General features: G+C 32.4%; 8 protein-coding genes and 1 pseudogene across 18 annotated transcripts in view; 4 read left to right on the forward strand and 5 right to left on the reverse strand.

Moving 5' to 3' along the window:
* Positions 1-3,315: 3,315 nt before the first annotated feature.
* LOC100778652 (zinc transporter 4, chloroplastic-like) lies at positions 3,316-4,816 on the reverse strand (annotated as a pseudogene).
* Positions 4,817-7,577: 2,761 nt separating this feature from the next.
* On the reverse strand, positions 7,578-13,601 carry LOC100795673 (glycine dehydrogenase (decarboxylating), mitochondrial). The gene is made up of 15 exons (XM_003523595.5): positions 12,043-13,601; positions 11,214-11,459; positions 11,069-11,146; positions 10,880-10,980; positions 10,606-10,801; positions 10,385-10,510; positions 10,009-10,194; positions 9,745-9,858; positions 9,431-9,583; positions 9,000-9,188; positions 8,847-8,924; positions 8,635-8,760; positions 8,446-8,544; positions 8,149-8,266; positions 7,578-7,871 (listed from the first exon to the last, which is right to left on the reverse strand). Exons 1-15 carry the CDS (start codon positions 13,231-13,233, stop codon positions 7,777-7,779), a joined length of 3,096 nt encoding a protein of 1,031 aa, XP_003523643.1. The 5' UTR covers positions 13,234-13,601; the 3' UTR covers positions 7,578-7,776.
* Positions 13,602-15,066: 1,465 nt separating this feature from the next.
* On the reverse strand, positions 15,067-17,004 carry LOC102659929 (putative GATA transcription factor 22). Its single transcript, XM_006578015.4, has 3 exons — positions 16,472-17,004; positions 15,711-16,055; positions 15,067-15,511 (listed from the first exon to the last, which is right to left on the reverse strand). Exons 1-3 carry the CDS (start codon positions 16,646-16,648, stop codon positions 15,155-15,157), a joined length of 879 nt encoding a protein of 292 aa, XP_006578078.1. The 5' UTR covers positions 16,649-17,004; the 3' UTR covers positions 15,067-15,154.
* Positions 17,005-24,341: 7,337 nt separating this feature from the next.
* LOC100796199 (uncharacterized) lies at positions 24,342-28,445 on the forward strand. Of its 3 annotated transcripts, none has more exons than XM_006578017.4 (7): positions 24,342-24,799; positions 24,871-24,979; positions 25,056-25,176; positions 25,402-25,523; positions 25,640-25,761; positions 27,209-27,368; positions 27,537-28,445. In XM_006578017.4, exons 1-7 carry the CDS (start codon positions 24,631-24,633, stop codon positions 27,538-27,540), a joined length of 807 nt encoding a protein of 268 aa, XP_006578080.1. In that variant the 5' UTR covers positions 24,342-24,630; the 3' UTR covers positions 27,541-28,445. The 3 variants fall into 3 exon arrangements, with proteins under 3 accessions (XP_006578080.1, XP_006578079.1, XP_003523644.2); XM_006578016.4 differs by having other exon boundaries at positions 24,349-24,799; positions 27,532-28,445; XM_003523596.5 differs by having other exon boundaries at positions 24,358-24,799; positions 24,880-24,979; positions 27,532-28,445.
* Positions 28,446-32,851: 4,406 nt separating this feature from the next.
* On the forward strand, positions 32,852-34,006 carry LOC100786652 (NDR1/HIN1-like protein 13). Its single transcript, XM_003522201.5, has one exon. The coding sequence runs from the start codon at positions 33,130-33,132 to the stop codon at positions 33,898-33,900; it is 771 nt and encodes a 256-aa protein (XP_003522249.1). The 5' UTR covers positions 32,852-33,129; the 3' UTR covers positions 33,901-34,006.
* Positions 34,007-38,354: 4,348 nt separating this feature from the next.
* LOC100796725 (ATP-dependent zinc metalloprotease FTSH 4, mitochondrial) lies at positions 38,355-41,863 on the reverse strand. Its single transcript, XM_041015111.1, has 3 exons — positions 41,816-41,863; positions 41,320-41,604; positions 38,355-39,087 (listed from the first exon to the last, which is right to left on the reverse strand). The coding sequence occupies exons 1-3, from the start codon at positions 41,861-41,863 to the stop codon at positions 38,356-38,358; spliced, it is 1,065 nt and encodes a 354-aa protein (XP_040871045.1). The 3' UTR covers position 38,355.
* Positions 41,864-47,362: 5,499 nt separating this feature from the next.
* Positions 47,363-52,218, forward strand: LOC100797251 (probable ADP,ATP carrier protein At5g56450). Its single transcript, XM_003523597.5, has 2 exons — positions 47,363-47,980; positions 51,326-52,218. Exons 1-2 carry the CDS (start codon positions 47,660-47,662, stop codon positions 51,953-51,955), a joined length of 951 nt encoding a protein of 316 aa, XP_003523645.1. The 5' UTR covers positions 47,363-47,659; the 3' UTR covers positions 51,956-52,218.
* A 5,193-nt stretch (positions 52,219-57,411) lies between these two features.
* LOC100791969 (glutaredoxin-C6) lies at positions 57,412-58,759 on the reverse strand. 4 transcript variants are annotated; one of them, XM_041014818.1, is made up of 2 exons: positions 58,100-58,670; positions 57,412-57,920 (listed from the first exon to the last, which is right to left on the reverse strand). In XM_041014818.1, the coding sequence occupies exons 1-2, from the start codon at positions 58,493-58,495 to the stop codon at positions 57,906-57,908; spliced, it is 411 nt and encodes a 136-aa protein (XP_040870752.1). In that variant the 5' UTR covers positions 58,496-58,670; the 3' UTR covers positions 57,412-57,905. The 4 variants fall into 4 exon arrangements, with proteins under 4 accessions (XP_040870752.1, XP_040870751.1, XP_006578081.1 ...); XM_041014817.1 differs by having other exon boundaries at positions 57,412-57,913; positions 58,100-58,645; XM_006578018.4 differs by having other exon boundaries at positions 57,412-57,928; positions 58,100-58,643.
* An 11,043-nt stretch (positions 58,760-69,802) lies between these two features.
* The window catches only part of HSF-08 (heat stress transcription factor 8), a 1,953-nt gene continuing 1,172 nt past the window's right edge, over positions 69,803-70,583 (forward strand). Inside the window, exons 1-2 of one of the 6 annotated variants that reach the window (XM_026128083.2) lie at positions 69,803-70,272; positions 70,358-70,583. The exon at positions 70,358-70,583 is cut by the window's right edge and continues 1,115 nt beyond it. In XM_026128083.2, coding sequence (XP_025983868.1) covers positions 69,967-70,272; positions 70,358-70,583 — 532 coding nt within the window. In that variant the 5' untranslated portion in view covers positions 69,803-69,966. The remainder of the gene's footprint in view (positions 70,273-70,357) is intronic. The other 5 variants (XR_413734.4, XR_005890966.1, XR_005890965.1 and 2 more) reach the window with 5 other exon arrangements.

Consider the following 70,583-nt stretch of genomic DNA (forward strand, 5'->3'; position numbering starts at 1 on the left):
CCTATTTTTAATTAAATTAACAAATATTGAAAAGCTTGTTTTACTAGTTCGTCACACAAATCCAAGAGACTTTTTCTTTACCAAATTATATTAAAATTAACTAAAACGCGGCTAATGAATTCAAATTCATATATACTCACTTATTAAAGGTATGAAGATCAAAGTTGCTGCCCAAGACAAAATATGGGGATGGATTAATAATGCCTTAGCAAAGTTCTTCTCACAATCATCCCTACTCATCACTCTTCTTAAACCATATACATTAGAAAATAAAATTGAACAAAACATCGATTTAATTCTAAACAAGTTAGAACTTGATATTGAGAAAAATACGAATTTAACTTTTAACATTACACAAGAAAATTCGTTCTATAAAGTTAGTAGTTCTCAATACATCTAGAAATTATACAAAGTAGCTATTGCTAAATGATACACCATGCTAATTAGACGCATATGTGATATATTTAAACACCTTAAGCACAGTTTCTATTTTGAATGTGCCAGGCACAGGAAATGACACTGTCGGATTATTGAAGCCATAGTCCATAAGGCTCTTTACAACATCTTCAGGCTCTATCCCACTAGTATTCTACCAAAGAAATAGCTTATAATTAAGCTAAAAATGAGTGTATGTTTAGTTCTGTGTTGTAAAATTACTTTTGAGAAAAAAACCATTTTGTCAACAAATTAAGACTCTTAAAATATTTTTGTGGTAGAATTCATTTTAAGTTCTTGGATTATTTTTTTTAAGTTTTATAGTGTCACATAAAATGTAAGAATTTTTTTTTCTCTAGTAGTAGATATCATTTTGAGTTCTTAGTCGCTTTTGTGAATCTCACATAATAAATTTCACATAAGTATATTTTATGAATTAATTAGAAAGAAAGACATTAAAAAATCATTAATTTTTTAAAAAAGAACCGTTCTTGAGAGTTTTTCCATCCGCTAGTCATTGACCTCCATTATCATGAATAATCTTGCATATCTCATCAATACCTTCTTCGTAAACACCACGGGTAGAAGGATATGTTACCTATAATATAAATCAAAACCACCACAAATGAATATTTAAAAAAATGGCCAATTTGGAAACACCCCTCCCTTCCAAATTCCCAGGTTATCCAAATAGTGCAAGTAAAATTCCAATATAGGAAGCAAGTTGTACCATAAGTGCAGATAAGTTGTCCTGAGTGTTTTCCCCAACTCTTCAATATTGACACTGGCAGGATTTGTACCATGTGCTGAGACAGGTATAATGCAGACATTGTGATGGTGGTCTCCTCTTGCCTATAGTGTGTCCAATTGCCAAAAGAAGTAAGCAGCACAGAAATTCCAGAATATATATAAAAGGCGGGTAGGGGAAAGCATTTCACCTGCTTTAGATATGAAGGAATAGGTAAACACACAAAAAACACAAAATTAAGGTAACCTTTTATTGGTTGAATAGCAACATAAAAGGTTAAAATTAAATAACAACCGAAAAACTTCTTTATCTAAAGTAAATCAGACGAAACTATGAATAACGTGTGCACTTAAAAAATCAATAGAAGCCACACTACCCGAGTAACTAACATGCATTGTCCCCAAAAGGCAAACATGTACATAATAATGACTAAAATCACCATACCAAGTGATATGCGTGAATAATCATCAGTCCAACATATTCTCCAGATGCACCAGCATTAGGTTGCAAAGAGAAGAAGTCAAACCCAGTGATTGTACACAACATTTTACCCAAATTTTCGAACATTTCCTGATACCAGATTTGCTTGTTTCGACACCAAAAAATATCTATCCCATATTTTCCTGAATAAAAAGCACTTTTATTATATTTAATCTTGTACATACCTGATAACCTTGAGCCTGTTCAGTTGGTGCAAAAGGGTGAATGTTAGCAAAGCTAGGCCATGTCAAAGGCATCATTTCAGTTGCATTCAGCTTCGGAATCATACTGTGGCACAATGAAAGATCTTTTGACTGTAGCCCATGAATGTACCTGAGCAGCTCATGCTCAGTGTGGTACCTATTTAAGGGCAAATTGAATTCAGTAAGGTACCACAGTATAATCACGTGAATTCAACTTATGTGCAAAGGGATATACGTGTTGAAGATTGGGTGTGTCAGATAAGGAGTCTTCCTAATTAGTCCAGAGGAAGTGCAGTCTGAACTTCTGGTGCAAGAGATTCAGCTGTGAAGGAGACCTGCATACGAATTAATTAATGTTTTAGATGGCCTTTTAGTAATGAGTAATGACATAATTGACAATTGTGAACATGGTATATGTAAAAAATCTTACAGGTTTGCCTTCGGAAAAAAACATTGAAAAGATTATCAACATCCTCCCAGGTGGTTGTTTCATCGAACGCAATAGTGATCTAAAAAGCAACCAAGCTCCATATTCCAAAGACAAGAAAACATACTCAGCTGATATGATGCAACAAAAAGCAACACTCACAATGTTCACATCAACAACCTGCAAATTTATTTCACTCTTGCGAGCAGCATCAGCAATTGCATGGGCATTGGCAGTCTTAGTTTTCAGTGTGAAAGAATGGATGGTCCTGAACTTCCACGGTTCCAAGTTTCTTCAGTCCCTGGGCAAACACCCCAGCTAGACCATGAACCCGTTGGGCAATGTTTTCAAGTCCTTCAGGTTCATGCATCCTCATCTAATAATTAATGCATGACATCATATTATTGTTATAATTTTGTGGATATATTAAGAGGCATGGTGCTCACATTGCCTAGTTGAGCATTGTATTCATTGTTTGTATTTCAAATTGTTTCAAAGACTTAATTTCGAAGTGGCTAGTAAGAGATAACTTGCATTGTTGGGAGTTATAAGGTGGTATGGTGGTTGGAGGGACCGCACAACGATTGGAGCGATAAGGAGATTTTGGATTCAAATCTCCCACTAAAAAAAGAGACAAGGGCTTGCATGTGGGTCTCGGAGCACTATTATAGTAATAAATCCACCGATCGATTTGCTCCTTTTGCGATAATGGGATAAAAAAAAATTGTATTGTGATTTAAGTTTTATTAGATCCACAAAAATATGGAGCTATATATGGAATTATGCTTTACTGGTTTTGACATAAGTTCTTTGGGACGATCCAATTCTTCTATGATTACCTGACCTGGTCTTAAATTTTATCTTTTTCGTCTACGTTCTTCTAGTTAGAAAAAAGTTAAATTCAATAGTACGAACTACGAAGGTCTAAAATATAAATTCAAAGTGAAAGTCAGCAATCTCCACGCTTGAAGAGGATAGCAGGTTAATGACAAAGAGAGAGAGAAAAAAAAACGGATATGAATTGAAATATTGAACAAGGCAGCAATTACAAACTATATAGGGGAGGGACATCAGGCCCAAATAGCGAGGGAAGACATCAATCCAGCCCCAATGAAAAGCATGCAGTAAGACAGTATCTGCAGCCTAAAGTTACAACTCATCCTCTTGCTAAGAAAATCCGCAGCTATCAAATCTACCAAAGCCATATACACCAAAATCCCCGACGACGAGGAATCCAAGATACCTTGGGTGATGAGTGCACCTGGGCTGTAAGGGTTATACCCGGAAGAAATAGCCGTTCCAATCCCGACACCCAAGGGTGTAGTCAGTGCAAAAAACCAAGCCATTATAGTTGCTGACGAGGCTTTAAACTGCGCTTGGGAAATGCACCCTCCAAGCGCAAACCCTTCAAAAAACTGATGAAACGATAGCGCCGCAATTAAAGGCCTTATGTACAAGGACTTTGCGAAACTCCTAAAGACAACCCAGTTATAACCGAATGTGATACAATCCCAAGCTCCAACACCTGCACATACACCCGTTATGTTATCTCCACTACACTATGCACAATACTTTATTTATCATTCCCAAAATATGAAGCTGTAATAAATTTGTCAATAAAAGAAAAAAAATAAAATTAGTTCAAAAAAAATAATAAATTAGTCTATAACACAAATTTAGAGACTAAATTTAAAATTTTCAATTTTTAACCATTTCACTCATTCATGCATGTATTTGACTACTTATCATTAATTTAGTTAAATTAGTTACCTGAGAAACGACGACGTGTCGAACGTCAGTTTCTTCTCCTTCTTCGATGTGGGAGTGGGAGTGGGAGTGTTCCTTGACGTCGCCAGTGCCATGACATGCATTATTGCCATGAGGATGGTTATGTCTATGATGTGCAGCATGTGCATGCATCCCCACGATGTGCATTCCACCGCTTTCTTCTTCCCCAAACACCTTCCCATTCCCGCCGGGTTCGGATGACCCGACCCGTGCTTGTTCTTCGGAGGAGGCCTGCTTGCGCTCGTAGTATTGCGTTCCCACGAAATCGAGGAGGAGCGTGAAGAGCGCGGCCTACATGGCGAAGAACCCCGTGAAGGGAAACTTGGACCACGGGAACGAAGGCAGGCACGGGTGCTGGAGCGCCTCGGTGGCGTCGGAGAGCATGTGGACGAATCCGGTGGCGAGAATGACGCCTGCGGCGAAGGCCTTGGCCGCGACGAAGAGGTTGCCGTCGGTGCGGAGGTGTTTTCGGACGAGCGGGATGGCGATCCCGGCCATGCCGGCGAGGAGAATGGAGGCGATGGCGAAGAACTTGAGAAGCAATGCGGCCGATTCATCTCGGCATAGCTCCAACTCGGCGCCTCCGCAGCTTGAGTTGGTCATCGATTCCCGAAGGTTCTGGAAGAAGGACGAGGAATTTTCTAAAAGCAGCGTCTCAAGAGTTTAGAAAATAATCATCGTTGGAGCAAATAAAAGAAGAAGAATCGTCATGGAAAGTGCGTGGGGGGTATAAAGAGAGAAGAACAGAGTGTCTACATTCTTGCATCACCTCTCTATATATTAACAACATTAACCTCATGCCTTTCGTTTTTTTATTCTGCCTACACTTAATAATGCAAAGCCTACTTCACTTAAATATCATTATATTTTATTCTAATGTGTAAGAATGTTTTATTTTTTATTTGATTCTTCTCTTTCACTTTATTTTTTATCTTTTAAAAATTTTAATTTGGTCCTTTTCTCAGTTTAATTTTTTTAAAATTTTATTTAATCATTTATCTTATTTTTTATTCAACTTCATCTCTTATTTTTTTTAAAGTTTAATCATTCAGTCTATCTAAGATCGAAATTATTAATCGTTTTAAAATAATTTTTCTTTCAATTTTCTTTTCTTTTCCTCCACTTCATTTTTAATAAAAAAAAGTTCATTCCTAATAATTAATAATATCAATTTTAAATCGATCTAAAGAATAAATTTTAAAAAATAAAATAAATTCATAGATAACATAATTTTATATATCTTAATAAAAAAATATTTCTTTAACCAATATTTTAAGAAAAGTTAGTATAGTATTTGTCTTTCTTAAATTTAACTAGGACTTTCTTAATTTAACACAGGTTAGTTTGATACAAACCACTAAGTTCCGGACTTCCACTCCCCATGATATCATTATGACAATCCCACCTTCCTTGTTTGACTGTTTCTACTCTATTCAATTATAAATTCATCTAACTAAAGTTAGTATCATAATAATAAAGTAGTACCTCCTGTCCTATACGTACAAAACAAATGACCAATTTATCAAAATCAATAAAAATTATTAATTTAATTATTATTACTATAAATTTATAATTTATTTCAAAGTTATCTTTAAGATTAAATATTACACGCCAATGATAACACTCAAAATCCAATGGCACTGATGTAGATTTTATAGAACTAATGATTAACTTTTTGTATCAACATTATTTTTTAAAATGTCAATTTTCCCCCATAAAATTTGGCCTAAAACCATCCATAATCTTATTCAAAATTTTGATTTCCCACCAAATTTTTTTAAAAAAATGCTAACTGGTGTTTTAGTAAAGAATAAAGTATAGTATAATTTTTCTATATAAAAAATACAGTAGAGTTTTTTTTATTGAAAAATATAATAATTTCCCCTAATTTTCAATGTAGCTCTTTAATAAAAAAATATTTATTAATTTCTTAATTATTATCTCAAAATACTGTTTAACAAGACTCTATATTAAATCTTTTTTCCTTTTTAAGAACACTTTGTCATAAGTCAAACTTTGAGAGGTCAAATACCATAAATAAGCATGTGTAGTACTGGGACGGCAGAGATTAATGGTTCAATGTGAAAAAACTCTAAATGCATGCTTGGCTCCGTATCTTCTCTCTCCAATTTACACACTTGAAGTGAATTTTGAAAGCTACCAAGAATAGTTTTGGATGAAATTCTGAATCACATTGTTATAAGAAACACAAATTGTTATTATTAGAACAAAAAAGAGAAGAAATCTTATATGAAAAAAAAAATTAACCTCTCACAATGTTATCATCGCTTGGTCATTGAGTTTTAAATTATATTCAAACAAACAATACCAAAAAATTCTGCATCCTGCCCATATCATGTGCATTTGTTGTATGTGTCCAAGAATTTTACGATAAGGGATTGTCTACTTGTCTTCAACCCTCATTTGTACACCAAGTGATCAGCCCCTACAATATCCTTAGAAATAAAATAAAGTTACCTAATAATAGGCATTTTTCCCTTAAAGAAAAACTAATCACTAAAATTAAATGATTCGCTAAGATGAATTTGGGATAACTACCATTTTGGAGACATCAATATCCATTTCTAGTAGCAGGAGAAAGTCACATCCTCGAGTTTAATTGAATAAAAAAGATTTAATTATATTTTTAACCGATCAAATTAGAAAGTATTTTTTTATCTTTCAAATAAAAATTTATAATTTTAGTTCGTCAAATTAGCACAATGTTTTTTTTAGTCCTCTCTACCTAATTTTTTACTGTATGAATGTACAATTTATAACAAATTTTCACCAAAAAAGGACTAAAAATATTTTGTAAATTTAAGAGGATTAAAAATATGTTTAAGCCAAGAAAAAGTTGCAATTTCAATATTCTTTGCTTGAGTGCTTGTAAACTCGAACACTTTGTAACATTACCATACACTAAAATACTTCAGAGAACAAAATAAAATTTTGATGGAATTTTGTTTTTGTATTCACAAAATAAAAGAGTTTACAAACATGATAGAATTGTTTGAAAAATGAAATATTTTTAATAACATGTCCAGTAAATAAATATTGTATTTAATGAATATATGGCAAAAATAAAATGAGAAAACTATTATTAAATGAGACTTTGATAATAAAATAAAAAATAAACATATTAGAAAAAAAATTCTCTTTTAGAATTTGTTAATAAAAGTTAAAAATAGTATGAATATAAAAATTAAAAATTGATTAATTTTTCTTTATTTTTGCTATATATAAAACAAGAAAAAAAAGTTTAGAATCTATTGAATTCCTATCTTCAAATAGTTCAAAGACCTAATTAAAAAATAAATACAAGTTTAGGAACTCAATTGAAAAAAAAAAGTTCAAGAACCTGAAGATTAATTTAACCTTAAAAAATAGTTATAAATACTAAAACAAACATTTAATATTTTGTTAGAATTAAAAACATTTAATATTTCTATCATCCGTAACAAATCCTAAAATCCAAAAGCAGGAGTATACCGCATTGGACACAAGTCACAACAGTTTATTTCTTTTTTGGATACCTTTCTTTGCTGTGTTTAGGTATGGTTATGTGGCTGAATGAAACTTACATCATCATCATTATGATATAATGAAGCAAAGGTCAAGCAGCAACGCCTGAATGATAGGAAGAGTTTATGTACAATTTAAAAAATGAAAATACTTGTCAATGGAAGAAAAGATTAGGCCGTTGCAGCAGCTTGTTCTTCAACAACCTGTGATGTTGGGAGAAGGGTGCAAACGAGGTTGCGATCACCGTACACATTATCAATACGTCCTGATACAACCCAGCAACATTTTACATTTATTAGTCTATTTAATTGTCAAACACAACTATTCAAGCCGAAAATGCACCAAGTGAGAATTAGAATGACTACTATTAATATGCCACACTTTAATGACATTTAGAATAATTCCTATCCCCTCAGAGAAGGGAAAGTTTTGAGAATTAAATTAAAGTAAAAAGTTCCACACCAACTTTAGAGAATAGCCTTACAATAGTGGATAATGTGGTAGGTTAATTATGATTTATGAAAAGGATCATCATGTCATACCTGTGGAAGGCCAGAACTTAGAAACACGAAGCCAGGAAGCTGGGAAGGCAGCATATTCTCGAGAGTATGGTTTTGTCCATGCATCTCCCATGAGCACTGATGGTGGATGAGGGGCACACTGCATAACATTTTAGATAATCACTCAAACTAGATCGAAATTGTAAATAAAAATATGAATCCAGTGGTACAAGTATAACACCGCTCAATTATAAAGTAGTCATCTGTTTCTTATTATATCATGTTAATAGAGAAGAATACCAAAGAGACAAAACAACAAACTCATATAGTCTCACATACCTTTAGAACATTGTTGTTAATGTCGGCCTTTCCTTTCTCAATCTCAGCAATTTCTTGTCGAATGGAAATAAGAGCATCACAAAACCTGTCTAGCTCGGCCTGCAATGATGTTTAGTTGAATTAAAGAAAATTTTACATGATAGAAAGTACAAAGAAAAGAGGTCACTCGATTCCAGATTGTAATCATACCTTGCTTTCACTTTCAGTTGGCTCAATCATGAGTGTGCCAGGCACAGGAAATGACATTGTCGGACTATGGAAACCATAGTCCATAAGGCGCTTTGCAACATCTTCAGGCTCTATCCCAGCAGTATTCTACCATAGAGATAGCTTACAATTAAGCAGAATATGAATAATCCTGATTGGTTGAAAAAAAAACTGCAATGATCAGTTGGACCTACCTTAAAGCCTCTTAAGTCAATAATGAATTCATGAGCAACTGTTCCATTGACCCCACGGAAAAGAACAGGGTAATGATTCTGTAAAACTTAGAAGTATAAGTAAAGTTGCAAGGTAAAGAAACACAAGCAATCAATCTATGACGTTGCACAAACCTCCAATCGTTTTGCCATATAGTTTGCATTCAAAATGGCTGTTTTTGATGCTTCGGTGAGTCCTTTAGAACCCATCATGGCTATGTAAGAGTATGAGATAGGCAATATCAGTGCTGAGCCCCATGGTGCAGCAGAAATGGTACCAAGTGGTTGTGACTTGCCAGGGGCAGGAATGCCACCAGTGGGAACCTTCAAATATGGTAACAGATTATTAATTATAAAGGAAACAAAGATATTATTATACAAGAACATTATTGTTACTGCTAGGGATCTCAAGCATATGTGTGTGGCGGAGAGAAAACAATGTCATCCAGTTTCAAGGATATTACAGATAAATTTTTCAGTGAGAAAAATGTTATTTCTAATTAGTGTGCAACTAAAAAATGTATGCATGCCATATAGATAATATGACACATAACAAAAATTATTACCACTGGATGTGATGGTAAAAATGGTGCCAAGTGTTTCTTTACTCCAATAGGACCCATGCCAGGGCCACCTCCTCCATGAGGGATGCAAAATGTCTTATGGAGATTCAGATGGCAAACATCTGCTCCAATCCAACCTGGGCTTGTAAGTCCTACCTGTAAATATTAACCTCGTTTGAAAATTAGGCCCAAAATGATATACTGTAATACAGAACAGCAACAACAAAAGCACCAGTTTGTATGGTTCCTAGTTTTGCATGGCAATATGATTGAAGATTTACATAGGATATAAAGACGTGAATTCATGAGAAACAAACCTGTGCATTCATGTTAGCACCATCCATATATACTTGACCTCCATTATCATGAATAATCTTGCATATCTCATCAATACCTTCTTCATAAACACCATGGGTTGAAGGATATGTTACCTATAATTTAAATCAAAACCACCACAACAAATGAATATTTAAAAAAAAGAAAAAAATTAGCCAAGTTGGAAACACCCCTTTCCTCCAAATTCCCAGGTTATCCAAATAATGCTAGTAAAATTAGAATATAGGAAGCAACGCAAGTTGTACCATGAGAGCAGCTAGGTTGTCCTTATGTGTTTCAGCAGCCTTCCTCAACTCATCAATATTGATGTTTCCCTTGGCATCAGTTCCAACAGATACAATTTTCATTGCACACATAGCAGCACTGGCAGGATTTGTACCATGTGCTGAGACAGGTATAATGCAGACATTGCGATGGTGGTCTCCTCTTGCCTATAGTTTGTCCAATTGCCCAAAGAAGTAAGCATCACAAAAATTTCAGAGTATATATTATCAAATGCAGTAATGTAGGGGAAAGCATTGCATGCAGAAAGAGTGAAACACACAAAACACAGAATTGAGATAGTCTGTTACTGGTTGAACAGCAAAGTAAAATTCATAATAATGACTGAAGTCACCATACCAAATGATATGCACGAATAACCATCAGTCCAGCATATTCTCCGGCAGCACCAGCATTAGGTTGCAAAGAGAAGGAATCAAACCCAGTGATTGTACACAGCAATTTACCCAAATTTTCGAACATTTCCTGATACCAGATTTGCTTGTTTAGACACCAAAAAATATTTATCCCACATTTTCCTGTATAAAAGGCACTTTTATTAAATTTAGCCATGTACATACCTGATAACCTTGAGCCTGTTCAATCGGTGCAAAAGGGTGAATGTTAGCAAAGCTAGGCCATGTCACAGGCATCATTTCAGTTGTAGCGTTCAGCTTCATTGTACAAGATCCTAGCGGGATCATACTGTGGCACAATGAAAGATCTTTTGATTGTAGCCTATGAATGTACCTGAGAAGCTCATGCTCAGTGTGGTACCTATTTAAGAGCAAATGGAATTCAGGTAAGCTTCCACAGTATAATCACGCAATTGAACTTATGGGCACAGGGATATACGTGTTAAAGATAGGGTGTGTCAGATAAGGACTCTTTCTAGTAAGTCCAGAAGGAAGTGCAGTCTGAACTTCTGGTGCAAGAGATGCAGCTGTGAAGGAGACCTGCATACGAATTAATTGATGTTTTAGATGACCTTGTGATAATGAGCAATGATATAATTGACAATATGGTACATGTAACAAGTCTTACAGGCTTGCCATTAGAAAAAACTTTGAAAAGATTATCAACATCCTCCAAGGTGGTTGTTTCATCAAAGGCAACAGTGATCTGAAAAGCAACCAAGCTCCATAATCCAAAGACATGAAAACAAATGCAACAAAAAACCAACACTCACAGTGTTCCCATCAACAACCCGCAAATTGATTTCATTCTTGCAAGCAGCATCAGCAATTGCATGGGCATTGGCAGTCCTAATTTTCACAGTGTCAAAGAATGGATGGTCCTGAACTTCCACGGTTCCAAGTTTCTTTAATCCCTGAGCAAACACCCCAGCAAGACCATGAACCCGTTGGGCAATGGTTTTAAGTCCTTCAGGTCCATGATATACAGCATACATAGCAGCCATGTTTGCAAGCAGTGCCTAATCAGAAACAACAATGATCAAACACAAAATCAACCAACTCAAACAAGACCAAAACATGGCTCCAGGAACACACTAACACAAGGACTAGTCTATTCCCAACAGACTATTCATACAAATATGAATTAAAAAAAAAATATTAGAAGTGAAAATTTAGAATTGAAAAATCTTGAGCAGTTTTTGGCACACCACAAGTCACCCCAATGATAAAATAAAACTAAGAGTTATTATAAACATAAACACACTTTCTCTTCTATGTTTCAACTCCATTTTCTTCCTATTAACTTTTTCCTTTCCTATCACATTACTTATTACATTTAACATTTTTTCTTTTGTGTTCTTTTTCCTTTTCATGTTTCTCTTTTTACCACCAAAATCCATCCCAAAATGGGATGGAAGTTGAGTAATGTCTAAAAACTAAAACACCCTTATAAATATCTCTTCTCACTTTCTCTTTTAAAATTTCTTTTTCCTTCCTTCCTTCCCTCCCATTACACCCAAAAAAGGGGTGTTGGTTTATATTTTTCCAAACTATAATTTGATTAGACCAAATCAGGATCAAAGAACAAAGTTGTTATGGTACCTGAGCAGTGCAAATGTTGCTAGTGGCCTTGTCCCTCCGGATATGCTGCTCCCTAGTTTGCATGGCCATTCTCAAAGCCGGCTTTCCAGAAGAATCAACACTGACCCCAATGATCCTCCCAGGCATCATCCTCTTATACTCTTGCGATGTGGCGAGGAATGCGGCGTGTGGACCCCCATACCCCATCGGAACCCCAAACCTCTGAGCAGAGCCAACAACAATATCCACCCCCATTTCCCCAGGAGGCTTCAGCACAGTCAGAGCCAACAAATCAGTCCCCATAACAACCTTCACTCCATGCGCATGAGCCTCCTCTACAAACTCTCCATAGTCCAAAATCTCACCCTCAGTCCCCGGGTACTGAACAAGAACCCCACAAACATCACCGGATTTATAGTCCACATCCTTAACATCCGCAGTAACAACCTTAATACCAAAACCAGACGCTCTGGTTATGCAAACATCAACAGTTTGAGGGTGACAGTTACTGGCAATGATAAAAGTCTTTCTTTTTCCCTTGTGGATGTTGTTACACATTGACATTGCTTCAGCGGCCGCAGTTCCTTCGTCGAGCAAGGAAGCGTTGGACATTGGAAGCGCGGTGAGATCTGAGATCATGGTTTGGAAATTCATGAGGGACTCGAGACGGCCCTGAGATATCTCGGCCTGGTAAGGAGTGTACTGAGTGTACCAGGCGGGGTTCTCCATGATGTTCCGCAGGATCACGGGCGGCACGTGCGTGTTGTAGTACCCCATCCCGATGTACGACTTGAAGCACTTGTTCTTCGACGCCAAGCTGTTCATGTGCGACGACATTTCCGACTCCGTTAGCCCCTCGTTGAAGACGCTGAACGACATGTCGTTCAGACGGATTGATTTCGGGACGGTGGCGTCGATGAGGGAGTCCAGGCTGTCGAAGCCGCATGTCTGGGCCATCTTGCTTTGTTCCTCCGAGGTGGCCGAGTTGTGGCGCCGTGGGAATGTGTCGCTCGGCTTGAGCGCATCCAGTGAAATGAATCGAGATGGGACATTATGTGAGAGTTTTCGGTTGTTTCCGATCGGGTTCTCTGGTTTGGGTAATGAAAAGGAATGGGAAATAGATGAAAGAGAACGCGAATGGGAATTAACCTTGGCCGAGGAAATTAGCCTCTTGAGAATCGCCTTGTTTGCTAGCCTCCGGGCACGTTCCATGAATGCGAATGTGGAAAAAGAAAAGAGTGGGGTGTGGAGGAGAGTGTAAATAAATAAGGTTGGAGAGATCTGGTGGTTGGTGAGTGCGGGCGCACCTACGAAGGAAAAGAACGTGATGTCACACTGTCACTGTCTTGAAAAAACCTATGTGCGCGCGTAGGTTGGAGCTGTATGGATCGAAATACGATTTCCTTTGCATTCAAAGGTAAAATTTGGAATAGGAAGTGTTGTGATGTGTGGTTTGGTGCGAGATTAGTAAGTTGACGGAGTTAGAAGAGGGATTTAATTTGATTAGTGAATGGTGGGTGAGAATGAGACAGGACGCAGAAGCAGGCTATAAGAACATTGGGAGATCTTGATTCTTGGTTCAGACAGTATTTATGTTTTCTTGGATGCGTTATGTATGGAGAATCCTGACCGTGACATTATTTTAAGTTTGAATTTTATGAATGAAAAAAATCTAATTAAAAAAAAAAAGAAATACATTAAAGGTGATCAATCGAGTTTTTCAATAGATATTAATCATCGGTGAAATCAAGAATACTCCATATCAATAATATGATAACAAAAAAAAATATCAAAATTAGTTATACAAGGATTCATTATTTTTTTTATTCATAAGAAGTCATTAAATTGAATTGTGAGGGTGTGCTGACTATGTGTGATAGAACTTGTGAGGAAGCTCATGGAAAGAAGGGAGGTTTTTATTTATTTATTTTTTTATCAATAAATATTGATTTGTTAATTTTATTAAAAATATTAGTGAGAGAACTTTTAATGTGCGACTTTTTCCTTCACCCTTAAATCTATCTTCCTAATCATTAAGTCAACTTTATATCTTCAAGGAGGGAGGGTAAGGAGGCGCATGGTAAAGAGTTATGAAGGATAAGTGGGGGGTGTTTCAAAGGAAGGAGAGGGGTAGGGATGTCTATTTATTGTTTTGGAGAGTTTAAATATCATATATTGGGGTGCCAATCGTAGGCCCTTCTTAAATGGGTATTTATGGGCCAACCTAATTTTATGCTACAGGCCGATCCGCATCTCTTTATTGGGCTGAACCAACCAGATCCCAACAACTAACACAAATTAGGACTTGCTCTGTCCTTCTGAAGCCCGTGCTTAATTAACAATTAACAATATTTAGAGTGCCTTGAAGTAAAATTAAAAAAAAAATTGCGTGCTTTTGTCTAACACGTAATATTAATTATCAAATACACTTTACATTTAAATTGTAATTAATTTTAGATATAATTATAGAATATATTTAATTTATGCTTTAAATCATATCTGGTTTCCCAATTTCTTTTTCAAGATCCGTCATTGATTTCATGAAAAAAAATAGGACAACATAATTGTCGATTTATTTATCTTTTAAAAATTGAAAACATTTCGATTCTCATGACTTTTTATTGTACTTTTAAGATATGCATACATTTCTTGTTTTGACAGATTTAAAATATGCATACATGAAAATATAAAAGAAATATAGAAAAAAGTTATATAATGTAAAATAGTTTGGTATTATAACTCAATCATAATTATAATATATAATAAATTTATTAATTTTTATAATAATTATTTTAAAAGTCATTTAATAATAATGATTGTATAAAATTGTTTTTTTAATTTCATTATACATAATCATTAAACTTAAAGAAATATGAGTGACGACAGAGAAATAAAAGTAAGAATGATTTCAATTATTTAATGTTTAAATAATGAAACCGCGCACATTATTATAAAGAGTTTAATTACGGTTTAATGATTTTTAAGTTAATTTTACAAAAGTTAAATAAGTTTATTATAAATGATTAGATAAGATTGGATGATAATATAAAATTTATAATTTTAAACTTTCATTACATATCCCTTTGTTTCTATTATTAAATGAGTGGAAAATCCATGGAAGAAACATTCCTTCTTAACAGTAAACAAAGCCGCAAGATAAATCCATGAGAAGCATCGCTGCCTGAGCTACTTCATCCATTATTGGAAACACTTGCTGCTTCAAAGCCGAACTATCCCTCAAACTCAAACCAAAATCGTTCAAATCAATCTTCACGTTCTCCTGCTGAGATGTTCCTTCAGCAGTACTAGTAGTTGCCAACTTGCACTTAAGCCTGAACCGTGCAAAATGGTTTGTACGAGACTTCTTTTCCTTGTGATGCACTCTGATCTTTGTAGAAGATGAATTCACGGAAGGAGCAAAACCATTTACAGCTTCTGCCATTGCCCTTCTTGCCTTCCTCTGTCGAATGCCGCAGGCATTGCAAAGTGACTGCACCACCAAGATGTTAAAAACTTCGTAACCCATTGCCAGAGACTCTTCGCTATGCGCTTGTTATTTAATTTTAATTAGAACTAGCTATTTATTAATTAATTTGTAGAACTACATGCAAGTATCCAATGTAAAAAAAAATGACAAGCAACAAAATATAGCTAGCGTTAATTAGATAAAAGAAGGAAAGGGAAATTACCTTAGGACCATTAGGACCACTCCTCCAGAGTGGGGTACTGGTTGTGTTGCAATCCGCACAAACCCTTGTAATATTATTCAATGCTTTCTTTGTGGCCAGATCGCTGCTAGTGCTAGGTAGCCTCATCATTTTTCTCGTTAACCTCGCAGTTGAAGACATCCATTTTTCATAATCATGATCTCTTTTGTTCTCTTCGTCCTCTATTTTGTACAAGGAAACGTTATGGTGGCCACACTCGCTGCTTGAATCTGCCTTAACGGGCTTAGGTTGAAGTTTAACGGAGGATGAATTGCACACTTGGTTGTTGTTGTTTGATGGTCCAATATGAAATACAAGCTTCCCATCCTAATTAAAATGAATAGATGAAAGACTATAGTTAAACATTAGATGCACAATTCATACTAAAATGGGTCTTTTGTGTAAGTATATTTTGTGACATGAGCCGGTCATTAATTTTTCTAATGATACCAATTAAACAACAGATGCATGTAATTAACGTTAAGAAAATAACTTAATTTGACCTGCAATTTTTCATTTCAAAAGGAAAACCAGTAGCTTTAATTTGATGAATATTATTCTAGCTAGTTTATTCTCTTACTAAAGCCACTTAGCTAGCCACACACTCATCACTAGAGCAGTGCACTTATTTCTTTCTCAACATTTATTTATATAAGCCTCACGAAGATGAAGATATATAACAGAAAAATGGAAAGCATAGTTAAAAATGGTTAACCAAAATTAAAGGAATATTAAAATCTTGCCTGTTGATGACCATGTCTTAAATCTCTGATATCTTTGGTTTGGCTTTGATCGAGTATGTGAAAGAAGGTGCAACATGAGAGAGAAGTTGATTCGTGATTATTCGCAGAAATGAAGAGTTGACTTTGATCTTGTATCGTAGGGCATGGGGGGTTGGGGTTCAGTGAAACAGAAGTCATGAATGATAAAATTCAAATTAAGATTCTAAAAAAGGAAGGGGCTGACCACACGGTGGTAGGGTTCTTATAAAAGGAGGAAAGAGCTAAGCACAGAATAAGAGGTGTCTGCCAATGTCAAGCATTCACGTCAAGGCTTTTTATATATATATATTCTAAAACCTAAACAAGAAAAGAAAAATGTGCAACTAGGATTTTCTGCAGTGGGAAATTTAACTCATCACCCAGTTAATCAGCAGATCCTAACCATTGGATCAAGATCGGACGTAAAAATCAGACTTAAATTTTTTTTATATATATATCAAATGTAAACCAAGTATATATACCAACCGATAGCCATCTAATAATACTAGTTCACGACTGCGAGAATGCATATAAAGGCACTGAATCTGGTTTCAAAAATTATCAACGTACGCCCCCATTTTAAGAGTGTATGAGTGAATAGAAGAAAGAAAGAAAAAATTATCAATATAATAAATGAAAGTGATGAGAAATGAAATGTATTTTGGAACCAAATTTATTAAAAACAATGCAAAGTAACTTGTAACTTCTACAGCAATTAATCTTGTTGATATGAATTTTACATTGATGGGTTATGGTAAAAACATGCTGGAATACAGGAACAGGGAAAAAAAACAGTAAATGTACTACAGCGATAACTGAAAAAAACAATATTAATTATTGAGAAGAGACAAGAAAAAAGGAGGTGTAAAATGCAACTACGCGACCTGACAAAAATCCTATCTGCGTTTTTTCAGTCCTCTCACATATGGTTCAACCTCGATCAGCATATATTTAATAGGATTATATTATTCATTCGTTATTTTTTAAGATATTGTTTTCTATTTTTTATCACATTTAATTATCGTTATATTCGTATTTTCTACATGCTTTATGTTCTCTTCTTATGTTTCTGTTTATTGCGTAATGATTGTATAAATATATACATTGAGATGAATTAATTGAAAAGCAAGATAATATTAATATACCAACAAAATTAACTTCGAATTAGGACATCATGGAAATGACTAACGACGGTTTATAATATTTGTTTAGTAGTGAAAGAAGAATGGGAGGAGAGAGATGATGATATGGGTTTAATTTTTTTCACTAATAAAAATTAACAATTAACATTTGATAGAAAAAAAAAACAATATGAAAATGCATGTGTTAAGTCACCAATGCCTCTATTGTTTAGTGATTTTATGGTGTGAACTTATTTTGAAAGTATGTATTTGGTAGTTTAATCTTGATTTATACGTACAGTTTAATTAAAATTAATGCATTGTCAATATTTTTTTTATACCTACCTATATAGATAAACATATATGATAAATTATTGATTTTTATAATAAGTTTTTTAATGTCATATTTAAAATAATTTTTAATTGATTAATCCTATAAAAGTATTTACACACAGTATATCAAAATGAAACTCATACGTATCCCAATATTATCTCGATGAGCTATTTGCCTCCTGTATTCAAACTCAAATGGATGGAAATGGAATAGTTGTTACTTGTTACCAACTTACCATTAATTATAATCGTGCCTCTGCCCTCTAGTAGTCACCTGTGTAGAATTTATGAATTTTGTTCCCTTTTGAAAAAATGTGATGAGGATTTTGCAGATCTGAATAGATTGATACAGATATGAATGCAATTAGCCGTAACTTCTTAGTGTTGCCAAAGAAAAAATCAAGTAGGCTGCAGTCTCGTGACAGAGACAAGACTCTTAGTCCCCACACCCTTTTGCCATCAACCATGTATGTACACATTGTTTTTTTTTCCATCAGCTCCATTCCATCCGTTGTGAAAATTAATTAAGAACAATTAATAGCCAATTAGCCCATGATTAATTTCTTCCACGTCTTGGAGGTCTTAATTATTAGTCTTATTATCCTCAAAGGAATTTTAGGGAACAACAAAAGTTCATAGAAAACGGTCGTACAATCTATTAAAAAATCATTTTTAACTGATTTAAAAAGTTATTTGTCTGTACTAGTGGCGAATTTGATACCATGGTATAACGAGAATCAGAAAGCTATCTTTGTTTTTGGCGCCACTAATTAGGGGTTGAAAGTTGTTTAAATGTCGTTCACCTAATAAATCTACACAAATCTGTGCCTAATCTACAGATTATCAAGAAGCTGGAAGCTACGTATGAATCACTCCCGTGTCTTGAAGCCAAAACAAGATTAGATAACTGTTACTGATGGTGAGGCCTAGTTTTGTCTCAACGTAAGTGTGTCCTAATGCAAGTGGTACTGTTGAATTTTGGACCATGGTCGTATGAGTACGTATTCGGCTAAATGACACTGCAATCGGTGGCCGAATTCATCCTCCCTATTCTGCTGTTCTGAGTCTGACAGAGATCCAGCTATTTGTCTTTAAGCTACCACTGTTCCAAGCGGAAAACTTAACATTGGAGGGATTTTCTTATAGCCAGTGGCATTAAGCTACTATATATATAGACGTTCTGTTTATATTTTTGTATAGTTGATTTTGAAAGAATTTATGTTGAAAAAAACTTATCTAACCAATTTTGCCACCGTAAGTACATACTCTTGTATGATTTTGATTGCCTTTACCTTGAAAATTTTGACCTTGGCCTCTGTCATTTGATAGTTCCTTGCCCTTGTGACTGCTTCCATCTAATGTTTCTTCCTGTAAAGGTTGAATTCAGAAGCACCTCAGGCCCTCCAAGAATAGTACCATTCAATTGCCTCTCTTGTTGAAGAACAAGACAGAAAACATGGTTAATAGAAGGCAATGGCTCCATTAACAAGATTTTTGTCTTAACAATATGTTACATGAATCTCCAAGAGTTTTAAGGAAACACACAACATACTATACTCTGCATCCTTATGCTTCTTCACAAGTTTCAACATCACAATCAGGTCGCAAATTTAAAGTGTCTAATCATGCCACAGAATTTGTAATGCAATGGGATAGTTAGACATACTTTTTTCACATTGTTTAATTGAATGAATTTCTTGCAACAGATGAAAGTCTAAAGTTATGTTCCTTTGAAAATCTATCTCTAAGATTATCCAACAAATCGGTAACATTTTTTATATGTACAATACTGAGTAATTGGAGGAGCAAGGGTTCAAGAAATCTAATAAAGAACTATTACATTACATTTTTTTCATGCTTCAAATAATTCATCATTTTCATCAGGCATTGAAAGAGCACCAGTGATAAACTTAAAATTTATTGTTTGACTTAACTCACTGAAGTGCTCGCCTAATAGTTTTGCTCCAAGAGCGACAACTTTTACCATTCAATGGGGTTGTCTGCATTACCGCAGCAACAGAAACATTCCATGCTGTATTTGTAATTTTGGTTTATTGTGCAGGTGTTAGAGAGCTACAACTATGCTACTGTAAATTTGACAAAACCACCATTAAAGCTAAAGAAAAGATAAAAATTGTATATTGATATTCTTCATTGATAATAAAAGGATAGGAGAAATACAATTTTATAACCTAATTACTACTGTTTGATCCTACAAGTATCACCATCTTAACTTAGAGAATTAGAAATAAAAGCTATATAATATAATAGATAATATTCTAATATTTTAACTTCATCTAATGTAATCTTTCAAATATTTTATTTTAGGTCCAAAATAAAATGCTGTAAAAAAATGGTTGAAAGATTACATTAGACCATCATTACAAATATTATTTTTAGGAGGCACAGCACAACACCAGTTAGCTAGTGTCAAGAAAATTTTCTAAAAATTGCAAAGTGGTCTTTAATTAATTTGAGTGGTTATATTTCAAAATCCCAAATTTACAAACATCTCATTAATACTCCCTCTCAATTCATATATAAAAAAAATAATTAATTTAACATTAATTAAAAAAATTAGTTGACATCATTTAATTTTATTAATCTCAAGTAAAAAATAAAATTATTTTTAAAATTTGTTTTATTGGAACTTATTATCATAAATAAAAAAGAGTTATTAAAAATAAAAATAAAATTAAATGAAGGATATTTTATGAATGATAACATTAAATATGATAAAATTAGTTAAATTTATTTATATTTAAACCTAACCAACAAAATCACTTTTTTGTTTAAATATAAATCTAGAGGGAGTACCTCTCATTTTTTTTAATCTCTTTTTCTATCATATTACACATCAATCTTATTAAGCATCCATCTCTTATTTCTTTCTCTCTCTTTTAATATGTAAATACCCACAAAGATGTTCAAGAATAATTTTTGCTTTTAGATTTATTCAATTTTATTACTTAGTTCTTGTATAAAAATAAGATTTTGTAGCTTAGTTCTAAAATCGATGCTCCTACTACTGACCTTGGAGTATCAATTCTAAAAAATATTAATCCTAGAAGATATTGGATTTAAGACTAAGCTACAGAATCATATTTTTATAGAAGTCGACACCGTTTAATTTAAAGAAATAAAAGAGGTGTAAGGGATAAAATAAAATAAAAAAAGAGATGAAAAAAGTATTTAAATTAAAATATAATAAAAAAAGTGTGAGACTCACACTGATTTTAAAAACTTTCTTCTCAAAACATTAAACAATAATTAAACCAAATACTAAGTTACAAAACTTAGTAAAAATTACTTTTAAATATCCGCTATTCAATCTATCTGTTATAATTTATTTATCTGATATAAATATGATGTGATTTATCAGTAGAGCATTTAAATACTGGTCCACCTTAGACGTCAGCATAAATTACAAGTGAAGGTGCGGTTGACATAGGATATTCTACGAAGATAAGCAAATTAAAAAAGAGATGTTATTAATACTTCTTGAACACTGTCAGCAAAGCGGTGAGACGCGTGTATCATTTCTTTATGTAGGATTATAAATGGTGAGACTAGCTGTACGTGTAGGCACATCGGATCAAATAAATTAACAAGCACAGCTCATAAATGGTTCATTTATGAAACTTGGTATTTTTTTGGTGGGATTGTGATTCCTCATTAATTACCCTCACCTACGCTGAGTCAAGTGAATGCCCATGGAAACACACAAATAGCTAGCCGAGCCAATGTTAACAAATGTTCTCTAACTGTTCAATTTTTTTTAAAATAAAATATGTTGTACTATTTTTCATCGATTAATTCCTTAATCATCATCCTACCTAAAGTCCATATGAAAAAACAAAATAAAATGCTCCCTAATTGCGTGTGTGCGCGCTTGCATGTTGGTAATGGTATTGCGTAACGAATCAACCTGGCCTTTTCATATCATAAAAGTTGCAAACATGATCGTCCAACATATTTCGATTATTTTCCATATCAATCCTTGTTCCATACAACTATGATGTTCAACCACATTTTCATTATAAATTGACTTTTAAGTCAAGCACATGCAGAATTTCTTTTCAGTAGTTGAGAACTAGACGGTTGAGTCTCGAGCCTCGATCGGAATTTCGTTCCCCAGAAACATCTCAGGAAAGGAGCGACATACACATAGTACTGTTTCGAAAACTGGATGAAACATGCATAGCCATGTCAACTTTACTTTTTAAGGAGGCTTCAGCATCATAGTAACATTAAGTAATTAACAACGACAATATGTAATTTTTCGAACTACAACTAGTCATATTAATATTTTGAAATTAGATGGACTAATTGTTGAGTTAGCTGCTTGATTGAGAAATAAAAAGATAAGATTAAAAAACTAAAAGGCGATTGTAATAGGAAGTCATTTATATGAAAGCGGTGTTGCAGAGGTAGACAAGGAAGGATTAACACACACACACACATATATATATATATATATATATATATATATATTATTGGAGCAGTACATGACACATTGTACTAGGATACCATTGATCTGATTTTTGTTGTTTGTTGTTAAAATCAAAAGCAGTCACAAGTGTCGAGGACCTGAGCCTGACCAGAACTAAGGACCCTAGCGAGCCACTCATCGTCGTCGAAATCCCCTTCATCTTGAGCAACAATGGAGTCATTTTGCACCTGCAGCACATTTGAGGATGAGGGTGGTTCTGACGGCGTTGGTGGGGATGCGATGATCTCTTTGTAAAGCTCTTGCATGAACTTTTCAACCGCTTCTTCTTCGAAAGAGAATTGGCCCACATCGTTCTCCGTCTCGGTCAGAATCTCGTCCAGCTTTCGGGTGAGAGCTTCGGTGGAGGAAGCATTCTCTTCCATCAAAGCCATTCTCTCTCACTCTGTGTTGGTAATTGTTACTACTACTAAATGATAAAGACCAACAGAGGCTGGCTATTGAAATTGAAGAGAGTGCGATGCCACGCTGGCAGTGGAACAGTGACGTGGCAGACTTTCATGCTGAGGTCTTCTTCCTCGTGTGACCAAAACCATCACTCTTCGCTGCTCCGTTTCGCACATGGGGATAATGTTTCCCTACCACGGCTGTCTATCACCCGCGCTGTCACCTAATCCCACCTCCCAACATGTCGTCCAATTTTGGTGATATGCGATTCCCATCTTTTACAATCAGATGCATAATTTGGAGATGTAACTAAACTTTTTAATTAGAAATTACTTTAAGAATTTTATTTTATTTCAATACATTAAGAGTGTGGTTCTCTTAAAAATTTATTTGATCTATAATAACATGATTGGGACTTCACTTTTAATAATAACAATCAATGTATAAGACTGTAATTTTATGTTTTTTTTTTTTACTGTGGCTACATCAAAAATTAAACTTATAACCTCATGTATCTATCAATATTTTACTAGGTTGATTCTAGTATATTATAAGATTTTTTTATTTGTAATGAAGACTGATAATGTATTCTATATTTACTTCAGTTTAATGCATGTAAAGGCAAGACAAGAGAATATTTTGTGTTTAAGCCGGAAGAGAATTAGAGAGGAAAAAAAACATGTAATAGTATCAAACTTAGTCTTCTGTATGTGTTATAATGAAATATTTTATGCTAAATCATTATTTATACATTAGGTTAAAGGTAATCATTGTAAAACATACACAATATAGTGTTAATACTTTCTTTATGTGTGATCAACTCTCAAATCTATATTTTAGGTTATAAATCTTTCTGAGATTTTTTCATATGTTTTTCCTGAATAAAGTTTGGTGGCAACTTTCACTCTTCATTCTATTCATAATCCAATTTGCCATCTTGGCACGATCCTAATGTGGCACCCATCAAACCTAAGACTTGAGCTCTAAGGTTGCAACCCTATGGTTTTGAGTTGTGCATGTGATAAAATTGTTGCTACTGTGGAGATCACGACCTTATAGCAATAGAGTTTGAAATCCGAATCACACCTTGCTTCCAGGTTATAAAACATAATTAGTCATGGAAATCATCACCTAATTCAATTTGAAAATCATATTTTGGAATAGGGATACACTTCTTCTGGAATGATCATTCTAAAGGGAGGATAACATAAGAATTTTTAAACATTTGAGGTGCAGCAAAAAAAAGGGTGCAGGAAGTAATTGCCTACGAGGCAGAGTTACATTACACCTTCCCTAGTTTGGGCTCATTTGGTTCAGTAAACGGGCTCTAACGAAGAATCCCAGTCCATGCTTATACCTTACTTGTGTTGAGGTGCATGGGAAAGTGTGAGAACGGATAAAACACACACACTAGAAAGGGAGAACCGCATACGTTATACAGTGACACCCAAATTATAAACGTTAGATATACTTGATTTGATTTCATAGCCACGTGGGACCTACCTAAAATGAAATGAAACCAAAATGAGCATGAGCATTCTTTTTTATTTATTTTTCATTCGAATCGAAGTAACAAGGAAAGTCAAATCAAAATCAAAATCACAACCGAACTCAAACCCAAAACCCAAACTAACGACAAATTTCCTTTTCGCAGAGGGACACTGTTCTGTTCGGTGTTCAGACAGAAAGATACACTTTTTCCAAACCTCCAAACCAACCCAGGCTTTCAACAAAACCTTTTAAATCGAAAAAAAAAAAAAAAAGGTGAGAAAGCGAGAAAGAAAAAACCAATGGGTTTAGGTTGGGTGGCGAAGCCGAATAATCAACAATGCAGAAGGTGGACGACAATTCGTATATGGGGAGCAACGTTTATCTGTTGCATGTGTTTAATCTTCTTCACTCCCAGAATCCCTCGCTCTCCCAAGCATCACCAATTCGTTGACATGCGCAATCTTCTCGGTAACCACCCACATTGCATACGAGATCATAATTTTTGTATGAATTTCATTTTGATGTTCTGATTATTTTAGATTCTCCAGGAGTACCCAACACGTTGAATGTGATGACAAATTTCCCGTTTTTAGTTGTGGGTGTTCTGGGCCTTGTGCTTGCCCTGGAAGAAGGTGTCTTCAACATAAGGTTTCGGTTCCTGTGTAAAAAAATTGATTTTTCCTTTTCCTCCGTTAACTGACATTGTTGTGTTGTGTTGTTGCAGTTCCCAAGGAGAGGTTTGGACATGGGCACTGTTCTATGCTGGAATAGCGGGTGTGGCTTTTGGCTCTGCTTATTACCATTTGAAGCCCGATGACCATCGTGTGTTATGGGACACTTTACCGGTTAGTTAGTATTCTGTGTTTGTTCTGTAATTCTTTTCCTTTCCCATACTCCAATTGCTTTATTGTTTTCAAAATGGATGATTCCGTGACACTTTACCGGTTTTCTGATTCTATTAACTCATCTCTACTCAAAATACTCTTCTTGCAAGTTGTAATCAAGTGGGATCGCTCCTTATTCTGTCTCTCTTTTTTCATTGTGAAGCTCACTGGTTTTGTCAATGGCAGATGATGGTGGCCTTCTCCTCACTTTTGTCTAGTTTGGTTGTTGAGAGATTGGGCCAGAGGATTGGACTGTGTTGTATGTTTGCACTCAATCTTGCTGCCTTTCTATGTGTAATTTATGAACGGTTAGTTTTTATTTTTTTTTATTCATACTTATTCTGTCTTGGAATTCCCATGCATCAAATGAAGGTGCTTTAGTAGCCAAGTTTTATGCTGAATTCTGTCTGCTAGTTGGTTGCAGAATTTATAATGATGTTCGGTTCTGCATGATGTTCCAGTTGACTCTGCCTCTAGCTATTCCGGTAATAGCAGTCTTGTACCGCTCCAAATATACTCACTCAAGATATTGGTTTTTTTCTACAGGTAAGCCCTGAATTTTGTATTTTTTTTATTTTCCTGGACGAAGTTTCTATGTGACTGCCTGTTCCTGCTTTTGATGTGAAAAATTATTTGTTAAATGAATAAGAGTTTATTGTGTCAGTGCATCATTAAGGGAGAGTGCCTAGGATACATTTGTTCACTAGCAAACTAAAACTTTGCTTAGTTTTTATCTTTTTATGATGATATCTCTTTTGGGCCCTACTGTCATTGCTCTAATGAAGTTAGTAATAGGGATAGAAGACTGTACTAGAAGAAGTAAACCTTATGCCATTAACGGCTTTTGAGATACATTATCTGTTTACCGAGTTTGGGTGGATATCTCACAATCTTTTGATTGTTATATAAGAAAAGAAGTTGTCATTCATAGTTGCATTGGCTATAGTTCTGATGTTTAGTAGTGGATAGTGGATACCTTTAAGGATTTTGTCTTTGAATGGAAATTGTAGGTGTTCACTAATAAACTGGTTACATTTCTAGCAAACTGTTTTGTTTGGATAAAGGAAGACTGTCTATTCTTTGATTAAGGTCCTATTTGGATAAAATTTTCCATAAACACTTGTAGAAAAAGAAAATATGAAGGTAAAACGAATTGAGCCTCTCCCATAAAAGCTAAAACAACCTATGTACTTAACTTTTATTGAAGCTCTCTCATATAATTTTTCCAAAAACTATAAGGTGCATAAATTGATTTTCGCTTATGAGAGAAGTTCAACTCATTTTTTTCTTCTTCTATAAGTACTTATTGAGAAGATTTTCCAAACAGAACCTTAGTTTATGATTTTAATGCTAAGATATTCTGCTTGATTATGCAAAGAAGAAATATAGAAATCTTATCGAAGATGTTGCATGCCATGAGACACATAAAGAGTTTCCAATCCTGATTTGATGGGTATCTTAACATGACGTAGGTTTCAGGGCATGCCAACACCATATGAATGCTCTGTCCACTTTTATAGTTTTTATAGTTTTCAAGATTTGGGACTTGACTGTAGTTTCATCAGTAGACCTTCTTCTCTGAAACAAATGATCATTTATGAAGTGCAATTTCCATGGTTTCATTTTGGGGGATATAACTCTTACCTGTTTTTGTAAGACACCATTTTTATTGTATCCATTACACTTTTATCTCTAATTGTCAATGCCGTGTTTTGATTATATTGGACAAAGTACACCATTATACTTGAGGCATGCATCTTGATTTCTGAAGTTCACCACCTCTTTGATGTCAGCGGTTTTAGTCCTGTGAAAGTTGAAACATTCTTCACTTATAACCCCCTGCCCCAAAATGTGCTCTGTTCCTGAATCATGCAAATCTTAAAGAAAATAAAGCAGCTGTTAACGTATGAATTGAGGATATAAAAGTTAAGAAATGACCATATTCTCTTAATTGTTGTGGATATGCTTTGAAGCCTGAACTCTTTTGGCACAGGGATTTATCTGCTAGCAAAATTTGAAGGTGCTACTGACAGGAAATTGTACCATGTAAATAACTACATCATCAGTGGGCATTCTTTGGAACACTTGTGCTTAGCACTGATCCCGATTTTACTCAGCGTAATGCTCATCAACAGGGAACTAAAGTTTCAAAGGTATTTGATCAAAATGTCTTGTTGCTATACTTAGAAATTGGTATATCAAACTCTCCTTGTTATTCTACTTTTGAACCAGTTATATGCTTCACCTTTTCTAACTGCTGTCCCCTAAGAAGAGATGTGATCCCTTTTTCTTATTCATTTATTGGCTTGATGATAGATTAGTTGATCATAAAGATAGACCATGAAGAGGTAGAGAGAATTGATGATTGCTCAATTGCTCCTGGATGCCTGAGAGAGAGATTGCAGCAATGAATGAGTGAAAATGCCTTAGAATTATGTAAACCATGGTTGGCGAGGTAGATCAAGCTAAAACTTCTCTTCCATAACTTGTAAGTCTAACTAGTTTAGTTGTATAGTGGGCTCAAATTCCTTTCTCTTTATTTACAAAGGAATCTCTGTTGACACCAATCTGATTTTGCCTGGTGGGTCGTCATGTGTATGAAAGCTTTTGTGCATTTCAGATAATATAGGAATATGTATGACTGAGGACCTGAGGTGACAGACAAGAGGTTTCTAACTTGAATTGGTTTTTCTTTGTCGTTGTTCATTGCCCTTGTGAAATTTGTGACAGCATTATTGATTCATCAACGTGATGCTATGAGAATTTTGTAACTAGTCTCTGTTGAGTTTATTTTTTCATGAGTTTTTTTTTTTTTTCGGATGTGAGAATAACTAACATGCAGAAAGCAATGATAGATTCTGTTGTGAACTTGTGAGGGACTTAAGATTGCACTCTTGTATGTTTCCTTTCTGGATTTATCATGGATGAATCCAGGTGGCAATAGAGGATTCGAGATTCACACTAACAAAGGTCAAGGCACGTGTTGGCGCTTTAGATGCGCACCTGGCAAAATATATGCTCCCTTCACATGCTGTTGCTTTGTCCTTTTGAATAACTTTTAATCTTTTTATGTCTGCTTATTTTATGGCTCCTTGCATATTCATAATCATGTGGCTTGTACCCACACACACATGATTATATATTTGTATTAGGTTCGGTGATCTTTCATTTTCTTCTGGCCCCCCCTCCTACTTCATTATGGTAAGGGAAGATCAAATTCGTTGTTTGGAGGTTGATTTCTTTTTATATATTTAAAGCCATAAAAAAATGTTACTTCTACAGTTTTGCTTACTAGATTGTAAATTTGTAAATTGTAATGATTAAATGAATCATTTTTATTGGATTACAAATATGAAGGTGAAGTCATATATTAGATATAAATAAGAAAGTTGAGTGTCGTGTAAATAATAAAAAATCTCAAAGATCTTAAGATTTTGAATTGAAATGTAGAGTTTATACACTTGTTTTCAATAAATTTTTTATTTATTTTGGAGCTATTTTTTTTTTCTGGTGGTTAGAGGAATCATTGGCTCATGTAACTAGCACTCGGAGACGTTCGAGGCTACATACATACATGCACCGGATTACTGTTGTGTTCATAATCTGGTAAGGAACCCAACATTTTCTTATTTAGGATTAGGATTAGAACATTTGTAACTAGAAGCTAAAACGTGGTATTCCTTACTAGGAAGGAAAAAAAGAAGCAAACAAAATACTTTGGTAATGGTTTTTATCTTTGCTCCCGCGTTGGTTTTGTTTTGCGAGTAGTCATAAACCATCTAGAATATTAGGCTACTAAAAACAATTGAGTACATAATTTGATGCGTTTAACAACTTTTTTCCTAAAACTAATCTGGAAAGGGAAGTTCAATTGGATAAACTGAAACTCTTGAGATTCAGTGATTGAATTGAACTTGAAAATTGGAATGGCAAGAAAAGAATGCGTGGAGCAGGATGTGGTGGATGGTTGTAGTAGTACTGTTGCGCTCACAATGCGGGTCTCCAGCTCACAAATGGGTTTCCAAACGATTAATCTCAACCGGAGGATTGAAAAAATATGGTCCAGAAGATTATATAGATTACTAATTTGAAGAATTTTAAGTTTTCTAAAAACCAAAATACATGTTAATATAAATTTAACAATACTTACTGTATATTTTTTCAAAACCTTTTTTGAGTTGTCTAGAGTCTAGACAAGCCTTATTGATTTAAGCCCCAACAAATTAAACCGTCATTTGGATCCATTTTTAATAACTATATTTAAGGGGGAGAGATCAATACAAGTTTGAGAAAATCTTTATTTGAAATCACAAAAGAATAACAAATAATTCTAAATCTTATTACAACATTTTTCTACTAATTCTTCATTTTTTTACATAATAAGTATTGAATGCGTCTTATATTTCTAAAACATTAAATATATCTACTTTTTTATTACTAGAAAGATTTGTAAGACGAGTTGTAGAAAAATATAATATAACTTAACCATAATTGCTTTGTAGATACGTTGATAAATATTTAATTGATATAATTGGAACTAATTTTCTCTTAGCTGGACGTGGAGGTTTCACCGGGAGAAGAGACCCATATGGTGACTGATGTTGAGAACGAGAAACCGTGGTAAAAACCTGAAGGGTACAAAAGAAGTCTGAAACAGAATCAAAATAGGGAAAAGTGAATCACGGTGACTCGCATATATAGAATTTTTTTAAAGTGGCATATATTGAACGTTGGATTTAATTCAATTAAGGGTTAAGATTTGGTATAAATTTAATAATTTACATTCAGTGTAAACGGATTTAATAATATATATATATATATATAGAGAGAGAGAGAGAGAGGCAATGAAACTTTATAAGGAAGAAAGAAGAGGTTTGACAGGAACCATAGTCTCCCTGTCAACATTTTATTTAGAAAATTTAAACCATTGAATGTTTTAAAAGTATTTTAAGGATATAAATTGAGAACTTAACAAATATTATTTTAAAAAACTATGATTAAATTATAATGGAAATTACAATGGGGTGGGTGGGTAGGTAATACTTTTTTTTTCTTCATAAAACCATTTTATTTCTAGCTTCTCAATTAATGTTTTAAAGATACTAGTATTTGCCTTTTAACTTAATTTAATTTTCTAAAAAAATATTATTATTAAACAAATTCTGAAAATCGTGACACTACCTATGACATTTTAGATTTTTTTTTTTACGGAGAAATTATAGATTTTTAGTATTAACTTTTCTGCCATGTTAAACATATCTATTCTATTCTACTAATGTTAATTTTATTAAATAAGAAGTATTTTTACTTACTTTCTCTTAGAAATTATACCTTGGGAGAAAACAAAATTAACAAGAAAAAAAATAAAAAAGAGTAAATATAGCATAATATGATAAAAAAATAATGTGATGAAAAAAATTATAAAAATTATTCTTCCATCCCAAAATAATTATAGTTCTAGGTTATTTTAAACATACTAAAAAAATAGATAAAAATAAAGTAATAATTTTATAAAATTAATCATATATCATCATTAATTCATTTATAGAATTTGTTATATACTATTAATATTATAAGAGATATAAATAAAAAATAATAATTAATGTTACAAACTAAAATGATAATTATTTAAAAATAATTTTATTCTCTTGCATAATAATTATAATGAGAGGAAGAAATATTAATTAACTTTAACTTTCCAGACTTATTGAACATATCTATTCTATTCATGTTAACCTTTGTAAAAAAAAAGTAATGTTACTAACCTTTATTAGTTAGTTTAAATGATAGTACTTTGGAAGGAGAAAATATATATTTGATTATCTGTTCAACTTGTTATCGCATAAATTTTAAGATAAATTTAATTATTTATCATAGACCGAAAAAAAAAACATGAGTGTGAAATACTTTTGCAAACGTCCATTTACATATGCAAACCATTACACAAACATACCAAAGTCTTTGTAAAATCATCTCTATTCTAAGTATTCTTACACCCAGAAACCCCCCTCTTTAAAATTCATATAAGTAAAAATCCAAGTGTCGGTGCCCTACCCTGACAGGGTAGAGATTTGGTTCGGACAAAGCACACTGGTACTCAGTCATTCTTCTCTGTACAAAACCTTTCATACTTTTTTTTATATAAAAAAAATAACTAAAACATTTCATACTTTAAATATTACGATAATCATCCAGTAGTATATTGAAGTAGGATTTGAGTTAGAAATGGGCCACGGAGTGGGTTGAGAGGTTAGAGGTATGGTAATTGTTGACTTTGGAGTCAAGCAAGTGCAACAACGAAAATGATTAATTGATTACAAAACTAATACTTATAGTTACACTGTCAGGTGTCAATCAGCAACGAAAATCAAAATGCGCATATTATAATCTTTTTCACCCCGTTGCAATGGGTTATAATAGTTACTACTTTTAGCCTTATTTTGTGGTAATAATAATTAATTAATTATTGCATGTCAATCCTCTTGCATTAGTATACGTATTTGATTTTACCAATGGGAAGTCGATAATTTTTTTTTGTTACGGTTTAAATGATTAAAATATTTCATCGTTACAACCAGACACGGCGTTACTTACCTTTCATTCGTCCTAGATAGACCATTTGTCTTACCAGCTGTTGATGATTGGAAAGTAGTGAAATAGTACAACAAAATCGGATGGAAATGTATTTGGTTGCCTAAACTTTTATATTTCAAATTTGCAGGGGCATTAGAGATTAGATTTGATCACATTATAGAAAGAAAAATTAGTTTGACCTTCATATTATACTAAGAATATGAAATAATTCAATATTTACCTTTTTAATTAACTAAAAATATTAAAAATGTATTTGATATTTCCTTTATTTGTGTGCTTGATACATAGTAATATAAAAATAAACATGTGAAAACAAAAAGACGGAGAAAAACGTCTGGCCATAACATCCTGGGGCTTGTAATTGTTCCGTATACCAAGTTGCCAATTCAATGCAAGTGTTTATCTCCAACCATAAATTTGCGTTTCAATTTTATTTTGTCTCTAGCATATTATATAAGACATTTATTTGACCAATTTAATTCAAGTCGAGTAAAATTAATACAGATAATTTTTTTATTAAATTTCAATATAACTATGCATTTGGAAAAAACATTAATTTATGATTATGAGTTCAATTCTTGACGCATACATATAAAAAAAATCTATTAAAAGAGATTAATTCTTTAAATAAATTTAAGTAGTAATCAATCCACACTTATTTAAGGGATGTATTTTAAAAAATTTACATGCAAATATGTTAAATGTGTATAATTTGTCCTCTTGATTTTACACCTTTGAACTCACTGTCTCTATTTTTTTTTCTCTTTTTTCACGATAATAATTATTAATTATTAATTTAAAATAAATTATCTCTCATGACTTATGGTTCTAAGTCCGTTACTGACTGGGGGACAAATTGTTTCGTTTATTCTAAGAAAAATATAACTATACTCTTAAGAACAATTTTCTGGAAGTAATTAATTTACGCTGTAGTAGTTTGAATTTGTTTATTATAATAATAGTAATTGATAAAGGAGAAAAAAAAACAGTGAGTGTGAACGTTGTTTAAAAGATGGAAAATAAGTGGAGCCAAGATTACCGAGAGTTCACTCAACTGAATCACATGTTAGGAAGAGCAGCGCGCGACGTGTGTTAGATAAGCAAAATTACTGGACACAGAACACAAAGCTTGACTTGGCTTTCAAGTCTTATAATAAAATTAAGAAGAAGTTTAGATTAGAGAGAGAGAATAATGGTAAGAAAAAAGAAGAGATTGGAATATTGGTGAGGTGGAAGCATCCACTTTTGGTTCTAGGTAGCTATCTATCTCTTCTACAAAACTTGTTCCTCTCTCAACCCCCTTCCTTAGTAGTACTCAAAATGTCCGACCCAGCTTCCAAACCCAACGGAAACGCCGCGGCCGCCACTAACGGCAATCCCGGACCCGTTAAGTCTCAACTCTACAACCCCAACCGTCAAGTTTACCGGCCGCAATCGCACTACCACCGTCGCGGCCAACGCTCCCACCGCAACTTCTGCTGCTGCTGCTGCTTCTGGACCATCCTCACCCTCCTCGCGGTGGCTCTCCTCGCCGCCATTGTCGGCGCCGCACTTTACGTACTCTACCGCCCTCACCGTCCCGAATTCTCCGTCACAAACCTCCGCATTGCGAAGATGAACCTCACCACTTCCGCCGACTCCCCTTCCCACCTCACCACGCTCTTCAACCTCACTCTCATCGCGAAGAACCCTAACAACCACCTCGTCTTCTTCTACGACCCGTTCTCCATGACGGTGTTCTCGAACTCCGTCCCCGTCGGGAACGGTTCCGTTACGGCGTTTACTTCGGACAAGAACAACCAGACGAGCCTCCGCGCGGTGCTGTCGGGGTCGCAAGATCTGGACACGGACTCGTTGACTAGCCTGAGATCGGGGCTGAAGATGAAGAGAGGTTTCCCCGTGGAGATTCAGATGGACACCAAGGTGAAGATGAAGATGGATTGGCTCAAGAGCAAGAAGGTCGGAATTCGAGTCACCTGCGACGGAATCAGAGGAACCGTTCCCTCCGGCAAGTCTCCGGCGGTGGCCTCCGTCGTCGACTCCGAGTGTAAGGTGGATCTTCGAATCAAGATCTGGAAGTTCTCCTTTTAATAATAATAATAATAATAATGTCTTTTTTTGATTGATTGATTGTTATTATCATTGCAAAAATTCGTTATTATCTATCGACATCAATTTCACTAATCAATCCAATCAACCATCGATCCCTTTTCTCTTTTTTATTATTCTTTTTTTTTTTTTTTGGTTTTCATAATTGCATTGGGGGATGATATATCCTTACTTACTTTTCATGAAATGTGCACAAGGTCAAATTTGTATGGGGGGAATGAATTTTGAGCTTGTAATATGAGATTTAGGGCTGAATCGAAGGCCCTAAATTTAGTTTTTCTTTTTTCTTTTTAATTTGTCATTGTAGTTTGTTGATGTAATTTGTTTCAAAGTTCTTATTCTTATAGTAATGCAACTGAAAATTATATCTTGGTTTTGAAATGTAAGTCTAACCACTCCTCTGTGTCTCGTTTTCTTCGATGCATCTATGTTTAATGGATCCCCGGGATCTGCCCAACATGATCGAATGAGATTCTGTGCATTGGTTTCAGTGAATCAGAACAATACATGGTGTAAAAATTAAGTAATTAACCTAAAATGGAAATGAGGGCATTGTATTGTATTTCTTTATTCCAGTACGTTCCAAACTTGTTAGCACCTTAATAAAAATATTATACTAGTATTATGAATTAATTTAAAATGATTTTAGATATAAGTTTTAAAATAATCATTATAAACTCAATAATTTTTCATTAATGACAATTAAAATTAAAATAAATAATAAGAATAAACAACATATTTTGAAAATAATAAAAATTACAAAGCGATCGATCATGTTTGTCTAACAACTGAAGTCCTAAATGGCTAAAACCAGAGATGAAAGAGAGAGAGAGAGAGAGAGAGGAGGGGTGAATTTGGTTGGTATGACAATGAGAATGTAAGAGTAACGAGGAAAGAGACTTTACGAAGACCAGTGATTTGTGGGTGATGCGTAAGATTTTCCCGCAGACTGAGAGATTTGAGAGTTTCAAGTTTCAAGCAAAACAAGTTCCGGAATTGATGCGAAATGTGTTCAACGTTAGATCAGGTGCTGTGCTGTGTTATATCTTTCTGGATTCTGAAAAGTGTCCCACCCACCCTATTGCCACGCGCACTTCTCTTCTCCCGTCTGCAGTGTTAAACGTCGTCAATTCCTCTCTTTAATCGTTATCACTGTGCTACCACCAAAAAAGACAAATCGTTATTACTGTGCACTTAACTTCTAATCCAAAAACTAAAAAGACCTTTTTACCTTTTTGACCTTCAATTAGCAACAAAATGAAAAAAAAAAAAAAAGATATAGACAATTAAGTACACAACACAAACAGTGTTTGCTGGTTTAGTTAGTTAATGATTGCTTCATTCCACCCAACTTTACTTGGAGTTTGATTGAGACCTTGAAGTTGATCACGGTAACGGAAAAGATGCATCAAAACCAAAAACTAGAATTAAATTGCTTTCTTTATCAAGTGGAATGGTCAAAATTTTTATGTTATTTTTTTATGTTTTTACATTCATTTCTCTTATATATCTTTTTCATTCTTTTTATATCATTCTCATCTTTTTCTATCACATAATGCATCATGATTTTAACTTTTTCTTTCTTCTTTTTCTATTGGGATGTGACAAAAATCATAACTCCAAATTCACTTGGGACCAAATCAGGGATCCCCAAAAAAATTGTGCTAGTGGATCTGAAGGCAATGGGTCGTGGGTGCTGTACGAGTCTTTAAAAGCTTTCTATTTTCTACCCTTCCTATGGATACCTATCTCTACCGGGGAAATCCTAATTTCCATCCTAAAGCACATGTGAAGTCTGATATTGTATTAGATCTTATGGACCTACCTGCTACATAGATATATTAGATAGTGAGATCGTAAACAATTTAAGAAAACAATGAGCGAGACAAAAAACAAGTAAGGAGAGAACAAGTTCTCTATATACTCTAAAGAAACTCCCTTCTTTTTTCTTCATAAGCAACATCTGAATCTCTAACTGTATATGTGATTTCTCATTTATCACCATCAAGTGAAGTGCATGACAGTGATAGGGGTGTCTTAATTTGGGTGCACGTGCTTACCATGGACTTCTCGGCCTAGTCGGCAAGATTGTTAGATCTATACATCTTCCAATTCTTTTTCTCAGTTTGTGTCCCCTTACCCCGTACTTTTGTTTTTCTTGGTCTCCTCGTGTTACTTGCATATAATTAGTGACATATAATAGTATAATACTAATACGATTATAGAATATGACATGTGTGATATGGCTTAATTTTCTACCTACAATTAATATATAAGTGCGTGTCTTCACTCCCAATGCAATTGTCAATGGCACTAATTAATCCAACCACGTGAACCCATTTGAACAAGAGGCGAATCCGGTTTCTCAAAGTCACAAGTAAAGGAAGGGCATATATATATATTGCAGAGCAGAAAAAGCGGTTCTGAGAGTGACATGATGTTGTAGTTTTGATTCTTGGGAAAGCTGTGCGCTTTACCAAGTACTATCAAATTTATGTTGATGCGGTGCTTTATGTTTAATTAATTAGTAGTTTTGTGTGACACGCACTTAATTTATTTGAGCATTATTATAAGAATGATAAATGGGATTTGGAGAGTGGTCGTTTTGATGATTGTGACCTTAGAGCTAGAGCAAAGAATGACAATCGTTGTGGGTGGTCAATGCAAATGATTTGGTGCTACTTCTAAATGATTGAGAGCACTGTTTCAGCTGCATTATTGAACAGCTAGCTTACGATCAAAGGAACAAGTTTCTCAAGTCTTTCGCTAGAATTTAGGGATATTTGGCTAGCTAGAGTTAGAACAGCATTTTTTGGACCGCAGACAAACCAGATCTGGAGCTGGCATTATAAGAATGTGACCTTAATCTGCAAAATACCAAACCAAAAAAGCTAATAATACAATTTCTAGCGCACCAATTTTAACGTATACTCTATTACTCGTTAAAAATTATAAAATTAGAAAAAAGATTCGAAGTATGACTTATAAAAAATTATATATACTTTTTAAAATTTTAACAAAAAACATATACTTAAAAAAATATGTTAAAAGGTATATTACTAACATTTTTCATATCAAATATTCTACGTACCTATATATAATTAGCTGCTTTTAGTTATTCACAAGTATTTGTTTTGGTCATCTCACTAGGTTAAAATTTTGAATGCATGATTGATATCCAAGTATAAAATTGAATTTGTAACAATTGATTATGAAAACGAATAAGGTTTAACAACTGAATTATTGATGTTATGTTTTTTCTTTCCTAATTACTTTGCTTTGCTGGATCTAGCAGATGTTAGGTGGAATTCAAGGGTGTGTAATCGGAATTTTAAGAGGAGAAAAACATTTGTTAGATAATATACTGCTTAAATAAGTAATTAAACACAAATGATTAATAGATTGAAATTAAGGTTGAATTGTTCAAATAATACTCGAATTTGATCATTGACGAAAATAATTCTTAATTAGATTTTACTTACTTCTTGGTCGAATTCTAAATTAGTCAGAATTCATTTCTCTTAATAAACCTGAGAAATTTTTTTTTTAACTTTAAACTGATTAAACGTAGCTTTTAATCAAAAATCCTTTTTTCCTTTTAAAAAAAATTCAAGTATTTGCCCTGAAATCAAAACCCTGCCAAACTCCTTGCAGATAATAAGTGAAGCAAATTCATCAAAGTAAATAATAATTGTCCATTCCATTTTGGGTGAATTGAATGGAAGGAGAAGAGAGATAATAATTATATTTATATATATTCTTTTCTAAAAGATCCTTTAATTGGAATTTTTTATTAAAAAATGCATTTCAAAAAACTCATTTTCTTAAATTTATAGTTACCTTACCTTTAGGAAAAAAAGGAAATAAATTGAGACACTATCTAAATTTTAAAACAAAATTCCTTTAACCCTTATAACTTAGGCTTATATATATTTTTGGTTCTAGGAAAAATTACCAATTTCACATTTAGTTCTTAATATAGTTTTTTTTTTACTTTTGGTTCCTGAATTTTATTTTTGTATTTTATCCTTGTCATTACATTCACTATGTTAGATTGAGATATCACCATTTGATGGAAAATATATCAGCCGTTGTGATAAAAAAAAAATCTTAAAAATTTCATGGACCACTTGACATAACCAATCCAATGGGAACCAAATACAAAATAATTTTTTGCAAGAACTAAATATAAAATTTATAAATTTTTCAAGAACCAACTACAAAATTTGTAAATTTTTAGGGGGGGAAATATTCAAATTTTTAGTGATCAAACACTAGCTAATAAAACAAATCAATGGGAACTAGTATCCTACAATCTTTAAATAACTACAATATGACATAAACTTGAGCCAGAATACATAATTTAAGTTCCATTGACTAAAGTGGAAACACTAGAATCCAATAGTTATTTTGTAGCATGTGTCACCAGTCACCACTCTATGATCCCACAGGGGTAGCACCTTGAGCCTTGGATGCAGCTGCAGCAGCAGTAGAACTAGCAATTGGATTAGACAGTGAACTGCTCTGAGATTCAATTGTTTTCTGATGTTGCTGCTGTTTGGACCTTACTTTTTCAAGTAATGCCTTTATCTGATTTCCTGCAAGTGTCTCATGCTCCGGAAAAGCGTTTGCAATTGCACGAAGCTCCTTATCGTGTGTGCTCAGAATAGTTTTTGCATTGATGTAAGCCCTCTCCAGCAACCTCTTCTCCTCATTCTCAATAAGAAGCCTAGTTTCTGAGCTCATGCTTTTCCCATTATCATTGTAATCGTGAGTGACTAGTCCAACTTTATTACTCATACCATATCTAGTAACCATTTTCCTAGCAAGATTAGTTGCGTGTGAAATATCAGATGATAGACCAGAAGTAACTTCACTTTCTCCAAAGATTAGCTCTTCATCAACCCTGCTTCCCATGGAAACATCAAGATAAGCAAGCATCTGTTTACAGCTGATACTGGTCTGATCCTTGTCAGGTAATTGAGTAACCATGCCAAGAGCCGAGCCACGAGGAACTACGGTTGCCTTGTGAACAGGAAGTGCTCCAGCAGTATGCATTGCCACTAAGGCATGGCCACCCTCATGGAAACCAGTAATCCTTCTGTTCTCCTCAGATATAATGGCTGACTTGTGTTCACTTCTGTTGTTGAGCGACAGCAGTTGCAATTCCTAAAATAATGAAGCATGATGTTTTATTTAGTTATTCAAATATATTTAAATATGAGACTTGTTCAATAAAAAAATTGTGTCAACCGTTCCAAATTAAACTCACGTTTTTCTCTATTATTTTTTCTTCTCTCCTACATTTTTCCTCAAATTAAAACCAACAATTGGTATCAGAATTCTCTTCTTGAGGGACCTGTGAAATGGATGCTGAATCTAGTTTCTCACAAATTGCTCTTTCTGTCTTTGATGAGGAGAGCTATGACCTTTGGAAGGTGAAAATGAAGTCCTATATGAAGTCTTTTGATTTATGGGATGCTATGGAAGAGGATTATGAAGTGCCACCGCTCCCTGAAAATCCCACCATGGTCTAAATAAAACCTCACAAAGAGAAAAAAAATCAAGAAGGTGAAGACAAAGACATGCTTATTTGTTGGTGTTTCTCAAATAATCTTCACCACGATCATGACTCTCGATTCATTCAAAGAAATTTGAAATTATTTAAAAAAAGAGTATGAAGGGGATGAGCACCTTCGTGGCATGCAAGTGCTAAACCCGATGAGAAAATTTGAGGTGCAAAAAATGAAGGAATTCGAGACAATTAAAGGGTACTTGGATAGATTACTTGGCATTGCTAACAAGGTTAGATTGCTAGGCATTACATTTGCAAATTCTATAATTGTTGAAAAAATTATGGTTATGGTGCCTGAAAGATATGAAGCATCAATAACCAATTTGGAGATTATAAAGGATTTGTCCAAGATCTCTTTGATAGAGGTGATACATGCCTTGCAATCTCAGGATCAAAGAAGATTGATGAGGGATGAATCAATAGTTGAAGGAACTTTACTAGTCAAGCACTAGAATACGACCAAATACAAGAAAAACAAGAACTTTGATGGAACGGGATCTAGTTCAACATCAACCAATGCAAAAAGAAATTGAAAGAAATCTTATCCGTCTTACCAACACTGCGGAAATAAATGACACCCTCCATTCAGATGCTGGAAAAGACTCGATGCTAAGTGCAATAAATGTAATCAAATGGGGCATGAAACTATTATTTACAAAAATAGGAATCAACTACACAGTGAAGCTGCAAAGGTTACTGATATGGAAGAGTAGTACCTATTTGTTGTTACATGTTTCTCTATTATTGAATCAAGTCAAAATTGACTTATTGAAAGTGGTTGTACTAATGACAAATAACAATGATTTATTCAAGGAACTGAGTAATATAAGCACATTGAAGATTTGAGTTGTAGATCTTTGGGTTTTGCAATTTTCAATTTTTTAGATCGACTTCACGGTTTACGAACGATTTGATTTGGTTTTGAACACACCTAGTTGTAGCCAAATAGTTAGTTACCTCTTTGCAAAGTCTTCAGTAGTTTAGTTTGATCCAGTCTATCAACTTTCACTAATGCTTTAACATATTGAGGAAGTGCTGAAGGATTACAATGTAGAGAGTGCTGACTTTCAAATGCTCTAATCACAGCTTCAGGATTGTTTTGATGGTAAAGTTCCTTGAGATGAGCAACTTCAGTAGCTTCATCTGCATCTCGCAGTCGACGGGTCAGACTGCCAACATAGCTGGACCGAATCTCTCCGGGGAGCAGAAAAGCTTATTTCCTGCAGAAGTTTGAAAGTAGGTGCAACAAATGATAGGTAGATAAAAATCAGCAGTTACTTGGTCCCCAGAACATAAATGTACATAAGAGACAATTTTGAAGTCTAAAGAATTCTACAGCAAAACAATTTTTCTTGAACACCAAAGAGGTAAAATAATTCAGAAAAACAAAGCTACTATAAATGAGAGAAACAAAAACAAATACTTATAGAAACACAGTACAAACTAAATGTGCTATAGGAAGAAGCAATGTGTACTTGTACAGCCTTCAAAATTATTAAACGATAAATAGCTTCTAGCCAACAAACTATAAAATTCCATGTCTAAGAAAAGTAATACAGCATACATATCACAGATGGAAATTACCTTCATTGAATTTAAGACATAGTGATCAAGCATGCATACGTCATGCATAACTAGCTACGATGGTTCTATAATTGCCTCAAACCTTGCGGATACCTCCATTTCTAATTCAAAACAAACAACCCTTGACACAAATGACCAGATAACCTAACAAACTGTAATCAATGAATATGCAATCTTAACAGAAATCTCTGCTCTTAACAATCTTGTGTTTCATTTCATGACTTGCACCATCTATGAAGCACCTTATTTCCAGCTACTTTGAGCATGTTTGGTTTACATCCAACTTGTGCATGAATTCCAAGACAAAATCCAACAGTCCAACGGAAACTGAATGCAAAAGGAAGGGTGTAGATGTTTTTGCAAAAGTCATTTTGCCACCAACCTCCGTTTGCCCGGTTGCAATGATAAGCCAAACCTGCACTCAAACAAGCTTGGCCCATAAGAAACAACCGAGAAAACTGATTCCAATGAAAGAAAACTCTTGTACCACCCCCCAATACATTTGATCCTGAATCAAAACCCTCGACCTATCACCATTTCAAAATAAAACACACATTCAATATAAATGAAAAAGTTGAAGATAAAAAATCTCTTTTTTAATTTATTATTTGGTTGCTACTACTCCTATTTACAAAATTACCCCTGACTCCAATTTTATATCTTTTTTCATTATTTTTTACAAACCAATGAAGTGCTTCACCTGCTGATGACCGCCTATTAAAGGTACAAAAGGCTTACCTCACCAGTGGTCCATTTCTGAAAAACTTCACCGTAGACGCCACCCATTGTAATTTGTTATTAATTAATCAATAACTAAACCAAAGCTTATACTTCTGTTACTTCTCCTCTGCGTTCCCAGATAATTTGGTTTCCGTTTCCCACACATTTCTCCTTCCACCTATTAGATATTTGTATTTTTGAATCCTTATTTTTTTTATATTTCTTCTGTGTTCCTTTATTATATAGTGCATAAGAATGATTGATTGAAATAGACCAATTTGAGAGGGTGGAAAGCTAGAAATTGCGGCTTATTAAATCGGAATTTTGTTTCCTATAATTTGTCAATTTGGGAGATTTGGGCTTAGTCAGTTAAATAATTCATTAATTTTTGAAAAACTTTTTTTTTAATAAAGCAAATAAACCTTATTACTCGTTGAGAATAAGGCCAATATCAAGCATAAGACGTGCTTAGCTACCAAAATACAAATGTTATAATATCACACAGGCATATTAACTTTAAGATTTAATCTTAAGATTCATTATTAAAGTAATAGGATATTAGATCTTCATGTAAAAATTCAGTTTTTGTAGGTAATTATTTTAAAAAAAATTAATTTTCTATTCTCTTCACAAAATTTATTTACATTCAATTCTTGTAAAATCTAAAAAAATATTTAAAATCTCAAAATAAAATTTAGTATTAGAATTAAAAAATAAAAAAAAATCTTAAAAATATTGTGATACTATATGATCTAAAAAAAAATCACTATGATCTTAAAATAAGATTTTTTATTAAAGATGCTATAACATGGAAGCTCATGTCACCTACTCTGGTCATCCGAATTGGTTACAGCAATTCACCACATCCACATGCCAAGGGGTTTGATAAATAAATCCCCTCTTCGTTGCCTTCAACCTGCTTGAACAGGTTATTTTTGTTTGCTCCAAAATCTGTTGTTTCTTCGCAGATTTTTTTTCCTTGAAAAAGAAAAACTCAGACAGAAACCATACACGTGGACCAAAACAACTTATACAATGTGATATGCCATTCATTATACCTGGGTGTTAAAAAACTACCTCAGATGAGTCAATTATAATCACATATTTAATTAATTGATTATCTAGATATCTTTTTCTTAGGAATAATTCCCCTTACTCACGGCTAATAATTCAGCATACTGAATTCACTTTGATGCTTTAATAAAACTTAAGACTCCTAAAATCTAAAGACATAAAAAAAAACGGTTCTGCAATATGAAAACTTATAAAAAAAAATTAGAGGTCCTTAAGAAGTCTAGAAGTAAAGAAATAATCCTTTTAGATAGATTCAATTAAGGAACGGACAGTTCTTAATAAATTTTTTATACACGCAAATCCGAAATTAAACTCTTGATCATATACTTAAAAAAGAATAAAAGTTATTTGATGTTTAACAAAATTAACTTATAAGTATAAATATCCAATTTTATCCTGATAAACACAGATAAATGAAAAAAAATGAGAAAATAAAAATAGAAAAAGAAAAGGATTAAAATCAACAAAAGAAAAAGAAAAAAAGAATCATTTATTTTTGCTTTGGCACATTAAAATTCAAAAAATCATATCTTGTTTCTTTTTCATTCCCAATGAGATTTATTAAAAAATGTACAAAAATATAAAAAGACAAAAACATTTCAGATTTAAAAAAAGGAAAAAAAAAAAAAGTCACATAGGCACCCGTTCAAAATGCAAGGGATATTTTCAGTCTGCTCCCAATCTTCATTCTCACGGTTCCGAGCACCATACCAACTCAAGTCCAACATGTCAGCTTTAGTTGCACTCCTATGGACAGCTTACTCTACCTCCTTTTGCTCAACCAAGTCCCTAAAACTGCACCTCATAAACAAACACATCCAAACAAAATCAATTAAAGAGGTGGGATAAACTAATGCTACTAAATGAAGGCTTACATTCCGAATATGAAAAGGAAGCAAAAAATTAAATAAAAGAGTGTTGAGAAATCGAGGGCATAAATATCAGAGAAATTTATACCAATTGACCATGAATAATCATATAAATGAATTTGACAGCAAATCTTAACTCAAAACCTTAAAGTTTAGTTTTATAGATCTTCTCCTCACTTATATGGTATTCTAACTTTTTCATTTCTACTTGATGCACGACTTTACCTCACATTTATACTCCAACAATCTTTCCCTCAAATACGAGTCTCTTCCACATGATAATTTTTTCCTCGAGCAGAAGCTATTTTCAATCCACGAGTATTCAATAATGACCCTAAGAGCTTAACCATTGTTACTCCAACTCATCTAGTCATTGTCGCCAACATCCTCTAGTACCTTGCACCACTGCAACACTTACGAGACTCATTTTCTAGCCTCCATGCATGGACTCACTCGTCAATAAGACTTTTGATAAGGGATCTCTATATCCATGGATTCGTTGTTGTCATCTTACTCGTTTGAGTCGGTTACCAAATCGAACTATCGACTCTAATATCAATTGTTGTGAAACTGAGAAGGGTAAACATCGGGAGATTCACACCAATGGATCACAAACAATCACATAAGTGAACTTGACGTCACACTTTAATCCAAAATCTTAAAGTTTTGATACCAATTGTTAAAAAATCGAGGGAAATAAATACCAAGGAGATTTACACCAATGGGTCATGAGTAATCATGTAAGTGAACTTGACATCACACCCTAATCTAAAACCTTAAAGTTGAAATTTATGAGTTTTTTTCTCACTTACATGATGTTCAAATTTTTCATTTTTACTCGATGATAAGACTTTACTTTATACTTGTACTCCAACAAAGAGGTAGGAGGCAACTTTTTGAAGATAGACTTTGGAATCGTTCTTAGGCACCACACAATGACACTCTTCACCTTCATATATTGAGAGAGAACCTATAACATTCTAAAACTATCCAATAATTATTTAGAAAGATAATCTAAATATATCTTTTAGTAAAAGAAAAGATTAGAAATGCTAGTATAATAGCTGATTAGAGAATTAGTTTAAAGATAATAATAATAGAAAGAGAAATGCTAGTATAATAACTGATTAGAAATTTTTCATTTTTACTCAATGATGAGACATTACTTTATACTTCTACTCCAACAAAGAGGTAGGAGGCAACTCTTTAAAGATAGACTTTGGAATCGTTCTTAGGCACCACACAATAACACTCTTCACTTACATATATTGAGAAAGAACCTATAACATTCTAAAACTATCCAATAATTATCTAGAAAGATAATCTAAATATATCTTTTAGTAAAAAAAAGATTAGAAATGCTACTATAATAACTGATTAGAGAATTAGTTTAACCACCACAGCTTAAACAACTTAGCTCACTTTGACAGACCCATTTGTGTAACCACTGTTCATTATCTGGACAAGAAGGCTAGAGGTGCAGAACACGACGAAGCTCGAGTGACTGTCAACGGCTTTGAGTGTCATTCACTGATCTTCCCTTGATAATATTCTCTTTCTTTAAAAAACCAAACAAATTCCCTCATGTTTTACTTTGTCTATTCTTTTGTTTATTTTCTGGTCCATTTTATTTGTTGGAGTCTCGTGAATCCTGATCATTGCCACTTCTTTTGCGATTTCCAGTTTTATATATTTTCTGGTTAAGCTTTTGATCTCTTCCTTGTGTGGGTCACTCCCGTTGCTCTTTCTTTCGCTATCATTTCTTTGTTTATTTTCTTCACTTTATTCTCATATCACTTTTTTTGTTATCATGTTACTTTATAATGTTTTAATGTTACTAAACTGAAGCTTTTCTTATTTTGGTCATTACGTGTTTGTGTGCAGTACTAGCAAAATTAGTTGAAGTAAAAATTAGATGACATAGAAGTTGAAACTTCAGAATGGTTTATAATAATAATATATAAAGGTTTAGTAATAGTCATTTGGATTCACTTCCAATTTGATTATTGCAAAATTCATTATGAATGATTTTAAGTAAAAAAAATTAAATATATAATAAGATATTTTTGCAATAATTACTTTGGATGTGTTTTTGACTTGATTATCATGCAAACTTTTAAACTAAAAAAAATAAAAATGATAAAATTTTTTCACTCCTGTCAAGCATATATATATATATATATATATTGATAAGATAAAAAAATAAGAATTCCTCTTTTACATAATGTCAAATTTCCTTTTTTAATAAAAATTTCTCTGGTTAAAATAACAATAAATAAAACATAAACAAATATACTCTTTTTGTTCGATTTTAAGAGGTAAAATAAATAATTTTTTAAATTATTTAAATTTATACATTTAATTAGAGGTAACCGTCTTAAGACGGACGTTATAGAATGTTAATACCTTCCCGTAATCAACTCCTGAATACAAAATCTGGTTTTGAGATATTTTTTTTAAAATGGTTTTTTTATAGTTTTTCTTAATAAACTATGATAAGGACTCTTCTAATTATTTTTCGTCATTCGGCTGTGATCCGACTATGACAATAAATTAGCTAAAATTCATAAGTTGGCCAAAACTTATAAAGTTACAAATTTATAAGCTTTGAACCACTTAAAAAATTTGAATTGAAAATTGAAATGTTTCTTCAATTTCTTGGGTCTAAGTTTATATATATATATATATATATATATATATATATATATATATATATATATATATATATGACAGGTAAGTTTTTTAAGAAATTTTTAAAAAGTTACAAATATGGGTAAGTCATGTTTTATAAAATGACTTTAAATAAAGAAGTTGTGTTAAAATATGACTTATTTTACTTTTTTCTAATTTTAATTATATTTTTAAACACGGATTCCTTTTTTTTAAAAAAATGGTAAAATCGTTTATTGAAATGAGACTTCTACTTTTATTTTAAAAAAAAAAATTAATGAAATTGTATAATGAAGTGAGACTTTTACTTGTTTTTTAGAAAGAAAAAAAATGATGAAGACGTGTATTTAAATCAGACTTCAATTTTTTTTTTGTTCTTTTACTTTTATCAAGTCGTGTTCTAGTAAATGATTTTAGTTTTTTTTAATATATAATCATTTTGACAAACACAAGTACACGGCTTTGATATTTTTATTATTTTAAAAATTAAAAAGATAAAAAGAACAAAATCGTATTATAATTCACGACTTAAGTTAAAAGTTATGAATTCAATAAAATTAAATTAGAAATATAATAAAAGAAATACAAACTCGAGTTTTGAAATATCAAATTTAAAGTCATCGGTAGGAAAATATTAAGTTTAATTTCTTTTAATGAAGATTTTAAATTTAAATTTTATGCTTAAAAATATTATTTGAATGAAAAATCTCATTAAGAATGTTCAGTTAGTTTTGTCAATTACAAAACTAATAAATATTACATACTAACATTAAGGTAATCCAAAGAAATATGAGATTGGAAGTCGTGTTTTCAAAACCCAACTTACCCATTTAGGTAAACAAAAACTAATTACTCCGGTAATAATGTAAAAATCCGAGAGTCTGAAGATGGTAAATTACAGGTGGATAAATCTAGCGAAAGAATAGTATAGAACAAAACTATCTGTTGTCTATAACAGCTCCGACCGGAAAGTCATAATAGAATAACCAACGATTTTTTGTTTTTTCCTTCACCAACCACGCCATCACCACGTTTAGAAATGAAGCATCTTTTCATCGTTCCGTGTTTTTCCTTTCTTTTTTCTCTCACTCGCAGAAAATTAACGCAATTCCACAAAAGCGGAGAAGCTCGATGGTTTGAAAGTGAAATAAATAAATTGCACTGGATTGGGTTTGCATGATGGGCATGTTCCCTTTTGAGCCAAGTTTGTGAATTGAAGAGAAGGAAGCACCGTAGCAGCGAAAAAAGGATGAGCGCAGCGGATGATGATGACCCAGAAAGGAGAAGATTGAATAGTGGGTTGAAGAGCTTTCAGCGCGATCTGATGGCTGGGGCGGTGATGGGTGGTGTGGTGCACACGATTGTGGCCCCAATTGAGAGGGCGAAGCTATTGTTGCAGACCCAAGAGAGCAACTTGGCGATTGTGGCGAGTGGGCGTCGCAGATTCAAGGGCATGTTGGATTGCATAGCCCGTACGGTCAGGGAAGAAGGCATTCTCTCTTTGTGGAGAGGCAATGGCAGCAGTGTTATTCGTTACTATCCTTCTGTCGCTCTCAATTTCTCTCTCAAGGTTGTTACCCTTCCTCTCTTCTTTTCTATTTTCTTTTCTTTTGCCTCTCTCGTTATGCACCAAAATCAGATTCCTTCATTTGTTGTGTCCGCTAATTACTGAATTTATTCGTTTGACCATCGTTTGAGAGTTGAACTGGTATTCTTAACTTTGGAGGAATTGTAGCCTTCGGTTGCCTTAGTTTATCCTATTATTTTGTGTCTTGCGAGTATTTGCAGTCAAATATCATCTGAGATTCTGAAAATAAACCAAATTAGTCTCTGAAATTTCAGACACCTGACAATTTTAAATTACAAAAATATCATTTTAATTCTTTTTCTGTAATTTCAAGGACTAAAATGGCATTTTTATAATTTTGGAGGTTAGACTGATTGATGATGCATGTAACTTTATGGAATTATTTGGTGTATTACTCAAGGAAAATTGCAGTTAATTTAGTATTTTTACCTTTTGTCTGCATTTTATTATGATATTATGTTTTTGGTTGTATAATATATGTTTCATGGAAATGGAAATTACCTAGCAATGCACGTTTTGCAACCATTTAGAACTTATATTTCTTGATGGTATGTTAGGATCCACTTGTAAGGTATGAAACTTGAGTCCCACATTAAAAGTATGGGATTCATGTGTGGGGCTGATAAGGCCTTGGGCTCTCTAACTATAATGTCTACCTTTTGTGGTGTACTTCTCCTAAGGTTCCTATGGATTGGTCATAGAGCTTTCATTGATGGTGATAGCGACTTAAGTCTCACATTGGAAGTATGAGATTCTGGTGTGGGTTTATAAGGCCTTGGCCTCTTTAACTATATAATCATAATTGAATCTAATCAGTTTCCGGAAGTCTTGAATGTGTAGCAACCTGTTTCTTAATCAGAGCCTTTAAACTTTAAATTGGTGTGCAAGATATACTGTATCTTTCAGTTGACTCGGTGTACCCCTCCATTTATTTTTTTGGGTTTATATATTTTAATATTCGTCCTATTTAAACATTTAAATTTTATTTAAAGCAATGTCAAAATCATATAGAGCAATGCTTAGCCATGATTCTTGTAAAACTGTAATTTACCTCCATAGTCCATAACTATAAGCATAATTTTTGCTTTCCTCTATCAATTAGCAGATTTGTCTCATCCATCAAGTTAACTGTTCCTCATTTACTGTTCTTTTTTTTGTTTTTGCTTTTTTCTGCCATCCATATACCCTCCTTGCCTAGTATTGTTCCATCATTTATTACTCCAAACACTTCATACCTATATCCAGGAGCAAAATCTCTCAAATTGCAGATCCTGACTGGCAAATCTTTTCCAGGCCACAATGTTCTCCTTGTATAATGTACAAATGGATTTTGACAAATACCTGTTTTCATAATGAATAATTACTCTAGAAACAGTGCTAGTATGCACACCTTTCACTCATTAAATATGAGAAGGGGACTTCCTTTTCTTCAGTTTGTTCTTGCAATTCCTTTTTCTATTTTTTTGCTACTGCAATATCAAGGCTGATTGTTGCTATTGTAGTTCTTTCCCTATTGCTCTGCAGAAGTCTGGCCTTACTCCGTAAAGAGAGAGTAAGAAGTAGAATGGAATCTTTTTTATGTGCTGCACCTTATTTTCATGGTACTACATTACTTCTTTTTTTTTTTAAGATGTGTCTTTTCCTACCTCCCCTGCCTTTTGGATATTATCTAGGACTGTCCAGTTTTAATGAATACACCTCTTTCTCTGTACTTTTATAGACTGGACTTTTCATTGGCTTTTTCTTAAATTTCATGATATGGTAATAGATGTTTGACTTTCTGCATTTTTAGTATTGAGATATAAATTACTCACTGACCAGAATTTTTTAATGAAGATTTTGTCTTTTCTTTTTTCATGTTTATTAGAAACCCTTTTTCAGTCTTTGGTGGGAGTAAGATTTCTTTCACAAATGCATGGTGTGGATATACATGTATGTATCAATATGTTTATTTTATAATATAATATATTAAAAATACTTATCAATAAATTAATTGATTCATCGACCAGTTGTTCTATAGGAATTTGATCTAGACACTAAAAAGTAGGGACATAGATACTTAAATGCATTGAGTTTGAACTTGTGATGACAAATTCATCCATTATTTATTTAGTTTGGGATTGTGATTCCTTGATGGTTAGGATTTCCTTTACCTCTCCGGATAATTAATTTCCACTCAAATAAGGATGATTGGTCTATAGTTTTATATTACTAATTTACTGTGTCTGACATTGTTTTGAGCAAAATTAATGGAATGTTTCAGTACAACTTGAGATGAGATAATTAGACTGTTTTAAGATCATAGTAATTTGCTGACCAAAAACAAAGATCATAGTAATTTGATTCAAGTCTCTTCCCTTTTCTATCTTTTATTTTATTTAATGAAATTATTTTGTGAAAGAAAATAGGGTAAAACTAAAGTCATGTCCAAAGGGAGAAAAGGGAATTGAAGAATCCTGGGCTAGGTGTCTGAGACTGAAGAAATTTGCTTCTTCGGATGCTAAACACAGGCACTGTTCAGTCAGGCAGATTTTTGTGAAAATATCCTGAAATTTTTCTGACTGAAGAAATATCAGAATTTTCTAACCAAATAAGCATTTTCTGCTCTTGTTGAAGACAATGATGTAGCTTCCTAATTAATGCATTTATAGAGGTTTCAAATGACAGCAATGTTTTTATCAGAAATATAAAACAAAGGATTTAAGCATAGATTCTCATTTAAAGCAATGCATTAGTAAGAATGTGACTACTGTGATGTGAATGTGGCAAAAGATGTATCTTGTGTTTTTTTTGCCTAGAAGATGGCCAGTCCCATTATTAACGTATGAATGAAAATGTGGGCTTTACAATTGTGTTTTTCGTGTCCTAACCTAGGGTTGAGATGAATACATGGAGTGCAATTAAGTGCTAAAAATACCAACCCAGCTATTACAACCTAAAATCAAGGTTAGTAATTAAATTTCCAAAGAACAGTTGTAACAATCTTGGTAGTGTATCTTTGTTAGTTTTGCTCCTTTCTCCATGTGATCCTTTTATGTCTTTTTGCTGTTTTGCAACCACGTTTTGTGTGGTTCAGACAAAGGTATTGAATAGAGAATGACTGACAGAACAACTTCACTATCTATGCATTCAATGGAACAAGGCACAATATTTTTTTAAAAAAAAGTTTATTTCCGTGTTGGCATATTACAATGTGTATTTCTTTTCTTTCTTCTGCCTGTCATCATTCACTCATACAACTGATGAAAGATTATAATTGAAGCTTAATATGTAATGTTACAGTTAATGCTGTCTTGATATTGATAGATGAACTATTTTTTTCAACAGGATCTATACAAAAGCATGTTAAGAGGTGGAAACTCTAGTGACAATCTTTTGCCAGGTGCCACTGCTAATTTTGCAGCGGGCGCTGCAGCCGGCTGTACAACGCTTGTGTTGGTATACCCCCTTGATATAGCACACACGCGCCTTGCTGCTGACATTGGAAGGACAGACGTGCGCCAATTTCGAGGCATTTACCATTTCTTGGCTACCATATTCCACAAGGATGGCATTTGGGGGATCTACCGGGGCCTTCCTGCATCTCTACATGGGATGGTGGTACACAGGGGCCTTTATTTTGGAGGCTTTGATACCATGAAAGAGATCATGTCTGAAGAATCAAAACCTGAGTTGGCGTTGTGGAAGCGTTGGGTGGTAGCTCAGGCAGTCACAACCTCTGCCGGGTTGATATCTTATCCACTAGACACGGTTCGTAGGAGGATGATGATGCAATCTGGCATGGAACAGCCAGTGTACAACAGCACCTTGGACTGCTGGAGGAAGATCTATAGGACAGAGGGGTTGGCTTCATTTTACCGTGGTGCAGTTTCTAATGTGTTTAGGAGCACAGGAGCAGCAGCTATCTTAGTCTTGTACGATGAGGTTAAGAAATTTATGAACTGGGGGAGAATTTAACAGCACCAACGTTCATTGATTTCATTTTGACACCGGAGACTCAACTTCAATACGTCAACATGTTGCAAATCTTGAGGCTTAGGATAATTTTGTAAAAGCACAAATGAGCTCCATTACAGTTCATTAGTAAATGTGTCTTTATTGGCATTCCAACGCTAAGGCCATTGATTTTGTGGCTTTGCTATTACTAATTTTCCTTTGTATCTTTTAAGACGATGGAAGATCAGAAATCAGATATGATGAAAGGGGATTTTTATTGGTAACAAAAGAAAATTGATCTTTTGTTGTCTAATTTTTTCAAATGCAAGGTGTAACGCGCGAGGACACTTACTGGCAAAAGGATGTCTTAAATACTAAATTAGCACACAAGTGTGTGCATAACGTAATCAGAGTTAGAATAGCCTAAAATTATTAAACTCACAAGAAGCCACTAAAATAGTGAAGAATAACATAAAGCTGTCAAAGGCAACACAAAGCCACCTTTGCGAAAAGGTTAACAAACAATTTTTAAGCCAAGAATTGGTGAAATAAGAACGAAAAAGCCTTGTAAGTGGCGTAAAGTGTTAAACTCCAAAGTGAGAGCAACGACACGTATGTGGCTCGAAAATAGCAGGGCAGAAGGCAATTGGATTGGATAGGAGCATGAAGTCGTAGGTTTAAGGGTAAAATACCAAAAAATCCCTTATGGCTAACTTAATGTTAAAATTAACTCTATAATTTATAAATTTTCGTTTCAACTTCTTGTGATTTTCACTAAATTGCAACTCAAAAATGTCAAGCATAAAGAGACTCAATCACCTCTATGTTGTTCATTATTTTATCCCTATGGCTAAATTAAGACCTTGTGCGCGTGGTTAAGAAATGTACAATCTGTTTTACTAATTAACTTCTATAAAAGTTAATGTCCTCTTAATGTTTTTTGAAAGAGTTGCTCAAACTAGCTCTATGATAGAAATTTAGTATAATTTTATTAACTTTCACATAGAAAATGATTGGGAGCAAGAGGTGTATTAGTTAATCATGTTAAATTATATAACTGTGAAAAATCCTGATGTTTAGTATGAAACATATTTTATTGAATTGCATAAACAAATACTTAATCAAAACTTCATTATGTGTATTTCGAAAATGATTAATGATAATGAACTTTTTGTTTTTAATACTTTAATCTTTATGGTAGACAATATTAACATTCGATCCCTTTTACTTGATGGAAATTTGTTTGAATTTTACATCGTTTTGAAACATAGGATTTGTTTCTCTCCCCATAAGCCTCTGTTTTTCACTCTTTAATTGTTTGCTTCATTGTTTGAGTGCAGTAGCCATGCCTAAAGTCATTACCTTAACCGTAAGCAGGGGGATGGCAAAGGCAAGACTGGTGACTAGAGTGAAGTCATAACAAGGTAATTGTACTAGAAAATGCAGCTAAATCACCTTCTTTTCACATAGAGCTAATGTTTGTTGGATAGTTTAGTTTGACAATGTTTCACACTCAAAAAGAAATGAATTATGTTTTAATAAAATTTAGATATAAAGATCTTTTTTTATTTTTCAATGGTGAAGTAAGACTAAATTCATTCTAAGTCGAAACAAGTTGATAGGAGCTCAATCAAATGAAATGACTTATAGACATAACAGCAAAGATGATTATATCTTTTCGCTTGAAATTGTTAATTTAAACATTTTCTTATTAAGTTGTAATTTAGTCAAAACTAAAAGGAGATGGAATGTGAGTTTCTAAACTACAAAGAGCTCGTTTGAACATTAAAGAAATTATAAGGACTCTTTGGTACTTAAACCTCTTTTATCACTTACCGAAAAGTATATGGGTAGACGGATACGGCATTACAACTCTTTAATCCAGCAAGTCGCATGACTCCAAACAAGCCCAAGAAGCAACAAAGACAAAATGACGTAACCAAAGTGAGATTACCCTAAAATTATTAAAGTGGCAAGAAGCCTCTAAAATAATGAAAAATAGCATAAAGTTGTTAAAGGCATCTGATACATCTACAATGCACACAGATTGCAAACATAACTAAGAAATCATTTGATTTAAAGAAATGAAAGACGGATAAAAGTAAAAAAAAAAATGAAATATTTTAATTAAAGCAGAGTGTATAAGTATGAAATTTATATCAACTTTTTAAATTTTCTATCAAATTCACCAAAGGAAATTAAACCAAACACTCCCTGAGTGAAACATTAAGAACAAAGCCATAAATTGCTTTGGAAGCAGAGTTATGAAAATCCCCTAACCTTTTGAGAATTGGGGATATTTTCCTCAAGCCCAAAATTTCGATAATTACAATTTTGATAAGCACAAAATTTCCATAAGCAAAATCATGCGCTTGGTTTTTTTTTGTTTTTTTTTCTAAAAAATCTCACGATAAAATTAATATTAAATATTAAAAATGGATATTAAAATAAAGAATTTAATTAAAATATATTGACAGAATAATTTTTTATGATGTTATGTTTATTTAATATTATATTATGTATTATTTGATTTTTTTTATTATTTTATTTATATTAATTCAATCAGAGTTGAACCATAAGCCTTAAACTTATGATTCAATGATCAGTTTTATTTTAAAAACAATCAGCTTTGGTATATCTCTAAAAGGTGGAGTAAATTTTAGGAATTAACTTTTTGTTTTGTTATGAAACTTGGAGTAAATTATACCGATATCTCCTATGATTTTTTTAAGTTGTACATGATATCAATTTCTTTTTAACCCTACAAAAAAAAAAAAAAAAAAAAAAAAAACCTTCCTTAGTTGTTTGAAATACATTACACCATGTATTCTTGTTACTCCAAAAAACACAGGGGATACTGTGTAGTTTGCTTTAAAACTTAAGTCTTCATGGTATTTATCTATATTATTAATTTATGTCGCACGAACACTACATCTAAGGTTACTTCTTATTTCCGTCAAATTTTTTATTTTTTAATTTAATATTTATCCAATAATGTATAAACATGTAGCTATATTTCGTACTCATTCATGCAGAATTATTCCGTACCATAAAGTATATCAATATAAAAGGCAAAGCAATAAAGAATGAAATGTATATTAAAATTAACAAGAAGGTTTTCCAGGTGATCATCGTGATTATATTTACCCATACACAGACAAAATGAAATGAAAAAGTATAAGGGAGAGGTAGGAATTCCATCAAGAGTCTATACATGAATAAAGAATGAAATAAATATCACTCCTCTTTGTTAAAAAGAAAAATCGTGTTTATATATGTCCTGGTGTTACGTTCGTAACCATAAAATATTTAAAGAGACTTCTTGATGTTGAACTATGTTTTAAGAAGAGAGTGCAATGCCTAAAAGCCCAAGCATTATGGAGCATTTGATTATGACTTCTGCTGCCTAAAGCAAACGTGCAAAGCCAATTGTTATTTTCACGTCGGCTGCCCAATTGTGTTTATATGTGCATTATAAGCATACTTGCATTTTAAAACCTTGAATGATATCTTGAATAATGTGAATCGTCAAATTCCATACTTGTGTTCGGAAATGGAATCATTGTGCTTACGTGAGGCTCTAAGATTCTAATAAGATCCGCCATTTTTTTAAATTAAAAACCACGCCATGCTTGCCACGTCTGATTTTGTATTATAGAAAGCCAAAAAATTAGAAAGTGAAAGACGCACTCACTCACTCTTGGATTGTCGCTGTTGTTAGTTGCAGCTGTGGTTGATGTTGTTGATGTCATCATCTTCTGTCTTTTCCCAACTCAAAGGAGAAATAATTGGGTCACATAATCGCGTGGTGGGAATTGTGGGGTTAGGATTTAGGACACTTACCCTTAATTATCACATCTATACCTCCTTTGTTTTCCTTAATTGGGAATAGATCCTGCCACGCTTTGTTTGTTTTCTTAAATTTGTAGCCTCTGTTTAATACATCCCAATATCATGTTGTGCTATGCTGAGCTATTGATGATTTTTAATCCCCCACCCCCACACCACATGCACACACACATTTTAATTAAAATTTCCTAAACAATTTGTTTCCGTAGTACTTTTTTCTCCAGAATATATATTAATAACTAGTTTTGAAAAACTATGGGTTAAAGATCTCACACTAGTGATATGACTAAAATTGTATTTATAAGTATATGACAATTTTCACTCTATAAACCTTTTTAATATTGAGTTAGACTTATATCCACATTCTAAAAACATCTCTTCATGCTGTTGTCCAGGTTCATTGATGCTATATATATATATATATATATATATGCTTATCAATCAATAAATCTCCACCAATCTACAATTTGTTACTTCATATACTTTGAAAAAAGGATGAAAGCTCGCTTCTAGTTCTAGGTACTACAACTAATAATTTTTGGTTTCCCTTTGATTTGTAGTTTGTAGCTGAGTTGGCATGGCTAGTGCAATGGTGATTCTTACTAAATGCTGATGAAAGTCTCATGTGTTTTAAACTTGGAAGTTGAGACCGAAGCTTAGTTAGGTTTATGGCGGTGAAGGCAAGAAGGATACCATGACGCACCTCTTGGCATGATGTCAATAATTTGATACGATTATTCTTACCAATGTTTTAGCTTTGAATCCATTCATGCTTCTTTTTTTTGTTACTTTTGTTCGAGTTGATCAAACAAAACCAATGAAACGATAATTTCGTCTAATGTATGGTTATTCCCTTAACTAATTAATTTTTAATGTAGGCGGGGTTTTGGCGAAAGTAAAAATTAAAACAAAGATTTTGTTTTAAAAGAAAAGGCTATTTATACCGATGCAGTAAAAAAAAAAAAGCCTAAAGATAATAAGGGAATATTTCATCACCAAAGATAATAGGAGAATAATAAGAAGCACGATTCCGTGTTTTCGTGTGTATCAAAGTATCTTTTAACCTATAGTTAAAAATTAATTTCCTTTTAAGTTAACAAAAAATTGAATTCTTCTTACAAGTCTTCTCTTTTCTAAAGCATGTCAATATGTTTAACTAAGGATTTCATTTATTTACTTACGACTTCGCGGGTTTCCAGACTTTTAACTAAGGATTTCATCTATGTAAATGGTTCTGGCTGATAATAAAAAAATAATCTAATGAATTTGGGGGTTAAAGTAGCATATTAATTGATTTCACGAGGACAGCAAGGAATTTCAGAATAGAGTGTGTATTTAGGGGGCCGAGCTAACCCTCAGTTTGACAGAGATGAAAGAGAAACAAAAAAAATTATATTTTTATTCTCTATTTAATTTTAAAAAATTTATTTTAACTTATTTAAATACAATCTACCAAACAATACCTAAGCCAGCACCAGAAGGAAAAAGAATCTTTTCCATTCCATTTAAGTTCATTCTAGGAAAAAAAAAACACCAAGGTAGCGCACCAGAAGGAAAAAGAAAAGAGAGGCGTGTAGAATTGCATCAACGTATAGTAAGTTTGTTTGCAATAATTGGGGGTGCATGCCTTTGTCAAATAAGTTTCTATTCCAACCTTCACTTGGTAGGGCACGGTGGTGTTACTGTTTCTTACGGTCCCACCCACCCAATCCAAACCAGATAATATTTGCCATTACGATACATTTATTCTCATTGAAACAAAAAAAAACAAGAGGAAAATGAAGATAACGATGAAAGTGAAACTAGCATAAAACAAAGTGCCATAATTCTAACCCGGAAATTAATGAATTTACATACAAGTAAAAGGGGAAGAGGAGATGGAGGAATAGATAAGCTTAGGATTCCCGAAGCAAACTGACAAAGCGATTGCCCTATCTACGGTCCCGATTGCATAATAATTGTGAATGGGACCCAATCTACGGACAAGAGCAATCTACTCAGTGTAGCGCGTTGAGGCCAAAGTTGACGTTATTATTACCACCCTCACCCGCTGGTCATGGATGTCATTCCTGTACACGTGTCACCTCTGATCCGTAAACGGCAAGTCAAACCAGATTCGTGATCACTCACCTAAATTCTGCCAAACTAGTTTCAATAACACAAATTGGGATTTCACAACCCTAAATTATACAATTAGTAATGTTCTTCTTTTGGAACAATAATACTAGACAGATAGGGTAGCTAGCAATAGCTTAGCGTATCATATATATAAAAATTAATCAAGGGGAGGAATATATTGATATGCATAGTTCATACCCAGAGAGCGCCGACTTGGACGAGTTTGGGGATGAGGTGGCCGCTGACGTGGAGGGCGACGAGGGATTCGAGGCCGCCGATGCAGGTGCCGCCGATGAAGGCGGCGGGGGCGGTGGTGTCGGGGAGGGGGAGGGAGGCGATCTCGTGGTCGTCCAATTCGATGACGGTGGGGTGGACGCCGATGGTGGCGAGGAGCTTCTTCATGACGTGGCACATGCAGCAGGAGGATCGGGTGAAGATGATGACGGGGTGCTCCGATATCAGCCGTTGGATTCGGCTCTCGGGGGACTCGTCCAGCTCCATCGATAGCGAGGAAGAGGAGTTGCTCATAGTGGGACTTAGCTCCAGCTGCCCTACGACGTCGTTTGAGCAGCACCCTATCCCTATGCCTTGCATCCCCTCCTCACTCTTCACTGTAGTTGTTGCTGGTGCACTACTAGAAGAAGAAAGAGACTCTGAAACTGTGGAACCGACTTTGAGGGAGTTTTTATTTTATAAATCCAAGAGGACAAATCGTGCTTGCTTTCATCACAAACTACTGTTTCTTTTTTTTTTTTTCTACAATCGCTGCCACCACTCCACTCTACCCCACGCGCCCTTATATGCCATTCTTTTCTATCATTTTCATCTACTTCAACTATACATCCAGACGCAACGTAATTATCATAATTTCACTTACCTTTTTCTCACTCCTTTTTTTAGTTAGATTTTTTTTTTTTTTTACATACCAGTGTATCATATGTTTTTTTCATTAAAAATAATCATATTTAAGTTAAATATCTTTATTATAAATAATAAAATTCTCTGTCTAAAATATGTATATTTAATATCAACAAAATTACAGGTACGGATTTTTTTTTATATGAAAAACATAATCGCTATAATTATAAAGATCGAACAGAAGTGTATACTGCAACGATTAAACTCCGATGAGGGGAAACTTTGTAAGTATCGGAATCTTAATTGAATGCTTGGTTTCATATGTATGTGTTACGCAATTTGGATTCGTCAAACAAAGAGATTCGACTTTTTTTTCTGTTAAAGTGTACTGATCCCTCCATAAAACCACCCTTGCCTTATTTTTTATTAGCTCTAAATATTAATGTTTGACAAGATGCACAGCATAGCCATATTCTAGGTAGACATGAGTTTTTTCTTTAACTATATATATATATATATATATATAGTCGTAGTGGTTGTTACACTTTAGCAAGGACCAGGACCAAGACCACCAATGAATTATTACTTGATAGTAGATAGATACTATGAAGACGAGGGCGCGTGGCCATGCAATTTACCGTTGTTTAGGGACACCGGATATTTTGGGGGTGAAACGAAAAGTAAATAATCATTTCAATCTCTTCATCATCATTTTAATTTTAAAAATCAGTCTCAACATCTTTGAATTTCTTACTTATCGGCCATTTTTTAAGTTCTGTATTAATAAACGTGATCTAATGTTGAAAAAAAAAATACATATGTGTCGCATTAATATGAAATTAGATATTAACAAGTTGTTAATCTTTTTTTATACAAGTTGTTAATCTTAAAGGTGTTAAGCTTGAGTCTCTTAAATGAAATAGAAACTAAAGGTGTTTTAGTTAGGAAAAAAAATAAAAATAAAAATAGATAAAAAAGTAAAGAAATAAACAATAAATAATATGGTAAATCTCATTATTTTTACCTAATTTCTTCTTCAACAAATATCTTAACGTATATCAATAAATAGATGGTTTAATTAGTAGTAATTATAGATAAAAGTCAAGAAATTAAGCTTGGCGTGCTGGTGAGATGGGGTGAACGCGCAGAGCCAGTCCCACGCCCATGACATAACTATCGGAGGGTCTTAAAAATGGAGTTACTCCACTGCGATACGTTCCCCTTCAGGCAGGGAGCCCCAGGTTGGGAATAGTAGCCAATAACATAAAGCCACCTCGGAAGCTCATGCCAAGGCTAATACCCATTGATTGGACACTAACAAGAGAGGATCCATCTTTGATCACTAGACCAACAAAGAAATGTAATAACAACTACCTTCATTTTGATGGTCAAAGTTTTTCACGTACTAAAATTTTTCTTGTAAGAACATTTTTTTGTAACTACATCATGCTAGAGTAGAGGTCTTTAAATGAACATTACATGAGTGATCACCCAATCCATCACAGACCCTTCAAAGCAAAAATCTAATTACAATTTCTTGGATTGAAGTGTTATGATTAAATTAAATTAAATCGTTATGAAAGACTTTTTTTCTCTTAAAAGATTAAAGTTTAATATTTGTATAAAATATTAAGAGGATTATATAATGAAACAAGTTGCCGGAAAAACTGTATTGATTATATTGTATGTTGAACTTTTGAAATGTGCACAGGTTTTAAACGAGGAGACAGTGAATGGCAATGCAAGTAGAGAGGTACCTAATAAAAAATAAACATACACTAATACCAGTAATATATATCTTAGACGACAAGGGTGTGGAAGTGGTTTAAATTTACACCTTGGACTTGGTTTCTTGTGACTTTCTTCTACGCAAAGTTTGTTGAGTGATTGGATGAGTGGATTCTGAAATCAGTGGGAATGGGAATATATATATGACGTGGCTGAGTGGGTCGAACGCAATGTGCAATAGTGAACTAAAAGTACTTCTCAACCTTTTAAGTTTTTTTTTAACCAAAGTTGTGGAAAGTTTCTTATTTTATATCTAATTAATTTTCTTTTGTCGAAATAATCTGTAGAATAAAATGATACTTTTAATTATAATTCCATATCTAAGCCAATAATCTTTTAAGTTTTAACTCTTCTTTATTTATGATATATTGAGTTTAGTAAAAAGATTAGTTTCTCACAAGTTAAAAATCAAAAAAGGACTCATATTTAGTTTATGATCATACCTCACAGAATAGATTTCAAAAGAAACTTATGAAGAGGGAAAAAAAAACTAGCCTTTTATTTGAAAAAAAAAACATGAAAAAACCTAGCCTTTGTGTGCGGAAGCGGCACTCGTGGTCACCATTCAGATAAAAAAAATTCATCCATTGATTATTTTTTCATTCTCAAGATAAATGTAGTTCTAAGTTATTTTATAAAGATTAGAAAAATTAATAAATAGATAAAATTAAATGATAATTTTATAAAACCAAATTTATTAAATAAATAAAATAGAATAATATTGATATTAAATTCAAAAACTAAAGTAACATTTTTTAGGAATATTAATAAAAAAAATAATTAATATTACATTAAAAAATCAAATGTTATACTTATTTAGAAATATTTTTTTTTTAAATATAATACTTATTTTAGAACAGATCAAGATAGTATTATTTTTATGATAATATCAAAGTTTTTTTTATGGTGTATTGAGTAACAAATACTATTTAAATTACTTTTAATATTTTTTTCTAAACTAACTAAATTCTCATTGTCATATTTGTGTGTGGAAAATGTAAGTGAGAGAAGTGTTTTATTGTAAAAGATAAGAGCAATTAATAATTATCGTTACATCAAAATAGATGATTTAGATTACCATGTTTATTTGAGAATTCATTAAAATCTCTTATGTCTATTAAATCTCAAAAATATATACCAAACAAAAATTAAATATTTAGAAAATTTTCTACATAAAAATCAAATTTCTAAAAGATCTCAATTATTACACTCTAGTATCTTAATTTTTATGTCACTTTTCTCATATATTATTGTTAATGCATTATCATGATTATTGTTATCATTATCATTATAATTATCACTATTGTCATCATCTCCTTATTGTCGCTATCACTGTCCTTATTACTATTACTATGTGGTGGCATGATGATAATAGAGATAACAACTATTATGATAGTGATCAGAATCTAATGATTTTGTTTGTGACACCAATAACAATGACAATAATAATTATGGTAATAATTGTGGTGATCATGATAACAATCATGTCACTACCACTACCCTTATTACTATATGATAATTGAGATGTTTAAATACAAGATTTTTGAAGATATAATATTTATTTGATCATTTTTTTAGAAATTTAACGGTTACATGAGATTTTAATGTAATTTAATATTATTTATTTACATCGAATAATAATTTTTGAATGTTCTGATCTCTCACAACAAAACTCCTATTGCCTAGCCTCTTACATGATTTTGGCATTTGTAAATGTGAGAATTAAATAATAGTCATTTACTTATATTTTACATAATAACATACCATACATTAAAACAATGTAGAGCGATAAAATATCAATTAATTTTTTAATAGTACGACATTTCGTTATGTTATACATACAAAAAATTACTTAAGTGGAGAAAGCATGATTATTAAGATACGGAAAAAAAAATGACGAGACTGAAGATGCAAATTGCATCATCGTGTGCTCAAAATTAAACCACATTCTAAAGCTAATCACGGTGGATTGGTCAAATGCTCTGTATGTACGAGAGGTGTTCATGATTTGATATGAATTGATTTTAAGGTAAAATTAATCTGATTTTATGATAAAAAAATGTGGTTGTATTCAAATAAATTTGAAAAAAATATCAAATGAGAATAATTTTTTTCTTTTTGGGAATTAGAACCAATTTAATTTTATCTTTTGCAATTTGAATTGGTTCAATTATTTTATTTAGTTAGCAAACAAATGAAATTTCATTAATTTAGGTTAAGAGTAGAATCTATTATGCTTTTGTTTAGTTTAGAAAAGAAAGAAAAAAGTAGTAAGTACGATGATTTTTAGGTTGTTTAGTAGAAAATAAAATAAAACGAAACAAAAGATAAAAGTTTTATTCTCTCTTGATTGGTTTTTGTAGAAAGTAGTAGAAAAGGAAAAAAAATGTATATAAAATGACATAAAAACCCAAATAACAAAACATAAGTTGTAAAAATAAGGATAATTTATGGTCGTTTTGTTTTAAGAAACTTATAATGAAATACCTTTCAAAGGTATTTTTTAATAAGCATACAGATAAGCACATTAAAAAAGGAAAAAAATGCTTGTTTTATTTTAAAATATTTTTTAATAAATAAATTAAAGCGAACGGCCTTGGTATTTTACTTACACAAAAAGTAGTTTCTTGTCCTTTTCGCCTAAATTGGATGCAGTATCATAGTGTTGGTCTCCATTAATTTTTTTTTTGCAGTTCTTCCCCTCCCGACATGGTATCAACTGTCAAATAGAGGAAGGAAAGGGCTTTGAATTACTATATTTTTTCTTTCCATCTCCATCCTTTCTTTCATCTCTTCTTCTTTCCAAACATATATACACTTTAGTGATTTTTTATTTAGAAAAATATTTATTAAATAAAAATAATCCAATACATATTAAAATATTTAGAAAATTCTTGTTTGGAATATTAAAAACTCATCATAAATTACACTCATTTCAGTTTAAATTGCAAATCATAAATCAAAATAATCTCAATTTTATTTGAGAGTATAATAGGAAAACAAATAAATTTAGTAGATTTATGACTTGGTTTTGTTTTAAACATGAGAACTCAAAATCGAATTGAATTCTATTAAAAAAATTGAATTGAATAAAAGAACAACATTATTTTTTATTTTTTTTTACTTTCAATTTTTTGACAGATTTTAATAGTGTAGAAGTAAAACAGTTTGAAACCTTAAACACCCGTTTCGTGTACTACCTAAAACAAAACAAAATCGATTAGGGTTAGTTTAGGAGTGAGATAGTAATCTCTCATGACTCAAATATAAAAAAAAAAAAAAAATTATGAATAATGAGAGAAAAAGAAAAAAAAATCTGGGAAAGTCTCAAAGTTTTTTTTTATTGTTTGTTGTATATATTTTATTGAAAAAATCAGATAAAATTCATACTAAAAATGAACTTGTTGAAATTTTTATATTTTTAAATACCTTTTTGTTAAATATTATTTGATTTTGTTGTACTCGTTAAAAAATCATACTTGAATACTACAAAACTTATTTGTCATTAAAAAGTTTTGATTAAATACCTCAATACTTTTTTATAAAAAAAATCTTTTAAAATCTTTCAAAATTCTAATTCAATAGGCATCCGTTAATCACGCTTATTTACATCAATTTTAATTGAAAATTAATTTTTTCTCCAATTAATCCTTCATTGAAACTTAATATCAACAATAAAAAATAATCATTGAAACTAAAACTTCACGCATGGAAGTAATACTTTAAAAAAATCTATTATAAAAAAGTAATACTTTTAAAAAATCTATTATAAAAAAAACAAAAACAAAAAGTAATACTTTTAAAAAATCTCCGTCGTTATATAACTACCACCAAATAAATGCATTGCACTGAGCTTTAATGGATTTGACACTCGGTGGGTTCAATGCCAGGACTTTTGATTAGTGGTTGATTTTATAAGTTCTAAATATCGACACACCTCATGTCCGATACTCTTCCATTTTAATTCTGTCGTGACTCCCTATGTCTCAATCTCTAAATTTATGGAATAAACAAATCTTGTGGATCTAACTTAATTACTTAGCATATGTCCCATAAAGTGGAAGTCACATGTCATGGTTCCGGGCATTAACCAAAGTTTCATTCCTTCCTATTATTGCTTCCAATGGGCCAAATTTATTCATATACGCATTAATGACCAGTTAAACTTGACGTATGCATCAATTTTACGCATTACTTCGATCGTATTACGTATAATCACCCTAGATAATTGTAAGTGGTTCAGTTTGTTATTGGTTTTGTTTTTCCAAATGTTACTTCTTCAATCTGGAGAAACAAAATGAAAAGGTAAAAGTGCTGGTTTGTACAAATTTGTTTTCGTCAAATTCCTCGAATCCTGCCTGGCATTTTTAAAGATGGAAGCAACACAGACAGGAAGTGACTTAAGTGGACAAATAAAAAAAGAAATTCAGGAGATGGGCAAAAAAAAGTGTTAGTTTTGTTGTCTCTTAAGGCACAGAGTCACAAATAGTCAAATAGAGGATTAACATAAGACGTGTAATGGATACACTATCCCCAAAGATTTGTCCACGATGTGCAAATCTTTCAGGAAACAATATTTTCTGACTAAAATATAAGAAAAATATGTAAATAAATTATAAAATGATGTATGTAACTTACTCTTAAATTTTACTAACTTCAGTTTATTTTAAAACTGTAGAGGATCAAAATCGCACAACCCAAGACATTATTGAATTGGTATTCCTGCTTTGAACCACTGTTGTGGATGACTCTTGTGGAATAACTTACCGCTAGGCCACTGTGTTTTGATTAACTAATGATATATACCTCGTTTACGTGATTCAACCAATAATTAATTAACCCAGTGCATCCTCTAAATTGATGACATGTTCATTTCATAAAACATTGATTGTTACCTCTGCAGGTGCACGGACTATTACACCTCTCAAGTGAATAGTCCCATCTCTCAAGGACAATATTCTCACATATGCAGATTTTGAATCTTATATTTTTAACCAATTGTTTCATTCAATATTTTCACCTGTGTGATCCACTCAACCTAATTAGTATTTCATAAGACTCTGGTTTCACCTTACAATAATCATATTGCAAAATCACACAACTTAACAAAGCAACTAATTTTCTAGAAGGATAGATGAAAAGATCCAATTAAAAAACAAATACAACTTCAATGCTCATATTAAATATAATGATAGTTCACGTAGCAATTTTAAAGTTGTCAAAACTTTCAAGGACATGTAGAGTAATTTTAGTGAGAAACTAAAAATAGTAATAAAATATGTGAATTAAATAAAAAATCTAAAGTTTTAGGAACAAAAACATAATTAAGCCTTACTCAAATTAAAATGTTTTTTGTTAAAATATTAGATTTCTAATTTTTGTATACATATTGATATTTTATTATAATTTTTGGTGTGAATATTTTAATTGTTAAATTATTAACATGACTCAATACATTTGCATGGATTCAGTGCATACTTTTACATTAATTATCATGTTAATCATTACGATAATAACAATAAACATAATTAATTTTACAAATTAACTTTAATTATTATTATAATAATAAATACACAGTTAATTTTATACAATTTTATAATAATTAAATAAAATATGTATATATAATATATATATGAGAAGTGTCAAGGATGGAGGCAGGATATAATTACTAAAAGAGTGATTAATATTATTTCAAACTTTAAAAACAATAAATATATAGAAACAATTTTATTTAAATCCGATAATTAAAAAAATGGAGGTAGTAAGTAGTAGTAACTAATATGTTTCGATAAAATATTTAAATTTCGCTTATTTTGTAATAATTTTGTGAAAAAAAGTCATTCTTAATTTAACTATTTCTACTTAGGCTTGCATGTGGGTGACGCAATCTGATGCTTAGGCTTGGCACGTCGGTGACGCACTGACGAGATTGTAGCGTGTTGTTTGTTTAACATTATGACTTCATTGTCTGACTATGATTATACAGTGAATAATTTTGAGGAGAAACGTGTTTGTTTCCCTATTTTTTATATAGATATAAATATAAAATTTACAAATATAAAATTTAGTTTCAAACAATTAAAAAGTCAGTTTCCCTCCCACTAACGACCTGTTCATAAATAATCCCTAATCTGTCATTTATAAGAATTTTTTTAATGTTTTTTAAAAGTTACAAGAACTATAATTCTTATTAATATAAATGTTATGATTTTGTATTAACATCATAACACAGTATGCAAAAATTAATTTTAATAATACAAAAGATTAACACAATATCAATCATCATATTTTTAGTGTAATATATTTCATTATTAATATAAACACACGATAAATATTTTTACTTTAATTTTAATTAAAATGTATTCTTATAGGAGTTGTTTAAAAAATAGTAAATATTTTTTATATATTTTTATTAAAAAAATAAAAATTCTCATCAGTTGTTTAAATTTAATTTTGTGACCGTTAAGGGTGGAAGTTGTATCACTACCATTTTTGTTTGAAATTGAAAATAAAATAAGAGAAGAAAAAGTAAAGTTAAAGACAAAGAACACGATAGAAAAAGCAGGATCCTACGACACAAAGACCTATGATTAATGTCCCAGCGCGCGGACGGAATATTCTTCCTTGCTTATATGTTAATTATGTTAAAAAATAATACATTAATACGACAAAAAAACTTTTTTTATATATAATTTTTATATTATTAACACGACATTTTAATTAATTAAATTAATAAATTAAATATATTAAAAAATAATTATTATCAATATATATAATATTAAAATTTCTAATACATATTTAATATATATAAGTTTATATAATAAATTTTATAATAATTAATTTTAATTTAATAATATTTTTTATATATATAATTTTTAACTATAAGTTTACATATAGATGTAAGAAAAATTTATATATGTAAAAAAATATATTATTAAATCAAAATTAATTATTATAAATTTATTATGTAAATTTATATGTATATTAAATATATATTAAAAATTTTAATATATATATATATATTGTTATTAATTATTTTTTAATATAATTAATATATTAGTTTAATTGATTAAAATATTGTATTAATAACGTGAAATTAACCTTTTATAAAAATTTATATAAAATTTAAGGATTATCAATTCGTAAGAGTTATATATAAAAATATTTTTTTATTCTTTTTCTTTTATTGCTAGATGTATTGAATAAAATGTTGGGTGCTGAAATAAAATCCGCCACTGATAAGGCAATGATGATGGTGAAACCTAGGGCGGCCCATTAAATGCTACTGGTTTAGTTTAATGTGGGCCAATTCGTGGCCCATCAAGTGTTATTAGGGTTTATTAATTGCTAATCTAATTGGATTGTTTGTTCATAATGGGTTATATTTCTACTATTTATTTATCCATTTGTATAGCTTAATTTTAAATAACTTATTTAATTATTTGTAGGAAAAACTGAATTAATTTCTTAAATTTTCTTAAATTAATTATTATTCAAAACAGACAAATATTTATTTTAAAGTAATATTTAGATTAATCTTGATTTTTCTAGTTCTAATAATTTTATTTTTGTGGGCTGATCCAGTACACCACGAAGCTAACCCAAAATTGGATAAAATTCGTGCTAAAATATTTTTGTTTCATTTTTATTAATCCATTTCAAGCGTTTTATCTATTTATGTCAACCCATCATCATTCATCAATGAGCCGGAAAGTTCAATTGCTAGTAACCTGAGGCTCGAGCTAGAAGTTCAGCATATAAATATGATCTAATTTGAATCAATTTAAATTATTTTTTCTTAAATATTTTTAATATATAATTTTATCAAAGTATATATATAACATTTTAAGGTTTAATTACTCATTTTAATTTTTTTAGTCGCACAAATTCTACATTTTAATTTCTTTAGTTAAAAATCATTTACCATCCACACACATCATACCATTTTAATGTCTTTTAAATTAATTTCTATACTTAGTATTTTTAATATTTTTTAGCTCTTAGTGTCTAAACTCACAGAGATTAAAATAAAATAGTATATATAATGATTTTGAAGTATACAAATCAAAAGATAAAATTCATACAAGGACCAAATGCATAATTAAATCAAATTTTAATATATAAGTTTAAGAATTGTCTGATGCAGGTAGCCCAATATCAATGAATGAGATATGGCAAATTTAAGAGACTAACTCAATCTCACACAATTGATATGGTAGTGAATATTTATAAATCGCTTTAGTTCTATAAAGACATTTTCTTTTTACTTTTTTATTTATAAAATTTTAAATATTATTAGAAAATTAATTTTGAACTCTCTAAGATTTTAAATGACGAAATAAAGTTTTAAGAATATTTAATATTTACTCTTTTGCCATATTTAATTTACCCATCTTACCATTTTATAATAACTATAGCAATCAAATTCTCCAATAGTCAAGATAAATTTTATTACATATTAGAATCCACTTTTTAAATTTCTACTCACTTAAATTATTCTCTCAAGAGTCTCTCCTTTAATTATTAAAGATTCTAAATTTCATTTTTACCTCTTCAATTTCAACGTTGATGGAAGTTCATTACAATTATTTTCATGTTTTATTTTTTCTCTCTGGTGATGATTTAACATGTGTATACGTCTGTCAATTCTTTTTTGGATTAAAATTTAAAAGTTTACAAACACAAAAAGTTAATCTGTTTTATTTATTTACGGTAAGCTACTCCTTATAGCTTCCAATTATTTATTTATCGGTAAGCTACTCCTTATAGCTTCCAAAAATCATATAAAAAAATTGATACTTTTGCGTTTTATAAAGATACATAAAACGTAGAAGTATCACTTTTGTTACTTTATCATGCATCGAACAAAGAAAAAGTCAATTGCACTATTTTTTTTCCATCATCTATGATAAAAATCTCACAAACAAAGACTTATAATAATGAAGAAAAATAAGTAATAATTAAAAAATGAATTTGATTAACAATCTCAAATAATAAAAAGTAAAATATTTATTACGATTTTATATTTAAATTTAATATCGGTTAAAAATGAATGAATGTCGACTAAACCGCGTTACAGTATTGCTTTTACTACTACATATTTTATTTTTCTTTTGTCAAGAGTGTTTTCCAGTGAAGTGACGTTTGGCAGTGTCGTTTCTGCAACTGTGATTACACGCGTCCGTCCCATTTTGAGAAGCGATTCTGGGTGGAAGCAGCGGATAAGTCGAGAAGTTTCGAGAACTTTTACAAAATATCTTTGGCACAGCAGAGTGACAAATGGCAGAATCTTCTGACACTCTTCACCCATCAAAAAAAATCTTTTCCCTTTCTCTCTAGAATCTTCCTCATCCCCTACCTTAAATTGCTTCTACCCTAAGCCCCAAGTAACGTTTCACTCATTCACATTCACACACTCAATGAAGGGAGTTACAGTGAAAGTTGAAGAAACAATGGCGTATGCTAATGCTGCTTCAACTAGCCCAACAACATCTTCAAACCTCTCCCCGCAACCCATGGAAGGGTTGCACGAGGTGGGTCCCCCTCCGTTTCTCACCAAAACCTTCGACGTGGTGGAAGACCCATCCACCAACGACATCGTTTCGTGGAGCAGATCCCGCAACAGTTTCGTCGTTTGGGACTCTCACAAGTTCTCTACCACCATCCTGCCTCGCTACTTCAAGCACAACAATTTCTCCAGCTTCGTACGACAACTCAACACCTACGTAAGCATCATTCTTCTCTTCCTCGTACTTACTTTACCGTGTTTCTATAACTGACTGTGAATTCTAACAACTAACATTGGTGCAGGGTTTTAGAAAAATTGATCCTGACAAGTGGGAGTTTGCGAACGAAGGGTTTTTGGCGGGGCAGAGGCAATTGTTGAAGACGATAAAGAGGAGGAGGCACGTGACAGTGACACAGACACAGTCACACGAGGGAGGAAGTGGGGCTTGTGTTGAATTGGGGGAGTTTGGGTTGGAAGGTGAGATGGAGAGGTTGAGGAGAGACAGGACAGTGTTGATGGCTGAAATTG

This window comes from Glycine max, chromosome 4, assembly GCF_000004515.6.
Source record: "Glycine max cultivar Williams 82 chromosome 4, Glycine_max_v4.0, whole genome shotgun sequence".
NCBI lineage: Eukaryota > Viridiplantae > Streptophyta > Magnoliopsida > Fabales > Fabaceae > Glycine > Glycine max.

Excerpts from the sequence above, each read along its gene's own strand:
- LOC100795673 (XM_003523595.5), bottom strand. The coding sequence starts at position 13,233 with ATGGAACGTGCCCGGAGGCTAGCAAACAAGGCGATTCTCAAGAGGCTA. Across the intron at positions 8,545-8,634 it reads CAACTGAAAGTGAAAGCAAG|GCCGAGCTAGACAGGTTTTG; the intron begins GTATGATTACAA and ends ACATCATTGCAG. Across the intron at positions 7,872-8,148 it reads TAAGTTCTGGCCTTCCACAG|GACGTATTGATAATGTGTAC; the intron begins GTATGACATGAT and ends GGGTTGTATCAG.
- LOC102659929 (XM_006578015.4), bottom strand. The coding sequence starts at position 16,648 with ATGACTTCTGTTTCACTGAACCCCAACCCCCCATGCCCTACGATACAA. Across the intron at positions 16,056-16,471 it reads TAAGACATGGTCATCAACAG|GATGGGAAGCTTGTATTTCA; the intron begins GCAAGATTTTAA and ends CATTTTAATTAG. Across the intron at positions 15,512-15,710 it reads GTGGTCCTAATGGTCCTAAG|TCACTTTGCAATGCCTGCGG; the intron begins GTAATTTCCCTT and ends TTGGTGGTGCAG.
- LOC100796199 (XM_006578016.4), top strand. The coding sequence starts at position 24,631 with ATGGGTTTAGGTTGGGTGGCGAAGCCGAATAATCAACAATGCAGAAGG. Across the intron at positions 24,980-25,055 it reads GAAGGTGTCTTCAACATAAG|TTCCCAAGGAGAGGTTTGGA; the intron begins GTTTCGGTTCCT and ends GTGTTGTTGCAG. Across the intron at positions 25,762-27,208 it reads ATATTGGTTTTTTTCTACAG|GGATTTATCTGCTAGCAAAA; the intron begins GTAAGCCCTGAA and ends CTTTTGGCACAG.
- LOC100786652 (XM_003522201.5), top strand. The coding sequence starts at position 33,130 with ATGTCCGACCCAGCTTCCAAACCCAACGGAAACGCCGCGGCCGCCACT.
- LOC100796725 (XM_041015111.1), bottom strand. The coding sequence starts at position 41,863 with ATGGGTGGCGTCTACGGTGAAGTTTTTCAGAAATGGACCACTGGTGAG. Across the intron at positions 41,605-41,815 it reads AGAAATGGACCACTGGTGAG|GTCGAGGGTTTTGATTCAGG; the intron begins GTAAGCCTTTTG and ends AAATGGTGATAG. Across the intron at positions 39,088-41,319 it reads TCAAAGTAGCTGGAAATAAG|GAATTGCAACTGCTGTCGCT; the intron begins GTGCTTCATAGA and ends TCATTATTTTAG.
- LOC100797251 (XM_003523597.5), top strand. The coding sequence starts at position 47,660 with ATGAGCGCAGCGGATGATGATGACCCAGAAAGGAGAAGATTGAATAGT. Across the intron at positions 47,981-51,325 it reads CTCTCAATTTCTCTCTCAAG|GATCTATACAAAAGCATGTT; the intron begins GTTGTTACCCTT and ends TTTTTTCAACAG.
- LOC100791969 (XM_041014817.1), bottom strand. The coding sequence starts at position 58,495 with ATGCAAGGCATAGGGATAGGGTGCTGCTCAAACGACGTCGTAGGGCAG. Across the intron at positions 57,914-58,099 it reads TCCAAGTCGGCGCTCTCTGG|GTGAGTGATCACGAATCTGG; the intron begins GTATGAACTATG and ends GGCAGAATTTAG.